General features: G+C 41.6%; 1 protein-coding gene across 3 annotated transcripts; it reads left to right on the top strand.

The window, feature by feature from the left end:
• Positions 1–1,311: 1,311 nt before the first annotated feature.
• Positions 1,312–28,240, top strand: ASB9 (ankyrin repeat and SOCS box containing 9). Of its 3 annotated transcripts, none has more exons than XM_012500885.2 (8): positions 1,312–1,662; positions 1,780–2,009; positions 12,636–12,715; positions 16,775–16,882; positions 19,211–19,361; positions 21,062–21,196; positions 22,665–22,917; positions 27,592–28,240. In XM_012500885.2, exons 2-7 carry the CDS (start codon positions 1,916–1,918, stop codon positions 22,883–22,885), a joined length of 789 nt encoding a protein of 262 aa, XP_012356339.1. In that variant the 5' UTR covers positions 1,312–1,662; positions 1,780–1,915; the 3' UTR covers positions 22,886–22,917; positions 27,592–28,240. The 3 variants fall into 3 exon arrangements, with proteins under 3 accessions (XP_012356339.1, XP_030662550.1, XP_030662552.1); XM_030806690.1 differs by having other exon boundaries at positions 1,618–1,662; positions 22,665–22,856; XM_030806692.1 differs by lacking the exons at positions 1,312–1,662; positions 27,592–28,240 and having other exon boundaries at positions 1,916–2,009; positions 19,298–19,361; positions 22,665–22,885.
• The last annotated feature ends 32,708 nt before the right edge of the window (positions 28,241–60,948 follow it).

Below are 60,948 nucleotides of genomic sequence, written 5' to 3'. Positions count from 1 at the left end.
AAAAAGCATAGAATAATAGAATAACATAGGGGCCGGGTGCAGTGGCTCACGCCTGTAATCCTAGCACTTTGGGAGGCCAAGGCAGGGGGATCACGTGAGGTCAGGAGTTCGAGGCCAGCCTGGCCAACATGGTGAAACCCTGTTTCTACTAAAAATACTAAAATTAGCTGGGCACAGTGGTGTGCTCCTGTAATCCCAGCTACTCAGGAGGCTGAGGCAGGAGAATTGCTTGAGCTCGAGAGGTGAAAGTTGCAGTGAGCCGAGATGACACCATGGCACTCGAGTCCAGGTGACAAAGTGAGACCCTGTCTCAAAAAAAAGAATAATATAGGTACATTTATGTGGCAAATGTAAATCGATAAACGTGCATACATGTGTATGCATATAAATGCATTTAAAAACGTGAATGACACCCCTCAAACTGTTCATAACAGCCACCAAATGTTTTAACTGAGACTCCGTAAATCTAAAACATCTAGGCCTCATCTTTGGCATTAAGACAAATCTGCAATCACTTCGCAGCCAGTCTATGCTTGAGACTTAACTCAGAGCCTTCCCCCATGGGGATGAAAAATCCTCTTCTACCTGGAAGAGAGGAATGGTGGGAGTCTAGAGGTGCCTGTCAGCCTGAAGTAGCACCCAGGGGTGTGAGGCAACTGGGTTTATCTGAAAAGACATGGACGCAGAACATCCAAATGTTTTTTTTTGTTTTGTTTTTTTCTTTTTTTTGAGGTGGAGTCTCGCACTGTCGCCTGGGCTAGAGTGCAGTGGCATGATCTCGGCTCACTGCAACCTCTGCCTCCTGGGTTCAAGCGATTCTTCTGCCTCAGCATCCCGAGTAGCTGGGATTACAGGCGCCTGCCACCAGGCCCAGCTAATTTTTTTGTATTTTTAGTAGAGATGGGGTTTCACTATGTTAGCCAGGCTGGTCTCAAACTCCTGACCTCGTGATCCGCCCGCCTTGGCCTCCCAAAGTGCTGGGATTACAGGCATGAGCCACCGCGCCCAGCCCCAAATGCTTTGTATAAGCAAAAACAGCAAAACGTTAACAAAATAAGTTTTAGTAATTCACAATGAAAAGATAGCAGGTATCTTCCACATCTCAGGCCACCTAGCAATCCATTTTTCCAATTGCAACAGTTCATTATTTATTTAGAAGTTAAAATAAAACGAGTGGAGGAAGGGTGAGATAGGACATTTAGCGAAATTCTTGCAGCTGAAAGGAACAAATGGTTCTTTCCAAAGGTACATTTTTTGTAACATATAGACACATTTTCCCACAAGAAACTCCCAGCACAATTGAAAGCACATGTACAGATGGCCAGGGCGTGCTGTGCATGTTACTGTGCAAGCAATTCAGCAGGGCTGCTGCAAAACCAGCTTTCTCAGCTCTGGGTGCTCGGGCTTGTCTCCATAACAAGCTGCCATGTAACAAACGGATCTCAGCAGGGTGAACAACAGTTGCAGAAAGTGAGCTGTTTCCTTCACCCCCACCCTGCTCCCTTCACTCTTAAAAGTTACAAACTGTGGGTTTCCTTCCTGATAAACTCCAAGGCTTCCTCACTGATTGGTCTCAGTTTGGGAAAGGACGTGACATCAGCAACTTTGCAGACTTAGGGCTGGAGGGTTCTTGTGGCCTTTGGCGGGCCTCCAGCCAGTTAGGTAAAGCGTGTGTGTGTGTGTGTGTGTGTGTGTGTGTGTGTGTACACACGAGCGCGTGCCTCTCTCTGACCACAGGTAGCACTCAGATTACCCTGCCTGCTCTGTTCTTTGCTGCAGACCATTTGACCAGAACGTGTGCAGCTCAGCCAGCCACAGAACTGGAATTTTTCAGGAGCAGGGGGAGCATGGAGTTTGGACTTTGCTGAGCAACTGAAGTGGAGCGCAAGAGCTTGCTCGCTTAGGAGAGAGCATCATGGATGGCAAACAAGGGGGCATGGATGGGAGCAAGCCCGCGGGGCCAAGGGACTCTCCTGACATCAGGCTCCTTTCAAACCCATTGATGGGCGGTGAGTCATAGGGGCAGTGGAATCAGCCCTGGGGAGGTTGGCTAATGTGCTTAGGAGAGGAGGGTTGGGCAGTTTCAGTGGCTCTGTGTGAGGTGTCCATGGGGCTGTTACTGGGCAGATGTCCACAGCTCACTGGTATATATCCTTTACACAGCTGTTCAAAAATGTGTACACTTCTTTCTGCAGAATCCTACAGACAAGACAAATTTCAATCGTCACAAATTATTCTCCAGTGAAAATTTCAGCTCCCAGGAATCATTCTTTGTGGGTCAAATGCATTATTTATTAAATTGGAGGTTTGAAAGTTTACTTATAAGTAGGAAAATTTTTAATGCTAAAACCTTTTTTTTAATTTGTAAGTCTTAGGTGTTTGGCACTTAGGTGGGGCAGGGTTTATAAATGGTGTTCAAACATTGAGCACTGATTGAGTCACTTTCAAAAGAGAGAAAAGAGACTTTGTTTTACTCAAAACATTGGAGAATCATCTTACAGGTATTGTTCTCATCTGTCAAGTGGTGTCTGTGCTAATGTACGGAATCCCACAAAAATACACACTTTGGTGAGCATTCAGCAGGTGCCTGCTGGCTGAAAGGATTCTGAAAAATGGGTGTAGGCATTTGCACACAGGTTCTTATAAATAATAGTATATTGGTTAGTGATATACTGGTTAACTCTCCAGCCCCAAGTCTGCAAAGTTGCTGATGTCACGTCCTTTCCCAAACTGAGACCAATCAGTGAGGAAGCCTTGGAGTTTATCAGGAAGGAAACTCAAAGTTCGTAACTTTTGGAGAGCAAAGGGAGCAGGGTGAGGGTGAAGGCAACAGCTCACTTTCTGCAACTGTTGTTCACCCTGCTGAGATCCTTGGGGGCTTGTTACGGAGACAAGCCCCAGCACCCAGAGCTGGGAAAGCTGGTGTTGCAGCAGCCCTGCTGAATTGCTGTATTTATTATTTATTAATTTTTTTTTTCTTTTTGAGATGGAGTCTTGATCTGTCGCCCAGGCTTGGAGTGCAGTGGCGCGATCTCGACTCACTGCAACCTCTGCCTCCTGGGTTCGGGCCTATATAGGCAGGGCGCAGTGGCTTACGCCTGTAATCCCAGCACTTTGGGAGGCCGAAGCAGGCGGATCACCAGGTCAGGATACCATCCTGGCCAACATGGTGAAACTCTGTCGCTACCTAAAATACAAAAATTAGCTGGCTGTGGTGGCACGTGCCTGTAATCCCAGCTACTCGGGAGGCTAAGGCAAGAGAATCGCTTGAACCCGGGAGGCGGAGGTTGCAGTGCACCGAGATCTCGCCACAGCACTCCAGCCTGGCGACAGAGTGAGACTCCGTATCAAAAAAAAGAAAAAAATGTATATATACCTGGTATACTGTCCACAGCACCTGTTGATCAAAGGGGCAATAAACAGGGACTCTGAAGTCAGCCAGGGATTTTTGTTTTATTTTGTTTTTTTTTGAGACGGAGTCTCACTGGCGCCCGGGCTGGAGTGCAATGGCGAGATCTCGGCTCACTGCAAGCTCCGCCTCCCGGGTTCAAGCGGTTCTCCTGCCTCAGCCTGCCGAGTAGCTGGGATTATGGGCGCCTGCCACCATGCCCGGCTAATTTTTGTATTTTTAGTAGAGACGGGGTTTTCCCACGTTGGCCAGGCTGGTCTCGAACTCCTGACCTCAGGTGATCTGCCCACCTGGGCCTCCCAAAGTGCTGGGATTACAGGCGTGAGCTACCGCGCCTGGCCGTCAGTCAGGGTTTATTAATCTACTATACAGGTACCAAAAGGATAAAAATGGAAGAAATAAAACACAAAACACCTTCCCTTTGACTGAGCAGACTAGCCTGCTCATTCATTCATTCATTTATCCAATTTCACTTATAAAATGAGCAGAGTACTCAATGGTGAGTGGGATTTAGATCCACAAAGGCAGAACTGGATTAATCAGCAGATGTATTGAGCATGAGTTTGGAGAACTAGGAAAGCAAGAGTGGCACCAAAAATCACTTTTTTTTTTTTTTTTTTTTTGAGATGGAGTCTCGCTCTGTCGCCCAGGCTGGAGTGCAGTGGCACAATCTCGGCTCACTGCAAGCTCCGCCTCCCGGGTTCACGCCATTCTCCTGCCTCAGCCTGTCCGAGTAGCTGGGACTACAGGCGCCCGCCACCACGCCCGGCTAATTTTTTGTATTTTTAGTAGAGACGGGGTTTCACCGTGTTAGCCAGGATGGTCTCGATCTCCTGACCTCGTGATCCGCTCGCCTTGGCCTCCCAAAGTGCTGGGATTACAGGCGTGAGCCAACTGTTCAGGGTTTCTAAAGTTCCTAATCCAACCCTGGTGGGGTCAGGGTGGGTGAGTGGGAGTGGGCAGGTGTTAAAGGCATGGTGCTTGTAAAGTGAACACGCTGTTACAGCTAGAGTGGAAAATGCGAAGGTCTTAGGGAGTCTAGTGAGAACAAGTTTGAAGAGATGGAGTGGCAGATAAAGCTTGAAAAGCTAAGTGGAGGAGGTCAGGCTTCATGAGGCAGGGAATTGAGAGCCATTGGTGGTTCTAGAGCAGAGACCTGGTAATAAGGCTGTAGGTGAATTAACATGGTAGCCACAGCTGGGATAGCTTGTGTTGGAATTGTGGGAGATTGTTGCCTTCATCCACTGGTTCTCAAATTCTCATGTGCCTCTACATCACCTGGAGAGCTTATTAAAATACAGATAATGCAGCTTCTGGCTGGGCGCAGTGGCTCACGCCTGTAATCCCAGCACTTTGGGAGGCTGAGGTGGGTGGATCACTTGAGGTCAGGAGTTCGAGACCAGCCTATCCAACATGGTGAAACCCCATCTCTACTAAAAATACAAAAATTTGGCTGGGTGCGGTGCCTCACACCTGTAATCCCAGCGCTTTGGGAGGCCGAGGCAGGCGGATCACCTGAGGTTGAGAGTTTGAGACCAGCCTGACCGACATGGAGAAACCCAATCTTTACTAAAAATACAAAATTAGCCGGGCATGGTGGTGCATGGGAGGCTACCTGGGAGGTACCCGGAAGGCTGAGGCAGGAAAGTCACTTGAACCCGGGAGGCAGAGGTTGTGGTGAGCTGAGATCACACCATTGCACTCCAACCTGGGCAACAAGAGCGAAACTCTGTCTCAAAAAAAAAAAAAAAAAATTAGCTGGGTGTGTTGACACATGGCTGTAGTCCCAGCTACTTAGGAGGCCGAGGCAGGAGAATTGCTAGAACCTGGGAGGGCGGATGTTGCAGTGAGCTGAGATCATGCCACTGTACTCCAGCCTGAGCAACAGAGCGAGACTCTGTCTCAAAAAAAAAAAAAAAAAAAAAAGCAGATGATGCAGCGTTTGATGAAGTGGTAGGCCCGGGGTGGGGGCCTAGGAATCTGCATTCATAACAAACTCCCAGGTGACACGGATGGTACTGGTCAGGGACCATACTTTGAGAACCACTGCACTAATCCAACCACGAAACTTACATTTGGATCGAACTTTGGAAATGACAGAGAAAGGGCGATGACTTCAAAGGAAAGATAAATCAGGGTATGCTGCTTGATTAAATGTTGGAACTAACAGAAGGCAGGCAAAATTATAAGGTTCTCAAGCCCAAAGTAATGTCAGATAAGCTGGATAAGAGGGAAGCTGGAAAGGAAGTTGCCTTGGATGCAGGATGAGGAGGGCAGGATACAGAGTTCTGTTTTGGACATGAGAGTGCCAACAATGATGCCCAGTGCACAGTATGATGACATGGGACTGAGACTTAGGAATGATCACAGGTTAGAAGCCAGAGACCTCAGAATGTTCTACAGAGGGGCTGTGGTTGAAACCTAGGGAAGGGAGACATTGTCTAATGGCCAAGAGCTGAGAGTCAACCAAGGATGGAACCCTGGGACAGGCCTCCAGTTGATGAAGTAAGACCAGTAAGTTGGACAGAAGCAGAAAGAGATTCTGGATGTTGTAATTACACAGGTACTAAGGGAAGAGACGTTTTCAAAGAAGTAGAAGTCACAAGGGTAGGTGCCTGGATACTTCTGGTCTCTTACCTCCTGTTGTGAATCTGACTGGCAAATTGCTACTCACCTTCTACACCCAGCTGAGCCATTGCCCCCATGAAGCCCTCCTAGACTTTCCGCCTCTCCCTACTCAAGTGGAGTCATTCTCCGTCTGCTTTGCATCAGTTCTGCCCCTTGGGTAAAACCTCAATTGTAGTTGGTTGCTTTTGTTCATGCTTCTGAGGTCTTAACCTTGGTGAAGTGTGAAGTGTGGAATGCGGAACACTCAGAATGCTGTTTTCAAATAGCTGTGCCAAGAAATTCAGCTCAGGTGAAGCATGTCCCTTCGCACAAGGCCAAGTTAGAGGGGAAAATAGGGCCCAGGTGTGGATCATCTTGCTGCTCCCACCTCCACCTGCAGGCATTTTTCTGCCCACTTCCCTGGTGGGAGGGAGGGAGGAAAGGCTATGAAGATGGGCAACCAACGCTTTATAGAGATTTGTTTAATGTTAGACTCTCCTGTCCAAGGAGCAGGGAAAGAATGTTTTAATTTTTTCCTGAAAGTAGCTTCTTATGAGTTGAATTGTGTCCCCTGAAAATATATGTGGTTAAATTCTTAACCCCCTGTGCCTCAGTATGTGACCTTATCAGTTAAGATTAGTTAAGATGAGGTCATAAGTAGGATAGGATGAACCTTAATACAACATGACCAGAGTCCCTATAAGAAAAGGAGAGGAGACACATGGAGAATGCTATGTGACAACAAGGCAGAGATAGGAGTGAAGCATCTAGAAGCCAAGGAACACCAAGGACTGATGGCCACTGCCAGAAGCTAGAAGAGGCAAGGAAGGATTTTTCCCTAGAGCCTTTGGATAGAGTATGGCCCTGCCCACACCTCGATTTCAGACTTCTATCCAACTGCTAGGCTCTAGGACTCGGCGACAACAAATTTCTGTTGTTTTAAGCCACGCAGTTTGTGGTGCTTTGTTACGGTATCCCTAGGAGACTAATTTACACCTACTCATAGAAACTTAGGAAAATACATTGAAGGATAAACTAACCACCCATAATTCCACCAAGCAGGTAACCACTGTTCCCAGTGTTTAGTGTCTATCTTTTGGGGTTTTGCCTGAAGACTGACACCTGTAGAGATATTTCTATCCTTGCAAAATTGAGCCCACCCTGTAGAGAGTATTCACGTTTAAACAGAAGACAAGCTAGAACAGGTATTGAAAAAAACCAATTTTATTGTCTTACGGTGAATTTTTAGATAATGGGGCACCTCAGGAGGGATGAGTTTTCTGGGGGAAAACCTGCGTGTTGAGACAGAATGGGTGATAATGTGAGGGCCCTTTGGAGAAGGCAGCTTTATATTGAGAGAGAGAGAGAAGAGAGAGGGAGACAGGAAAGAGGAGAGAGAAGAGAGAGGAGAGGAGAGGCTGGATGATGGAACTGGAGAAAGAACTGCAGTGGACAGGCCTGACTTGCCCAAGAGTTGCCTCAGTGGGCCTTTCTGTTTGTTTCTGACTGTAAGCCTCTCGTTTCTTTTTCTCCTCTTTCTGTTTGTCCTGGGATCAAACCAAGGTCCACAATAATTGTGAACACAGCACCCAGATCCTTTCTAGGTTCTGGCAGGTTGGTTGATGCCACTGAATCCACCCTTATTGTGTCCTGAAGACTGAAGGCAAATACTCCTGTCCCCTCAGAGCAACCCAACTTATTTTTTCTCTCCTTGACTTTGCAAAATGTTTCTCAGGATGCGTAGATTTATGCTACTGCCCAGCATTCACTGGGGTTCTCAGAACATCAGTAATAGCTATTTTCAGAATGTACCAATTAGTGCATCTTAAATCTCTTTTGAAATAATGGAAATGAAAAAAATATTCCAGAAATTACAATAAAAACGAAATGGCAGTCTCCCTAATGTGCTCCAGGTTTGATGAGGGTACAATTTAAAAGAAAAATAAGTTTAATGGCACTACTTGGAGGACTTGTGGAGTGGTTTCATTACAAGAGCTCCCTGCCCCATTTTACCCATGAGCCACAGTACTGGATCCATGGCATTGCCAGTGACCTCATTTGACATGTATTTTTTTGGCAGTAAAACCAATAGACCGTGGCTGAACCAGTGTTGGGAAAGAGCCCTTAATATATGCCAAGGACTTGGATAATGTGTTACATACAGTTAATGACCCTTGAGTATCAAAGACTTGGGTGGGGTCAGTGGAAAAGGATGTTGTGACCTTGAATCTCCCCTTCATGAATTTTAGATAGTCTCCTACTATGAGCATTGTCCATGTTCTGGCAGGAAAATAGGTCCCCTTTCCTGCTTATTTCCTGCCCTTTCCAGCTGCCAGTTAGCAGGAAGCAAGGGCAACTGCTTTTGGGTGTAACTGGGCATGTGTTGAGCCTACAGCTCATTGCCTGCTTGGGGTGTGGGCTCTGGAAAACCATGAAGAAAGAAGCATTTCCCAGGCCCACCAGACAGACCCTCATTTGGATCCCTAAAGAGACATGTCTCACTCAGCTATCTTTTCAGTGTTTTCCAGAGTGAAAGAGAGTGTGTGGACTAATCCATGATGCAAATTGTGGCGTTTGCTAATACACACACACACACGTACACACAACCTATGCTCTCTGAATGTTAGAAAAATGTTAAACTAGGCCAGGCGCAGTGGCTCATGCCTATAATCCCAGCACTTTGTGAGGCTGAGGTGCATGGATCACTTGAGGTCAGGAGTTGGAGACCAGCCTGGCCAACATGGTGAAACCCTGTCTCTACTAAAATTACAAAAATTAGCTGAGTGCGATGGTGTGCACCTGTAGTCCCGGTTACTTGAGAGGCTGAGGCAGGAGAACCACTTGAACCCGGGAGGTGGAGGTTGCAGTGAGCCAAGATTGCCCCACTGTACTCCAGGCTGGGTGACAGAGTGAGACTCTGTCTCAAAATATAAAACATTACACACAAAGAAAAATGTTAAATTATTCATTGTCACTACTGTAAATTTTCACATAATCACTCATTTGTTCTGAGACCTGCTGAGGTCAAAGTCCTTGTATAAATTTGAGATGGATTTTGGTTTTACCGGGACTCACGTTTTTCTTCTGGGCAGGAGCGTAGGCATACTGTGACAAGCTTAACAAACCCTGAACTGAAATGACTTTAAGTTAGAAGGGGAAGCCTCATATACTGCTGATGGGAATATAAAGTAGGGCAGCCACTTTGGAAAGTAGTCTCAAAATAAACATTGTGTTACCATATCATACAGCAATTCTTTTAGGTGCATATTCAGGAGAATTGAAAACATATATCTGCTCAAAAACTTGTACATGAATGTTTATAGCAGCATTATTAATAATAGCCAAGAAGTAGAAATGACACAGATTTCTATCAACTGATGAATGAATAAATAAAATGTGGCTTATCCATACAATGGAATTATTTGGCCAAAAAAAAAAAAGGAATGAAGTACTGATGCATGCTACAACGTGGATGAAACTTTGAAACACTATGCTAAATAAAAGAAGCCAGTTGCAAAGCACCACATACTGTATGGTTTCATTTATATGAAATGTCTAGAATAGGCAAATCCATAGAGACAGAAAGTAGATCCATGGTTGCCAGGGGCTGGGGGAAGTAGAACTGTGGAGTGACTGCTAATGGGCACAGAGTTTCTTTTTGGGGTGATGAAAATGTTCTAAAATTGATTGTGGTGTTGGTTGCATAGCTCTGAATATACTGAAAACTGCTGAATTGTACACATTAAATGGGTGTATTGTATGGTTTGTGAATTATATCTCAATACAGCTGCTTGCTAGCTAGCTAGCTAGAGATATTCACATTGTCAGCCCCTCACTACGTGTACCAGGACAACACTGTACTTCTCAAAGACACAAGCTGTCTCTGCTCTGTAAACACTACATTCTGCAGAGGTGCAAACTCAGATAGCCTGTGTTACTCTCTTGGGGAAATACGTACTTCTTTATTTGCCCCAAATAGAAAGAGTAATGGTCCCATGATGAATGAGCAGAAAGTAAGACCATCTGTGGCTACACTTGATAAGTGCGTCATTTTTATGAAATCTGAACAGTTACAAATTAGAACCCAATTTACCTGCCTGGACTGTTTAGGCTGTCGACAATAATAATCTTAGGGAGCTTTAAGAGAGGCTGGGGAATGTGGCAGCTGTATTTCTTAGCAGCTGAGCACTTGGAAAAAAAAGTGGATTAATCATCATACATATGGTGATCCATCAGGATACATTTGCAAATCTATTGAAAACTGATTTTCAAAACCTTTATCAATTTGTGGCTCTTTGTTCTCATTCAAGATTTTGTGTGAATGGTATTTGGCATTATCAGCACCAACAGGGTGGAATTAGTTGTCCTTTTAATTCTAATTTGGAGATCAATCTTTCCATATCCGCAGTCCGAATTTTAGCTTCCAAGCCCTAGAATCAGCAGTATTATTCCAGAAATAATTAGGAACCTCAGAGAATGCTGTGAGGACATTGAGTGTCTATTAAGCGTGAGGTTTTGATGGTACGAAAAGGCATTTCACTTAAGATGTACCTTGTCTCAAGCACCTTTAGTGACCTCAGAAGGAAAGCATTGGATGGGCGGTATGTAGATGGGCTCATTTGTCTTCCTTTTATGTACTAAATGCTTAATGAATCCATCTGGAAGAATGGTAATTTGCTTACTAATACAGATTTTCCAGGGTACTGATGGCTTCAGGTGGCAGACGGGCCTCATGCGTTAAGTACAAAGTGTTAAGGCAATGTGTTGAGTACAAAGGATACTTCATAGCCTTTCAGTTTGCAAGGTACAGATAGTAAGTACCCTCCTTCTCCAGGTCTTCTCAGTTTTTAGGAGCTATTAGCTTCCATGCAAGGCATAACTGGCATCAGACCTTTCTACCTTGTCTGTACGTAGTGTGTTTGGCGAAGCAGGTGGAGCTGGAGCTGAAGCAGGTTCAGGCACGCCTCCCTCACATTTCTACTGGAAATCAGATGAAGCTTGAGATGAGAAAAAATCAGATCTATGCCTCATTCAGTTATATTCATATTCAATTAAGAGAGAGGAAAGCATTTAATGGGTTGGGATTGGGTTTTCAGGCCTCTTTCCTAAGAATTTGTTTTCCTTCTATGTGGTTGTAGAATAAATTTGCTATTTTATTTTATTTTTTTGAGACAGAGTCTCACTGTCGCCCAGGCTGGAGTGCAGTGGCATGATCTCAGCTCACTGCAACCTCTGCCTCCCGGGTTCAACCGATTCTCCTGCCTCAGCCTCCCGAGTAGCTGGGATTATAGGCGTGAGTCACCACACTCAGCTAATTTTTACATTTTTAATAGAGATGGTGTTGCACCATGTCGGCAAGGCTGGTCTCGAACTCCTGACCTCAGGTGATCTGCCCACCTCGGCCTCTCAGAGTGCTGGGATTGCAGGTGTGAGCCACCGTGCCCGGTGTAAATTTGCTATTTTAAATAGCAATAATGATGAGGTGTAATCAAGACTCTCTGTTTAGTGTTAGGGCAGGATAATAATAGTAGCTAGTATGTGTTGAGCCGTGGTAAGTACAGGTTGAGCATCCCTTCTCTGAAATCCTTGGGACCAGAAGTGTTTCCAATTTTTTCAGATGTTGGAATATTTGCATATACATAATGACTTATCTTGTGGATGGTACTCAAGTCTAAACAAGAAATTCATTTATGTTTTATATACACCTTACACTCATAACCTGAAGGTAATTTTATATAATATTTTAAATAAGTTTGTGCATGAAACAAAGTTTTCACTGCAACCCATACATGTCAGGTGTGGAATTTTCCACTTGTGGCATCATGTTAGCACTCAAGAAGCTTTGGATTTTGGAGCATTTTGGATTTGGGAGTTTTGGGTTAAGGATGCTCAACCTGTATATTATGTATTAGGGATGCTCAACTTGTAACTTTACAGAGAAGGAAACTGGGGCACAGGGCCTTTCCGAGGACCCACAGGTCAGAAAAGGTGAAGCGGGTCTGAATTAAGAGCTTTCTTTAACCACCTTGGCATGCTGCCTTTGGGGGTAAATAATGTCCCTGTTGCAAGGAGAGACTCAACACTGATTTGTGCTTAATATTAGGACAGGAGATAATCTATAAATAGATATGGTTCTGTTTAGATTTGATTCCAAACCTAATGGTGTATGTAATTACATGATTACTACTATTAATACAGAACACTGTTTGCTGAGATGCCAAAGTCTGTATTTCATGCAGGAAACTAGACTGGCAGCTACAGCTTAACACACTAATGCTGGTAATTAGTGAAGCTCTCTCTTAACTAAATGGGCCATTTGCCTTTGAAGCCAGTGTGTAAATAGAAATAGAGAAATCTGTCATCCCAATCCACCTCTTTTGTCCTTAGTTTGAGGACTGGCTGTATGTAGTTCTTTCCCAAGCTATCCAGACATTTCAAACAAACTGTGCACAAAAAATATTAATAAAGAAGAGAAATGCTGAATTCCTGATGGGAATTTTGGTGGAGTGAATCCAATGTCTTCGTCCAGGGCCTGTTAGGCTCTTATTGATGAGCAAGGATACGCCTCTGGGTCTAAGTGCATTAGCAGGATATAACCCATTCCTTCCTTTCCATACAGGTGCTGTGTCTGATTGGTCTCCTATGCATGAAGCTGCAATCTACGGACATCAGCTGTCTCTGAGGAACCTCATCAGCCAGGTAGCTTTTTGAAAATACAATACAGAAGAAACCTATCAAAATATTAAAACAAATGTGTGACATAATAACATAGGGACTTTTAAATTAATTCATTAAATAGAAGACCTAGTGGTGATTCTAGTAACTACCATAATGTCTAAATAGGATGAGTATATATTTTGAGATATTTTAGATGTCTACAACAATTGTAATACAATAGAAAATATCTGTAATTTCTATTGGAGATAACCCTACATAATACTATTACTACTGTGGTTTGTTGTCTACATTCTGAACTGCTGAAGGATATGCTAAATTTCAGATAGAACTGAGTGAGAATAAATGTGCTTTAAAAAATCCAATTTCATAGACCTATCCAGAGTAAGAAGTCCTCCTATAAGAAAATAATTTCTAAAGAAAAATGTCATACTATCCTAAGCCACTATCTTAAGCCAGTTTTGGTAGCAGCGATCTATTACAAATAGATTATAACACTAATTCTAGCTAAAAGAAGTTAGGCTACTTCTCAGATACAATTAGAAATTTACCCTATTTTGATAGCACGAAAAATGATCACTTCAGCTTTTATATATCACTTGTTAAATTGGACAGATACTCATTTACATTCAGTATTTATGTGTTTATGAAATATCAGCCAGAATCATATCTCCAAGTTCTATCACATTATTTGTGTAAGATGTCTTTTTAGAGCCCCGGTTTCTGCTTTCATAAAATGAGTATTCTAATACCTACCTAGGTCAGTCCACCCCATGACTCAATAACAAACCACCCCAAAACTCAGTGATATGATACAGTAACCATTATTTCTTGCTGATGTGTGTTTGTGTCAGTTCATCTAGGCTGGGCTTGGCTGGGCTTGGCTCCCAGCTGTGGGTTGGGTGTAGCCCTGCTGCACATCTCTTTCATCCTTCTTGGACCACTGGCTACCTGGGGAATTATTTTCTCTTGGCAAAACGCTGGAGCACAGCAGGGCAAGCCCAACCGTGCAAGAATACTTCCAATCTGTTCATGTCACATCTGCTAACATCGCACTGGTCAAGTCACATGACCACATCCAAAGTCAAGGCTCAAGAGAAGTACATTTTGTCAACTAAGAGTAGTTGACGACTGAAAATAGATATATTAAAGTTGAGCCATTCCATATTTTTTTTTAAAACTAAGAACTGACTGTGGACTGGACACTGTGAAGTAATGGGTTAATTACCTTATGATTTTATATGACTCAGACTTGTTAATAATTTGGACAAATCACAGTTAATTTAAGGTAGAACTGTAGCTGATGATGAACTATAAATGAGTTTCTAACTTTACAGAAGGAAATTCTCTGTAATGTGAATAGGTGGTGAAAACTTTTTATTTTGTGTTACGAATAGCTGTGTTGTTGTATTTCATTTACCTGGATTTATGTATAAACACCTAAATGCTGGTATTATTATTATTATTATTATTATTATTATTATTTTGAGATGGAGTTTCGCTCTTGTTGCCCAGTCTGGAGTGCAGTGGCGCGATCTCGGCTCACAGCAACCTCCGCCTCCTGGGTTGAAGCAATTCTTCCTCAGCCTCCCAAGTAGTTGGGACTACAGGCATGTGCCACCACGCCCAGCTAATTTTATATTTTTAGTAGAGATGAGGTTTCACCATGTTGGTCAGGCTGGTCTCAAACTGCTGACCTCAGGTAATCCATCAGCCTTAGCCTCCCAAAGTGCTGGGATTACAGGCATGAGCCACCGTGCCTGGTCTAAATGCCGGTTTGGTGTTTAGACCAAAAGTACTGGAAGACCAAAACTGCACAACAATGGCAGTTGTGCCTGGAGGAGTATGCACATTTTCCTATTGGTTGTTTTTATGGTTGCCTTTTGCCCAAGTTCTGTACCTCGGCCTGCCTTCCCCCAACTTGTATCTGATACACTTGTATGACATACACTTGTATGTCACTTGCTTCATGTGACAATCATACCCCTCTTGTGGCATTGACAAAGCTACTTTCTATAAGTGTGATGACTGTGAGAAAATAAGGTATTTTCTCCTGCCAATTGGACATTTAAGTCTTAGGTATGAATAGTAAAGTAAGAAGTGACATATTCTTTTCTTTGATCACAAGAGTTGGCAATTTTTTTTTTTTTTTAAGACGGAGTCTCGCTGTCACCCAGGCTGGAGTGCAGTGGCGCGATCTCGGCTCACTGCAGGCTCCGCCCCCAGGGTTCACGCCATTCTCCTGCCTCAGCCTCCCTAGTAGCTGGGACTACAGGCACCAGCCACCTCGCCCGGCTAATTTTTTGTATTTTTAGTAGAGACGGGGTTTCACCGTGTTAGCCAGGATGGTCTCAATCTTCTGACCTCGTGATCCTCCCACCTCGGCCTCCCAAAGTGCTGGGATTACAGGCATGAGCCACCGCGCCCGGCCAAGAGTTGGCAAATTTTTTTCAGTAAAGTACCAGATAGTAAATATTTTAGGCCGGGAGGCGGAGGCAGGAGAATGGCGTGAACCCAGGAGGTGGAGCTTGCAGTGACCCGAGATCGCGCCACTGCACTCCAGCCTGGGCGACAGAGCAAGACTCCATATCAAAAAAAAAAAAAAAAAAAAGAATTTTAGGCTTTGCGAACCATGCAGTCTCTGTTGGAAGTACCTAACTCTGCTGTTTAGCAGAAAAGCAGTTGTAGACAATATGTAAATGAATGGGCATGGCTGTGTTCTGATAAAACTTTGCTTATGGATGCTGAAATTTGAATTTCATAAAATTTTCATGTGTCACAAAATATTCCTTTGACTTCTTTTAAACCATTAAAAATGTAAAAACCATTCCTAGCTACAGAAGCAGGTTGTAGGCTAGATTTGACTCTGTAGGCTACTGTTTGCTGACCCCCTTGTCAACACTATGATAGAGCTAGGAAATCTTAAGAAAAACAATTAAATGTCAGGAAAAGGAGGGTTTTTTTGAGAAAAAAAAATTGGGTGAAACTGTTATTTTTATTACAAATATTATTAAATCCTGTGTGTTACTAAATTCTTACGTTTAAAGAGCAATTATATTAGTTAATAGGTACATTTCAATGTCCTAAAATAATAAAGTACATTTAGGCTTCCTAAAAGGTACATGCAGTCTATTTCTTTTCCCTTGCAGTTTCAAAATTTCCTTTTAATTGTCTCACAAGGTAGAGCCACTTGTGAATATGTTAAAATTTAATAATTGCTTGTTAAAACTTAGCAATTTGGGCCACGCTGACTTTAAAAAAATTGAGAAATTTCATAAACAAGCATAAAAGAACTTAAACACGTGTGCAGTTGAATAAAAAGTGATGATGATGAGAATATTGCCATGTGACTGCCTCCCCAGGTCAGGAAATGGAAAAATAGCACTTTGCTGGCTCCTCCAAAGACTCACCCATCCCTCCCCTTATTGTGCTTTCTAGAACACAATCCTGTGCCTCTTCCATAGGAGTAACCATTATCCCGATTTCCTTGTTTTCTTTATGGTTTTACTCTATATATTATGCCTTCTGAAACAATATGGGGTAGTTTTGCCTAATTTTGAACTTTAAATTGATGTAATCATTCAGTGTGTATGCTTTTGGATTTTGCTTCTTTTGATCAACATTATTTTTGCAAGCATCACCCTTGTAGTGCTTGCCATTATAATTTGTTGGGTGTAATCTTTCTGCTGAAAGATTATATCAGTTTATTAATTCAGTCCATTGTTGATGGACATTTGGTTTGTTTGCAGTTTTTGACTATTATGACCAATGCTGTTGTGAATATTCTTGTATATTTATCTAGATGTATATATACCTAAGAGTCAAATTGCTGAGTCATAGGCATATGCATTGCCAGCTCTAATAGATACAGTCAAACTGTTCTCCTGAGTGGTTATACCATATCACACTCCCACCAGTAGTGTGGCAGTTTTTTTTTGTTTTTTAAAGTCAATATAAACACCTTAGTGTAACATCTGATTTGAGCCAGGTCAACTTTGTCATAGTACTGGAATGGTGGCTGAAAAACAGCCCCAGGGCACTGTTGCTTTGCACCCCTTACTCTGACTATTTCCCCTCCTTCAGGGGTCGCCTGTGAACATCATCACGGCAGATCATGTTTCCCCACTCCATGAAGCCTGTCTTGGAGGTCATCCCTCTTGTGTAAAGATTTTATTAAAGCATGGAGCTCAGGTAAAGGCAGCTGAAACAACATCTTAGAAACCAAGAATGAAAAATGACTATGTATATCCCTTCTGAATAACTTCCAGCACTTTTGATTAGACCGATTTGAAATATGAAGACAGTTGTTTTTCAAGAAAATTATGTTCATCAGGCTTGTTTGCTTTAGTGATAGATGGATGAAATACTAAATTTTTAGTCACGCTTACAGTCTGTATCATTTTCTTTATCATACACTACTAATAAATGTTGTTAGACTTCTGTCTTCATTGTTATGGCCGGAAGGTAATGAAATATTGTGGAAAGCACACATTTGCCTGGGATGGCTAGGATGTCTGAGGAGACAGAAAATCTATGTGGTCATTCATCCTTTAGCTGGCAACCTGGACTTGTTTCACATGGTAGCAGGGATTGCAAGAGCAGCAAAAATGGACCTGTTTTGTGTTAGGCAACTGAATGGTGGGTTGGGGGAAATTCTGGGCTTGCTATCTTCTGGCAACAGCAAATGCAAAGTCCCAGAAATGATAGTCAGCAATTTTTATATCTTGAAGTCATTCCTTATGGCAGGACAGTAGAGTAGGTGAGAGACTTCAGAACATAAGCAACCTTGTCCATGCCAAAAAAAGAATGGGCTTTGTCCTGAGATCAGTAAAGAGCCAGAGGTGAGTGCGTTGCCAGATTTATATTTGGGTTAAGAAAACATTCAAAACTTGGAACCAGGGAACGTGTCAAGGTGAAGCAAGAGACACCTAGGGTACAAACTTGAAAGAGGTGCTCGCTCTCAGGGTCCTGCACTATTTGTGTGACTCCAAAAATGACTATGTCCTTAAATTTTTTACCCTGGGCAACGTTTGTGCCTCACTCTAGTCCTGGCCCTGCTTGGAAGTAGAGTTTGAGAATGAATTCATTGTCTTCACAATATCATTGCTTAAAAGATTCACCAAATAATCGTTTAATGATATACAAGAATGTGTCTGCACTTGGCTTCTCTATTCACTATTTAATTATAGCCCAAACACTGTGAAGTTAGACATTAACTTCGAAATTTCTGTCTCATTTCCAACATTAGAAAAGATAGCCTCAAAGATTATAGTTTTATGGCCCTATAGGACATTAACCAGTTTTTATGTTTTTATTTTTTTTAATTTTTGAGATGGAGTCTCACTCTGTCGCCCAGGCTGGAGTACAGTGGCACGAACTCGGCTCCCTGCAACCTCCGCCTCCCGGGTTCAAGTGATACTCCTGCCTCAGCCTCCTGAGTAGCTGGGATTATAGGCACGCACCATCACACTTGGCTCATTTTTGTATTTTTAGTAGAGATGGGGTTTCGTCATGTTATGTTGCCCAGGTTGGTCTCGAACTTCTGACCTCAGGTGACTCGCCCACCTTGGTCTCCCAAAGTGCTGGGATTGCAGGTGTGAGCCACCGTGCCTGGCGGAGTTTTGTATCTATTAGCAAATATATTTCAGCAGTCCATTGACTATATAAGTTTTTCTTTCTTCTTTGTTTTTTTGAGATGGAGTCTCACTCTGTCGCCCAGGCTGGAGTGCAGTGGCATGATCTCGGCTCACTGCAACCTCTGCCTCCCGGGTTCAAGTAATTCTCCTGCCTCAGCCTCCCGAGTAGCTGGGACTACAGGCGCATGCTGCCATGCTGGGCTAATTTTTTGTATTTTAATAGGGACCGGGTTTCACCATGTTTCCCAGGCTGGTCTCGAATTCCTGAGCTCAGGCAATCCGCCTGCCTCGGCCTCCCAAAGTGCTGGGATTATAGACGTGAGCCACTGCACCTGGCCAAATGTTTTTTTGAGCCAGCCTTACCATTACTGGTTCCCTCATTAATGAATGAGTTGAATAAAATATTTGGTATGTGTTAATTCTATATTTGTATGAAAGTCAAGTTTTTTAAAGTTTTCTAAATTGTACTTAAAGAATATACTAAATTATACAATTAATAATTTCAACAATTTCCTCACAGCAGCAAGAGTAATCTTCTTGCACCCGTTAAGAAATTGAATTGGTGTGGGATGGGTCTAGGAAAGAAGTTTAAAATAGGGATTAGTTTGTAAGTGATTGAAATTATCCTAACTAGTTTCAAAGTTCATGTTCCTGGGGAGGTCATGGAGGAGATAGAACATTGAGTAACATTTTCGATGCTTTATAGCCACTCCCTAATTCCATTTTTCGCAAAAACCTGTGGAATTTGGTACTTATTTCTCCATTTTATAGCTGAGGAATTTAAGGCTCAGAGATGTTAAATAACATCTTCAGAGTGGTGGACCCTACATTTGAACCCAAAACATCCCCCTTCCTGTCTTCATCCTGGAGCTTCTTTTTCCAGGTGAATGGTATGACAGCAGACTGGCACACTCCACTGTTTAATGCTTGTGTCAGCGGCAGCCGGGATTGTGTGAATTTGCTTCTGCAGCACGGAGCCAGCGTTCAACCTGAGAGTGATCTGGCATCCCCCATCCATGAAGCTGCTAGGAGAGGTAAATCCGTTGAGAATTTTTTTTTTCTACCCACTCCTTCAAGGGACATCTTACTGCTGAAAGAAAGAAAGAAAGAAAAGGAGGTATATTTTAGAGCAGTAGTTCTCAAAATGGAGTCCCAGGACTGGAAGCATCAGCATGACCTGGCCTGCAAATGCAGATTCTTGGGCCTCACTCCAGCCACATTGAATCAGTAACTCTGGGGATGGGGCTTAGCCATCTTTATTTTGTTTAATAAGCCCTCCAGCTGCTTTCTGGCGCACAGTAAGTTTGTGTGCCTCCCTTTTAGAGCATTTTGAATGTTTTTCGCTGCTGTATTACTGGAACAGGGCTTGGCACATAGTAGACTATCCATCAATATTTGTGGAATCCGTTGTTATACCCGTGACCTTACAGAAATCAAGTTATTTCATAAAACAAATTATATTCTTCTATTTCAGGACCTTAAAGAACATTGTCTCAGTGACACTTAAGTTTGCCAAATGAAATAAGCTTTCAATTTTTGAAACTATATGATGTTGTATACAGTTTGGGATAATTCTTTTCATTAAAGCCATAATTTTTCTGATAGGCTTAGCTCATAAAACCACAAGTTTTTATTTTCTCCAATATTTATCATCATCATAATGACCATACCTTGCCAGAGGGCTTTCTGTTTCTCCAGTGGCTTTCACAGAATGGCTTCCCATTTGACTGGACCAACCCACTTATAATGATCTCCCAAAGCATTAATATTTATTTATTGAGAACATCTTAACTCGTCATATTCGCTGCATACATAGAACTAAAATATAGCAAGAGAAACGTAGAGGAGAAATGTCGAAAATATGACATTCTGGACCAAGGAAGTGTGATTCAGCTTTCGCCTAGTTTTTCAGATTGGTCCCTGCTCATGTTGGATTTGGCAGTTTCTTCTAAGCCTTGCCTATACCCGCTGTGGCCTGTTTCTCCCGGGCCTGCCTTTGGAGAGGTTGTAAGTTTCCTTCCCTGTCCCGTGGCCCACACTGTGCCCTTTATTCTTCAGATCCACCTTCAGGTCCTGTTCCTCCACATCTCTCCCCAACTCTCACTTTAATTTCTGTACTTAGAAAAACTACAAAGCCACAAACAATTGAAAAAGGTGGATGGTTGCTGGTTGGTTACCGTGGCTAGTAAACTCAAATGGAGTTTCACCCGTAGTTGCAGATTGCATCCTATGGTCAAACCATTAATTGATAGCAGTGGTTAAAATCACTCCTGATTTGGCTGGGCCTGGTGGCTCACGCCTGTTATCCCAGCACTTTGGGAGGCTGAGGCGGGCGGATCACGAGGTCAGGAGATTGAGACCATACTGGCTAACACGGTGAAACGCCGTCTCTACTAAAAATACAAAAAAAAATAGCAGGGCGCGGTGGCGGGCGCCTGTAGTACCAGCTACTCAGGAGGCTGAGGCAGGAGAATGGCGTGAGCCCGGGAGGTGGAGCTTGCAGTGAGCCGAGATTGCGCCACTGCACTCCAGCCTGGGGGACAGAGCGAGACTCTGTCTCTAAAATAAAATGAAATGAAATAAAATAAAATCACTCCTGATTCTAATTAAAGGAAATAGCTTTTGGTCCCCTGGATAAGCTGCTGCCAAATTTAATGCAAAATGGGGATAGCATTGTCTTTCTAGCTAAGGGAACTTGTATTGTAACTGTTTTTCTTCCTGCTTTGGGCTGCAGGCCACGTGGAGTGTGTCAACTCTCTTATAGCTTATGGGGGCAACATTGACCATAAGATCAGCCACCTGGGCACTCCACTCTATTTGGCTTGTGAAAACCAACAGAGAGCCTGTGTCAAGAAGCTTCTGGAGTCAGGTAAAGCAAAAAGCAAACCAAAACCAGAAAAGAAAACGAAAAGTAAGTTAAATGTATTTTAAACATCTTACTGCTGTAGGAGAGAAATTAGTGTGGGCAATGGAGTTGGACAAGGTCAGGGTTCATATTGACTGTGTTCCCTTGGGGAATTATTTCACACTGTTTAAACTTTAGTTCTCTCACTTGTAACGAGGATGATGATGATGATGATGATGATGATGATGATGCCTCTTCTCAGGGTGGTCCTCAATGATTATTAGTTTCTGCTACCTTTCCTCTGTCTCCCTCCATTTGGCCAGTCACATTATTAAGCCCTGCATAACTTGCAAAGCTGTTGGATTAGTGTTGAATCTTCCTATTTGGGACCTTAAGCAGTTCTCTCTGATTTAGATGTTGAACTTGCCCCATTGCAAATATTATATTTTCCTTGAAAAGGCCTATGTACCCTTACTTCTTTTCACCTCCCTGCTGTTGTCCAGCCCCCTTCTCAACACCTGGAACACCATTTCATCACCTCTTCAATTATCTGTGTCCTATTTATTCTTTAAGGCTTCAGTAATCTGTTTCCCAGTGAATGTTGTTATAGTCCTTATTGCCTCCTACTCATCTGGCAGGCATTGCTATGAATTAAGAGATGCAGTCTCTGTCTCTCCCCCACCGCCCACCCCACCTCTGCCACTCTGGGCAGATTTTAAGCCTCTAGCCTGGAAAGGGCCATGTTTGATATCCCTCACAAAGTCAAGAACAATACAAGACCAGATCAGTTAACATTTGTTGAGTGGACATAGATTTTCATTTTACCAGAGAGATGGCAGCTCACGCAAAGCCACATGTTCCCACATGTCACAGTGAGAGCCAGGATCTGGGCTGGGGTGGGGATTTGTTAAGAGTGTAGGAGTGGAATTGGGTGGGGACAGTCCTAGAAATCCACCTTACTCCTGAAGGGGAGAACTTTGCCACCTTCCCTGTGATCTTGGGATTGCCCAGTCCAATCCAGGGGATACCCCCATGAGTTGGTTGCTTTTCAAAGTCCAAATCACCAGTCCCAAGTGCCTGGTTTTACACCCTGTGGCAGCTGCACACCAGGTGAGTTTGGCTGCTTGGTGTAGGCTGGATTTCAGCATCTAGCCTCTCCGTCAGGCTGTACTGGCTAATACTTAGTTTCCATTAATAATAATGTGGAGCTTTTATGTCACTAGGATTTTTCTTATATGCATCATGCCTATGTACAGTGCTGAAAGGCAAATTTTTAACTTTCTATGCTATATTCCTCATGCTGTACATTCAATAACATTATCAGGTGGGATTTTCCCCACATTATTAAATGGAATCAAATCAGCTCCCATTTTTTCAGGATTGCTGTGCTCAATATGGATCCCCTCTTGTTAGGAAATTTTGGGGGCTTTGAAAAGGGGGATGGTTGGATTCTGCTCCTTGCTGACTCTTTTTTGTTCTTGTGACTGTTTAGGAGCGGACGTGAACCAAGGGAAAGGTCAGGATTCCCCACTTCATGCAGTGGCCAGGACAGCCAGTGAAGAGCTGGCCTGCCTGCTCATGGATTTTGGAGCAGACACCCAGGCCAAGAATGCTGAAGGCAAACGTCCTGTGGAGCTGGTGCCTCCAGAGAGCCCTTTGGCCCAGCTCTTCTTGGAGAGAGAAGGTGCTTCTTTGCCAAAACCTAAGCCCTAATCTGTTGACATCCCTTGAGGCTCTAGTAGAAGGCAGGTATTTGGCAATTTCTGGCTCCCATTCTTATAAAAAGATCATTCTCTGACATCACCAAATCTGGGGAAGTTGAGATAATTCAATATTCAATGAGATACAGTACTGGTCACAGTACAGTAAATAACCGTCCTGCTATTTAGCATATTGGATACAGGTTTTTGGGATGATCTAATATTCATTATGGGGTAGGCCAGCTTTTTAAAAATTAAGATACTGTTTTAAAATTATAGTATTACATTTATTTAAAACATGCTTGAGAATGAGGCAGCAGAGGCCTCTTTGGGGTTGTATGAGGCCCCAGGACATCTTGCTGAACCACAGATGGGCCAGACTACTGGACACTTGGTTTCTGGGCTTAAAATGCAGCTCTTTAAGAGTTTAAGGTTCACACCAATCCAAAGATATTTACTATTATAAATTAACCAATGATAAGTCCACACTTCTCTATAAGTAAGAACTGAGACTCCCAACTCGAGCAATGAAATATTGTGGTTGAGCAGTGTGTATGGAAGTAGGGCTTTGAGGCCTGGGCTGGGCTGGGGAACAAAGACACCTCAAGCTGGGGAGCCACCCTCTTGCAATCATCATGGGCTCAGAGGCAGTTGAGCAACCAGCTCAGTACTTATTTTCTTTCTTTCTTTTTTTTTTTTTTTTTTTTGAGATGGAGTCTTGCTCGGTCGCCCAGGCTGGAGTGCAGTGGCGCAATCTGGGCTCACTGCAAGCTCCGCCTCCCGGGTTCACGCCATTCTCCTGCCTCAGCCTCTCCGAGTAGCTGGGACTACAGGAGCCCGCCACCACGCCCGGCTAATTTTTTTGTATTTTTAGTAGAGACGGGGTTTCACCGTGGTCTCTATCTCTTGACCTAGTGAACCGCCCGCCTCGACCTCCCAAAGTGCTGGGATTACAAGCATGAGCCACTGCGCCCCGCCCAGTACTTCTTTTCTTATCGGAGTGTGGACTCTGAAGTCTTAGGGTTTCTGGGACTTTGAAGCAGGCCTTCCTACCAGAAGGATTCTGATGTTATACAATCTAGTTATTTTCTCCCCACATGATGAGCAGTAAGGTTGGCTTTGGGCAGAACTGTAAAGTGGGCTAAGGAATCCTTCTTCCTTCTACTCTCACTGCCCCAGGGTACTTGCAGTCAAGTCCCCACCTGGGGGCATGCCAAACAAGGCCTATGCTCCTGATCAGTGCAGGTCAGGCAGAAAAGACTGACTCCAGGCACAAGAAACAGTCCAGTAGAGGCCCCTTTCAGTTAAGCAGTGGGATAATCACGGAGCAGTTCTATCTGTATCTTAATAATTACTTGTTTTGAAAAAGTTCTATGTCTACAAGGCCCATAAAAATATCTTAATTTTTAAAAAATCAGAATAAAAAATGAATAGAACAACACGGAGTGTAATCATCTTTATACCAACACAGTTGTGAGATAGAATTTTTAATTGTTTTAATTGAGAAAGGGATCCACAAAGGCAAAAGTGCCTCAGGTCCCCCTTAGTCATAATATAGGGCATACGTTAATGTAGGATGTGTATGTCCCCTCCTCCATCAAACAACCTCATAGCATCCTCAAATTGCCTCCCCTGGCTTTTCCCTTCTGCTTTGTTTCCCAAAGACATTCCTAGAGACACTAATTACTTTAATTTTGAATTTATGTTTTGCAAGGTGACAGTGTGGCCAACGATCCCACTAGTTTATGAGGTGTCATTTGCTGCTGGAGGGAATCACCACTTGTTTTGCCTCCATGAGTCACTTTTGGGGTTTTGGTGTAGTCACCTCTCAGAGGGCTCGGAGCCCACAGGAAATGGGGTCAGGCAAGTGCAGAAAACTAGACCTGTGGATTGCTCACAGCAGTTTCTGTCTCTGGGTGCCCCTAAATTCATCTGCTTCAGTCCACCTGTTTCTCTGTTTCCTGGGGAAGGGAATTTATTACTCTATCACTGTCCTCTTTCAATGGTATGGCAACAGGAGAATGTTGGTAAAACCCAACCATGTTCTGAACTGGGCTTTGCGTGGGTGTTAGGAAAGGTAAGATTTTCCCTTTTTCTGAGAAAAGGGAGATTTCAAGAATATTACCACCTCACCCTTGATAAGCATCTAAAGCAGTGTTTGCTCAATTAAAACCTAGACATACTGTCAGCCCAGCACGACCGCAGCCCCCATCCCCCTCACCCAGTGCACTTTGGCTTTAAAACATCAAAGGTTGTTGCTGGCCGGGTGCGGTGGCTCACGCCTGTAATCTCTGCACTTTGGGAGGCCAAGGTGGGCGGATCACGAGGTCAGGAGATCGAGACCATCCTGGCTAACACGGTGAAACCTCGTTTCTACTAAAAATACAAAAAAATTAGCCGGGCGTGGTGGCAGGCGCCTGTAGTCCCAGGTACTCGGGAGGCTGAGGCAGGAGAATGGTGTGAACCTGGGAGGTGGAGCTTGCAGTGAGCCGAGATCACACCACTGCACTCCAGCCTGGGAGACAGAGCCAGACTCCGTCTCAAAAAACAAAAAACAAAACATCAATGGTTGTTTCTGTGGAAAAAAGAAATCAAGGCCCAAAGGAATATGCCAATTCATAAATATACAATTAGCTGGTTTTATTATCGAGCAAAGCAAACCCCTTGAATGTTTGCAGGTGCCAGCAAGTGACTGCAAATCTGTAGTGGGTTTTCAGCTCTGTGTCTATGGACTTGAAGCTACAGTTGTTTTGCATTGTCTTACTTGTAGTAAACAGCAGCATTCAGTTGGCATCAGTAGTTATTAATGCACTGAGTTTCCTGTGACATCCCGCTTTTCTTAATTCTCTATCAGGCCTGCTCTGAGATCTTGTTATTTGTAATGCTTTATCAGTACCTCCTACGGTTGCCTCTGACAGTGTTTCTAGCACAGATGATCAGTCACATCTTTCAACATTCTTTAGTGAGGTTAGATTAGGTTCAGTTTCCCCACAGTGTGCTTTTTGCTGCTCATTAATATGTGCCTTGAGAACACTGGGAAGCCGTTCATTATTATATGCTCTGAGTATACTGGGCATAATCTCGTAGGTGCCTTACTCCAACAGGGCCCCTCTGTTAGGGCCTGGTTTAAAATACTGCAAGTATTTTTTTGATTGTATATGTGTCGAGTTCCATCTCTCCTTGTTCTCCATCACCTTGAGAGAGAAGTTAACTCGGTTGATCCTGTAGTCGGTGGTGATGCTATAGGAAAACAGAGACCACAGTATCCTTTTGGCTGTATTCTCAACCCTGACCGCACACTCAGATGACCTCGGGCACATGCCTTTAGAATATCCAGATGCTTGGGCTTCACCCAACAATAACTGAAGCAATATCTCTGGTTGGGGGGACTCAGCGTCCATGTAGTTGAATGTGCCCCCACCCCAGGCGAGTCTGAAGTGCTACCTGGATTGAGGGTTACGGCTTTATGGAGTTCTTGAGGGTATATCTTTTTGCTTTTTCAAAAATAACCAAAAGAAGATTCCCATTACAATTTGATGCAGGAACGGGGGTTGGGGGGCATGGAAAATCATTCCCCATCCTTTTGCCCTATAACAGAGTTTCTCAACCTTGACACTATTGACATTTTGGATCAGTTGAGGGCTGTCCTGTGTACTTTGGGATGTTTAGAAGCATGCTTGGCCTCTCACATTAGAGGCCAGTAGCACCCTTCCTCAAGTTTTGGCAACCAAAAATGTCTCCAGACACTGCCAAATGTCCCCTGAGGAGCAAAATGACCTCCTCCTCCTTTCCTTCCCTGAGCCTCCTCCCAGTTGTGAACCACTGTCCTAAAACGTAAACTGTTGGGTGTTCCCTAAGCAAGGTTTGTGCTAGCTAGTTCACTTTTCACCTGTGAATTGAAGCATTGGAATAGCTCTGAATACAGGACATAAAAACAAACACGACTTAACATACTTTTAGGATTCACTGTGAAGTCATTATATTTGAATACCTTAAATTGCTCAAGTTATGAAATAAAAATGTTTGCATCTGGAAATATGCCCTTATTTTTAAAGGTAAAAGATAAGAACACCATTAAACATAAATTTTATTTTTATTACTGGAATTTTTGTATAGCTGTATAATTCCCAAGTTAGCTTATTTAAGCTCCATTAGTGAGGCTAAGCTTTAAATTTCTTTCACTCTGTTCTAAATTAAAACCTAACAAGCTTATTTCAATTAGCTACCGGAAAAAAGAGAACATAGCCTAAAAATGCCTTCTACAAAAAAAACCCAGAAAATGGTCTTAAATAGTTCAATATTATTTCCTTATAGCAATGTTCTATCTTGTATGCTTTTTTTTTTTTTTTTTTTTTTTTGAGACGGAGTCTCGCTCTGTCGCCCAGGCTGGAGTGCAGTGGCGCAATCTCGGCTCACTGCAAGCTCCGCCTCCTGGGTTCACGCTATTCTCCTGCCTCAGCCTCTCCGAGTAGCTGGGACTACAGGCGCCCGCCACCACGCCCAGCTAATTTTTTTTTGTATTTTTAGTAGAGACGGGGTTTCACCGTGGTCTCGATCTCCTGACTTCGTGATCCGCCCGCCTCGGCCTTCCAAAGTGCTGGGATTACAAGCGTGAGCCTCCGCGCCCGGCCATGTATGCTTTTTTTTTTTTTTTAAAAAAAAGGAGAAGTCTTAGATCAATAACACCATTGTATGACTTGTCTTATGATCTTTCTCCAGGGCCCCCTTCTTTGATGCAGTTGTGCCGCCTTAGAATTCGGAAGTGCTTTGGAATCCAGCAGCATCATAAGATAACCAAACTCGTCCTCCCAGAGGATCTGAAACAGTTTCTCCTACATCTTTAAATGCATCAAGGGAATGGATTCACAAACGACGTGAAAACATTATTGAGTGTTGTAGCCACTAGAATTTTAAAATCAAGTTGGATTTATAGAGTTTGACTAGTTTTTTCGATTAGATTTGTATTTGTTATAAATTTGTTTATAGAGTTTGACTAATTTTTTCTATTCGATTTGTATTTGTTAAACTCTGAAGCCAGGGTTGAAACACACTGCATACATTTGTTTTATTAGTTAGAAGGCATGAAGTCTTTTTTCCCTGCTTGGAGAGTGTCATAAGTTATTGTTTTGCATAACTACTGCATGCCAAGAAGCACTTTCTGCATCATCTAATTTAGCCCTCACGGCAACTGGGTCAAGATGTCCAGTTTTCCAGAGCAAGGATAGAGGAGTCAAATTCAAATACAGGTTTTCTGACATTAAGTTTTGTGATGACTTGATCGAGGCAGGATTTTCCAGCATCACTATCCTTGTTCCATCTCTGCTATATGGGAATGAAAATAAAGAAATATATTTCTTGGTTTGTCTAATTTGTTTTAACCTTCCCTGTTCTTATGACAAAACCACTACTGTCCTAGCATAGTGTGGGGGCCAGTTCTTTTTTTCAACCAAAACACTATACATATTAAGCATATTCTAGAACCTTGCTGCTTAATACAGTAGCCACTAGTTCAGTGGTTCTCCACTGGGGTTAATTTTGTTACCCAGGGATGTTCAACAATAACTGGAGACATTTTGTTTGTCACAACTGAGGAGGGGTGCTACAGGCATGTAGTGGGTAGAGGTCTGGAATGCTGCAAAGCCTCTTACGATGTACAGGACAGCCCCACCACAAAGAACTTTCCAGTCCAAAATGTTAATACTGTAGTGCCCAGGTTGAGAAACCCTGCTGTAGCCATCTGCCTATTTAAAAATGTAAATTAATTAAAATTAGATAAAATTAAAAATTCAGTTTCTCAGTGTCATTAGCCACATTTCAGGTATAAAATATTCACAAATGGCTAGTGGCTACTGTATTGAACAGTGCAGGTACAGATTATTGCAGAAGAAAGTTCCATTGCCCCATTGAACAGATTTCTATTGGACAGTGCTCTTTGGAGGCTCGATGAATGGATTTTTACGCCGTTCAGTTTCAGATTTACAGGAACACCGGCATAATGTAGTAATGATGGCTGTCGTTTCAGTTATCTCTGAGAGACGAATTTGGGTCTCCATTGCATCAATCGAAAGAAAATATTGTAACTCCTTAAGACAAATCCTTACCTGTAAGATTAAATATGGTCTAGATGATCTCTAAATCTATTTCCAATATAATTTTTCTGTAATTTTTAATTTAATTTGCTATATGAAAGACTCCAGAATATTAGTCTAAAATGCACAGCTAGTTCCCCAGCAGATGGCACTGTTGTCACATAGTCACTTAAGCGAAAGGTTTGTTCCTCATAAATGACCCATCATAAAATGGTTTATAACATAAGCTCTGGAAATTTCCATTCAAGAATGAAAACTTTGTAGTGATAGATTCTACTGACACCGGGTTTCCTTCTCTTCCTATGTACACAATAATTCAAATGTTACTTTACAGAGCTTTATCTCTCCTACTTTTTAACAGAACTTTACCTCCTACTTTTAAAAAAATTCTTCATCTGATCATGTTTACATGTACTGCTTAGGATTTACGCAGTTAATTAACATCAACATCCTGCCACTAGGTGATTCATTTAGTTCATATACTTAGAAAATATGTGATGAATTCCCATGTCTTTATCAGGCACTATTCTAGGCACCAGGGTGGTAAGGAATGCGACAGGTAAAGATACTTGATTTCTTGGATGTTACGCTCTGGTCAGAGTCATCTGTTAAGGGATGAGGAGCTGTAGACATTTTGTTATGGTTTTCTTTTTGAAAGCACCAGTTTAGAAAACAGCATGGTTTCTCACATAAAATGTATGAGACCCTTGCTTATGTTAATCTTCCCTCAGTCAAATCCACCGAGTTTAACCCAGAATGGTAACAATTATTAGAACAGCGTTTTTTTCTTCATAGATAGTCCAGGCAATTAATTAATTTGCAAGTCCATATAATAGATGGTCATCCCTACAGATAGGAAAAATACTGTTACACTTCACTCATAGCAATTTAGGAAAATTTCAAACGACCTCACTTAGCCATGCTCAAAACGAATATTATATTTAAATAATCTGTTATGAGTCTAGATGTGGTTATATAAGTGGCATATACCTTTGAATGCTTTATCATTCCAACCTGGCACAACCTCATAAATTCTATCATCAAAGCTGGTTAAGTGGCATTGAATAGACCTTACCTTTATGAATGATGGACATAAACTGATGAACCCATCTTTTTTAAATGATCATTTTGTCTGTTTTTAGATGGCAAACAACACATTTATTGTCAACCAATCTCATTGTCATTGTACTACATATTCCTTGCTTTTATTCAGTACACATGCTGGCTACTTGGTGGCCATCGCTAGCACAACTCATGTTACAATGAAAGAGGAAGGCAAGAGGAAGGGACCAGGAATGGATGGCTTATTTCTTCAGGGTTTGTAATGGGGCTAATTGACATGGGCTGATACTGCGTGTACCAGGTCACAGTGGCCAGCCATTAAGCAGACATTAGGGGCTCAGAAATGAGGGTCTAAGATGTGCTCGGCTGCCTACTCTGGAGCATGAGGTTTCAGCCTTCATAATACGATAAAAGCCCAGCATTAGGGCTTCAGCCTCAGACGAGGCCAGCATCAAAACCAACTAAATAATAGCTCCCATTCTAGATGGCTTGCTGAAAGCTAGACATGGTGCATTAGTGATTTATAAACCTTCCCTCAAACCCTCACAGTTCTTATCCCGATTTTATGGATGGGGGTGCAGAGGGGTTAAGGAACTTAACAAAGTCAGTAGGTGTTAATGCAGAAGTTTAATGCAGAAGCCAGAGCTGTTAATCAGTACACACTCCACCTTCTCTTTTCTTCAATGAATCCCAGAGTACTCGTCACTAGGTCCTAAAAACACCCTGCTTAACTTCCTGGTAGGTCTTGGAAAGGAGGTGGAGCCCAGTCTGTAGGTCAGAGGTCCCAGTGTGATACCGGGAGGCTGTGCCTCCTGAGGCAAACGGGTAAGCTTTGTTCTGCCAGTGATGCTGGTGAAGACAGAATGATGACCCCTTCCCATAAGACCAAACCTAACATGGCAAATGAACTTTTTTCTGAACTGGTATTATTTCGGAATGACTTAGTGACAAAGTCTTTCCCTGTAATGTGGGAGGGTGGAGGAGAAGCTTCCTGGGCTTTGGACTAAATTGGCTGCTTATTTCCTAATTGTGTATTTCTTTTCTTTCCTCTGTAACAGTTTTCTATTGCGTGTAACCCATTGATTATCTTGTGCCAATTGATTATCTCGTAATTTCTGTAGGTCAGAATTTCAGGGATGGGGTGGCTGCATTCTCGGCTTTGGGGTCTCACATGGCTGCAATCAAGGTGTTGGCTAGGGCAACTGTTTTCATCTGGGGCTCAGAGGTCTTCTGAGCTCACTGGTTGTTGGCAGAATTCAGTTCCTTGCAATTGTAGGACTGGGGTCCCTCTTGTCCTGCTAGTTGTCAGCCGAGATTGCTCTCATCGTCTAGAGATCACCCACAGTTTTTTGACATGTGGCCCTTTCCATAGGATATTCTTAAAGTGGATGTGCACTTTCTTCCAGGCCAGGTGGAGTGCATCTCCCTGACTTCCTACCTTGTGACCAGCTGGCTGGCAAAAGCTCTGCTTCTAAAGGGCTCACCTGATTAGGACAGGCCCACCCTGTAATTTGGGACCTTAATTATATCTTCAAAATCACTTCAAAGCACCACCTAGGATAGTGTTTGATTGAATAACTGGCAAAAGAAGTATGTACACCAGAGGCTTAGAATCTTGGGGGCATCTTAGAATTCTGCCCACCAAACCTGTTAATACCTAATAGCCATCAGTTCTGTGTTGACTTGTCTGAAGTATAATACATAATACCATAATTATGATTCTTTTTTTTTTTTGACACACAGCATCTTGTTCTGTCACGCAGGCTGGAGTGCATTGGCGCCAGCTCAGCTCACTGCAACCTCTGCCTCCCGGGTTCGAGCAATTCTCCTGCCTCAGCCTCCCAAGTAGCTGGAACTACAGGCGCAGGCCACCACGCCTGGCTAATTTTTGTACTTTTAGTAGAGACGGGGTTTCACCATGTTGGCCAGGCTGGTCTCGAACTTCTGACCTCAGATGATCCGTCCGCCTCGGCCTCCCAAACTGCTGGGATTACAGGCGTGAGCCACTGCGCCCGGCCATGATTATTTCTTTTTTTTTGCTCCCCCACCACCACCTGCCCTGCATAATGATTATTTTTATTCCATCCAACATGCATACAGTGCTTACTCCATGCCAGGCATGGCCCTAAGAATTTCACAAATATCAACTCATATAATACTTATAATAATTCTATTGTATAGGTGCTGTTATTATATCCATTTTACAGCTACGGAAACTGGGGCACAGAGAGGTCAAGCAACTTCCCCAAGGTCATACACTTCTGTCAGTTTCCTTTAATCGCATCAAGCCTAGATCATCAAGTTTGGCAGTGTGATGAATGAAAGTCCAGGTGGGGCCAGGAAGTGGGACTTCTCAGCCTTGGCTCTTCCCTTTGGGGCCTTCTCACTAAGTATAGGGCCGCTGGCGTGCTCACCTAGTGGGTGTGGTGTGGTGGGGGAGTGCTGTTCTCTCTTCTGCTGGCCTTCATGACTCTTCTAGAAATCTAAGCAAGAAAGTTCCAAGTAGGCAGATGTTTTACAAGAGGCTTCATTAAAGTTTGTGGAAACGAAGAGGGAAGCTGAGTTTGCTACAGGTTCACCTCCTGGCCTAGCTTTTGGCCAGCATCCCTGGGATAGAGGACATTGGTGCCTTACCTCTCCTGACTTCACTTATCTGTGATGTTTCCTCCACATCCTGGAGAGTGAAGCCCAGAGAGGAACAGAGCCTCCCTTCTGTTCAAGGCCCACCTCCCACACTCTGGTTTCCTGTCTCATTCCACGGTGGTGTCACTGGGAGTGACCAGCTCCTAGTCATTGTGAAATAGACTTACTTCATGACCACAGACCAATCTTATCATATGGCTAGGGTGCCTGCAAATTCCAGAGGCGTGCACCTTCAGAGGCAGGGTAGGCGGGCTTTCTGTTAGATGTAACCTGGAGGGTTTTTTTTGTGTGTGTGTGTGAGTAAAGAACAGGAACAGCTAGGGCTTCCCGTGTCTTGCTTCCATCCTGCCCTTCAGAGTGTTTGGACTGGGGAACTAAGGAAGTCAGTCTCAGGATTGGTTCTGCCTTGGGCTCTTCTAGATGAGAAACAAGGCCAAAATCCTTGGCAGGGTCCTCTCAGTACACAAAAGGGTTCAATCTTCATGCTATTGCCTCTATGATGTGATAAAGGAGAAGAATGTGTTACTACCTAATATACCCTACAAGACCTTTTGACTCCTTCAAGTGTATAAATTCTCACTGATTTGACAAGATTGATTTTCTACCCTTTACTTTGCAAAATCCATTGTGAGACCGAAGCAAGTAAAATTGATTTCTGCTCACTTCCTTTCCCACCCAAGGCCTCTTTGCTCATTCCTGAAGATATGAGATTTTCTAACTTTCAATGCTCTTTGGAAAAGCTTGGGGTTTTTTTAGTACAGTAAAAATCAGATGGTTCTACAGGTCTGTGTGGGAATTTTAATGTGGTATTCTAAGTGTTGATGTGTCATTCATTCAAGAAGACACCTCTGTTGTATCATACTTGGCAGCCTAAGTATTTATATTGTAAATGTTGAGCTATGACCATGAAAACTGGGGATAGTATAGTATCACTCTGATTTTCATTCAATTCACATTTTGTGCATTTCGCTTAAGGATGTGCTTCAGAAAGCCAGTGGTAGAAATTTATTCCTCTGAGTTGCATTGTACAGAATTAAATATATCAGGTCTGCATTTTACTTTTCAACATAAGGTTTAAAGAATGTCCTTTCTAGTTCTCTAAAGATAATTTAATTGATCCTTAACCACCATCAGCCTGGCTGGAAATTCAACATTAGTCACAATATGGGCTCCATTGAAGGTTTAAGCAGAGATATCACGGGTTGTGTTGCCCAGAACATACAAGAAGGGCCCTTTGGTCTTAGGTCCAGGTGGCCGCTAATGATGTTTGTAGTCTAGGCCCATGTGGTTCTTTGGAGGCAGGAAGCTCTGAGGCAACCATGTAACATAATGCTCAGGCTGGGGCTGGGAGCCCTAGTGCCTGGGACTCAGCCTTCCTACGGAGACCCTGTAGCCATTCCCTCTTAATGCTGTGCCACCTCTCCAACACGAGCTGTTATGTGGGAAGAGGACATGAGCACCAGCTTCTGGGACCCATTCCCAAACCCCAGAACCCCTTTAGTCTTGGAGAATTAAAGTCTCTCCATGTTAGAAAACTCCACCCTATGTCTCCAAGTGTTCTCTGTCTTCTAGTCCTGGGAAAATCTAGCATGATTCTCTCAGTGAGTCTCAGAGATGCAAGCCAAGAAAGTGGGCACTCATCACAGAAGGCATCTGCCTCTGGGGTACCATAACCTTCAACTCTGCAGCACAAATGTTCCTGAGCCCAGGGAAATACAAGCTTGGATAATTTCTATTCGCCAACAAAACAGAAAAAGTGATTATAGGGAGGTGACTTTGGAGGTTGGAGAATAAGAAAGATGTAAAGTAATTGTCTCCAAGAGTGGGAAAGTTAACGTTACTAGATAAACATGGTAGGCTTGTTAGGTATGTTGAGTGCCCACTTGAGCACCGTGGTCATGCTTGTTTTCCTCCAGCCATATTTAGTGCTCAGGTACAGCTGTAGCACGGGTAAAGAACTGGGAAAGAGGAACAACGGAGTTAAGGGGAGTATGCAAGAGTATGACTGCTGCTTAAACTGTGCAAGGAGGGATAGGAGGACTTGCGAGGGCAGGGCTGGTGGATGGTGAAAAAGTGATAGGGCCAATGGACTGGAGGTTCTAGTGGTCTCAGTGAGTCAAAGAGCTATTGGTGTCTGGGGTACTAGAGTGAGTGAATTAGAGAGAGAGAGAGAGCTTGATGGTTAGTGAGAGGCTCGAAATCAAGATTTTAGAGGTAGTTTGGTTATTGGAGATGGCAGACTCTAAGAGAAAGTGGGTGGATTAAGTGATGTAGATGAAAAGATCATTGGAAGTGAAGACTTCAAGGGACAGAGACGCTAGGATGCAGGGTGAATTGTCTTCGCTATGAGTGGAAAAGTTGTCAAGAACAATGACAAGCATCGACGATTAAAAGGAAGATAGAAATGGCTTTTATCCAAAAGACAGACAATAACAATTTCTGGCAAGGATGTGGAGAAAAGAGAATCCTCATACACTGCTGGTAGGAATGTAAATTAGTGTAACCACTATGGAGAACAGTTTGGAGGTTTCCCAAAAAACTAAAAATAGAGCTACTATATGATCCAACAATCTCATTCCAAAGTATATAACCCAAAAGAAAAGAAATCAGGATATAGAAGAGATATCTGCACTCCCATGTATATTGCAGCACCATTCATAATAGCCAATATTTGGAAGCAACTTAAGTGTCCATCAACAGATGAATGAATAAAGAAAATGTGGTTCATATGCACAATGGAGTACTATTCAGCCATAAAAAACTGAGATCCTGTCATTTGCAACAATATGGTTGGATCTAATAACCAGACGTTTCTTTTCTTTTTTTTTTTTTTTTGAGACGGAGTCACGCTCTGTCGCCCAGGCTGGAGTGCAGTGGCGCAATCTTGGCTCTCGGCTCACTGCAACCTCCGCCTCCTGGTAATAACCAGACATTTCTTGATGACCACAACAAGGAGGAGTGGGGGGTTGTGTCCTCTGATGGTATGTATGTAAAAAAACCTAGATGTTTTACAGAGAAGAACAAGCAATGATCTAAAACAGAGGTTGACAAACAATGGTTAGCAGACGGAATCCATCTTGCCACCTGTTTTTGTAAATAAAACTTTATTGGCAATTGGCTACACCCAGTAATTTACATATTGTCTATGGCTGCTTCAGCATGTCAGAAGAGTTGAGAGGTTGTCACAGAGAGCAGATGGCCTGAATAACTTAAATTATTTACTATCTGGTCCTTTACAGAAAAAGTTTTCTGACCCCCATCTATAATTAGCAATGAAGAGCAAAACATTAACCTCACAATGAGTAGTAAGCACAATTAATATAACAATAATTTTTATTGCCACACGAATGTCAAATCCTTCTGCTCCTTCTGCTGTAGATCATCAGATCAAACATTTTGGCTCAACTGATTTTTTTCACTGTCAATCTATTCATTGGATGGCTGAAATGATAGAATGGCTGCTTGTTTTACCTTTATGTATGTATATATTTTTTGTTTTGAGCCTAAGCCAGCTTACATGATTGATTTAGAGGTAAATTTCATAATGTGCAGATCCAGAGCACCATTCATTTAAAAAGTAAACTGCAGACTATGACACTATTCTTTGGTTTGTTATGGTACTGAGTAAAGATGCTAGTGGATCTGTCTTTCATGACTGATTTCCTATTCAATCTTACCTTGTTCCCTGTTGTTAGTCTTGAGAATATGAAACCGTCCTACATTGCTTTGCCCACTGTCTAATGAGACAGGGATAGACAGCACTCTCAGGGTAGTCAATCTGTATGCTTATCAGTGGTCACTGATATTTCTTCTTTGGAAAATTTGAATCAAGCCATACAAAGATTCAGAGAATGGACAACTGAGTCAGATAAGTGGTAGGACACCAGAGTAAGTATGCAGGTATGTGTATTGTTAAACTTTCTGAAACTATCTTCTTCATTCCTGCTTTTCCTGGAACCTATACAGCTTCCTCTTCCATGAGATCTTTATCCTTTTACTTAATCTAACTTGAGTAGATTCTATTCGTTAGAATCTAGTGATTACTAAGAGCATGTGAGTGTCCAGTTCTTGGTCATAAGTGGGTCTATTGGCTTGTCTCTTCCAAGATTTCAGATAAGATATGTTCCCCAGGCCAGCAGTCCTTCATGCCGCTTGTCATAAGGAGAAAAGAATATGGAGAGAGCAGCATAGATGCAAATCAGCCTTTACTCGTTGGAAGACCATTGCTGGCAGGAACCTAACTGAAACAGAGCCAACAGGTACAGTCCTCTTCCAGTATCCTTGGGGAATTGGTCCCAGGATCACTGTTGGCTACTAAAATCCACAGATGCTCAAGTCCCTGACATAAAATGATACAGGATTTTCATATAACCTAGGCACATCCTCCCATGTACTTTAAATCATCTCTAGATTACTTAAAATACTGAATACAATATAAATGCTATATAAATAGTTATACTGTATTTTTAATTGTTATGTTTTAATTGTTTTTTTTCAATATTTTTGAAATCTCTGGATGCAGAACCTGTGAATATGGAGGACTGATGCTATACAGTCTATAACAGATATACTTTTCTAGTCTTTTTTTTTTTTTTGAGATGGAGTCTCGCTCTGTCACCCAGGCTGGAGTGCAGTGGTGCAATCTCGGCTCAGTGCAAGCTCCGCCTCCTGGATTCACGCTATTCTCCTGCCTCAGCCTCCTGAGTAGCTGGGACTACAGGTGCCCGCCACCACGCCTGGCTAATTTTTTGTATTTTTAGTAGAGATGGGGTTTCACCGTGTTAGCCAGGATGGTCTCGATCTCCTGACTTCGTGATCCGCCCGCCTCGGCCTCCCAAAGTGCTGGGATTACAGGCTACTTTTCTAGTCTTAATGGAAAGGACTGACACCCAAATAGCAAGGGTCGCTGGAGTCATTTGCCACCCAAGGATAGTCTAGGTATTCTCTCAGACAAAGCTAAGAGTAATCATTTGAGATGAAAATGGTTTCCTTGGAATATTTTTATTAACTAGAGCATCACCTTGGTGGTTTTCCTCCCTGCATTTTCCAGAACTGACATTAACTGTGGTGTTTGTAGGAATGTAATTCAAATGTGGCTGTTATCAGTTATATTCTGGACCTAACTTCTGGTGATTAAAAAAAACTAAAAAAAAAAGTTTCCTGCACAGCCCCTAGCTACCAACAGTTAGTGATGTAAGCAGTCCCTGTTGTGCCCTTCGGTTCATTAATAAGCTCTTCTGATCCAATCGCTGCCTATGTTAGTTGGGTTTAGTGAAAATGTACTCTGTACTCTGGGGATTTGGCAGCAGACGAGAGGAAGAACCAAACGTGTGCTAGTACCAGCTACAGGGAAGACACTACACCAGGGATTTGGAAAGACTTTGACCAGTGGAAATCTCGATTTGTCAGTTTCCAAGGCTTTAAATATACTCTTTCCCTTGCCTGGTCAATGATGACATTGTTCACTCTGATTGATGAATAAGCAATTCTCTGTCTTTAGCTCAATAATCTGTGGATTGAAGGCAGCTGTTATACTATGGATCCTCACCAGTGGCAGTGATGCTAAATTGGTTGCTCAATGATACTGGCAGATAATTTTCCTTGAGCTGTGAATTTCTGTGTCTCATGTGATTTTCACTCTAGGTCAGGATTGGAGACAGCTACTTTGAGAGAAAAACTTTGGCTTGATGTGAGACTTCCAACTGTACTGTGCTAAAAGAAATCGTTAAAAGAAACAGCTTTTTCTGTAACTTTCATCTTCTTAGGCTTGTCATAGAGGGCAAAGGTCCCTCTTTAAGTGGAGAGTCACGGAATAATGAGCTTCTCTGAATTAGTTTGTTAGTCACAAGAAGAATGACTCAGAAGTCAGTTAGGACGCTTGTTTCCCCCAATGAGAATAACAGAACAATATATGATATATGGCTGCTTTCAATATAGAAAGCACTACATCACATACTTTACCTGACCACCAGAGGCAACATAATGACATTTTGTCATGGACACTAGTCGTTGAGTAGTGATGTGCTGGTAAAATGTTTAACATCCAAATCTCCAGCAAAAAATTACAAGCACTTGGTTTGTAGTGTTTGCCAATTTTTGTGGTGTAGAAATGCCTACCATGGCCAATTTCAAGCTACCAACATGACATAACCGAATGCAAAATTTGGGAACAAATTTGCACATCCAGCTTTTAAGAGCCAATACCACTGACTCCAGTCATGATTGCCTTCTGGGGACAGTTAGACTATGTACAATGAGGCTGGCTTTTGTTAACTGCTTCAGAAGAATGCCAGCTTGTGGGGAGAGTTAAGGAAGATGTTTTGATGATGTCCCTCACATAAGGGTGTGCCTCACTTTTATGGCTTAAACACAAGCTAAGGACAAAGTTGTTTATTTATTTATTTATTGAGACGGAGTCTTGTGCTGTCTCCAGGCTGGAGTGCAATGGCGCGATCTCGACTCACTGCAATCTCTGCCTCCCAGGTTCAAGCGATTCTCCTGCCTCAGCCACCCGAGTAGCTGGGATTACAGGAGCATGCCACCAGACCCAGCTAATTTTTGTATTTTTAGTAGAGAGGGGGTTTCACCATGTTGGCTGGGCTGGTCACAAACTCCAAGCTGTTTAATTTGATGAGGCTTCATTTGGCCACTCTAGGTAAATTGTGTGTGACTGACTACTATTTCAGTTTGTTATTGTGACAGTACAGAATTGTAGAAAGAAGTTGGTATTGGGGTGGGGTGTGGCATGTTAGTGGAAAGATCTTGCTTCTATACCCAACTCTTCCAATTACTGGCTATTTTACTTTTGGGAAAATTATTTACCACCTGTCCCCTTCCATTCCTTCCCAACAGCTTATGAATAACAACCAGCCAGCAGCTTCTTCCCAACCAACTCAACAGCAAACCTGTAGCATTGTGTGGCCATGTGTGGCCAGGTGCCATGGCTCACGCCTGTAATCCCAGCACTTTTGGAGGCTGAGGCAGGAGGTTCTCTTGAGTCCAGGAGTTCAAGACCTATAGCATTGTGTATTTTGCTTTTCATCTTCTCTACTCTCCCTCTGGGAGTTTAAACAATAGGACACTGATTGGAAGACAGAAACAAGATGTTAGCAAACTCAGGAAACCTGGAGCAAACAGTCGCCTCTGAAAGGATTTCACTGCTTTGACATTGGAAATGGGATTTTCCCATTTCAAAAAATGAATATAATTTGATCATTGGAATCACTAATCACTTTTGAATTCACTAATCTTTTTAATACAATTCAAAGTAGTTGCTCTCAAACTGTAAAATCACGCACAGAAATTGGAAAAATACTGATTCCCCAGGCCACGGACTTGATGATTTAGAATCCCAATCAGGGTGGGGAGTGGAGAGGAAGGGCAGACTCCATATTTTAAAAAAACTCGTCAGATTACTCTGATACAGATAAATCTTAGGAAATCATTACTCTAGAGCAAAGAAGGACTTGGTTATTATTCAACAGGGTAGCACTCAAAGTTAAACTGTATTTTCCAGACCCTCAGTCCAAATGGAGGCTTCGACAGAGTAATGTTTTCAGTGATAAGAAGCCAAATCTCTGTATCAGTGGTCCATCAAAGCAGCTTACCATCAAATTTTGAGATCTCCCAAACTCACTGCTAGTGTCCCTGACTGAAAACCCCTGTGGTGCTTGCCAATTGCCAGTCATTCTGTTCTCCCAGCCCTCAAGCAAAGTCCCTGAAAAAACAAACGCTTCTGAAAGTATTAGAGAACCTGAAAGAGATACCACACCTGGATGACTCTGATTACCTTCAGAGGCTGAAATAGCTGTCAGAAAGAGAAGCTCTTAGCCACTTGCAGCCCTTCATGGGCATCACTTTTTGGTCTTGAGTCAATGTAGATTAGGTGCATCAATTCCTATTGCAGCTGACCATCAGTTAACATCTCTGTTCCTTATGATAACTGACTTGAGTATAATCAGCATGTGAACACATGCTCTATCATTGTCCATCTTTCTAAGCTTCTGTGTATTGATTTTCAGCCTCAGAGCTGGGCCAAAACAGCCTTGAACTCAAAGCGATTTTTCGACTCTGCATTTTTATTTAATTCATTCATTTATTCATCAAATATTTGCTATAGTACAGACAATGAAGATACTGCAGTAAAAAAAAATTAAGTGAGATGATAAAAATAATAAGCAAAGTAACAAATACATATGTAATATGATGAACAAAATAAGTAAGTAAAAAATAAAATATGTCAGATGGTGATAGGTGCCATGGAGACAAGTAACTCAGCATCAAGGAGGAGGAAGAGTTGGGGTTAGGGATTGTGCACTAATGATGGTGGCAGTTAAACAGCACTTGATTGCTAAAAAATACTCACAGGACCCTAAATGGCAATGCTTAAATATCTGGAGTTTATTACAGGAAAATGATACAATTGAGAAAGAGCATTAATGTAAGGTTATACATCACAGCCAAGGGCTACATGGTAACAAGGGATTGGAGAGATCAAGAGTAGGACTGTCTTCCCTCCGTAAGCACCCTGGTAGGATGCACTCTTGCTTTCTGATCAGCAGCCAGTATCTCCTTGAACCTGGAAACCCAAAATGGAGTTTTGACTGAATATTTGTTTTTCTTTTTTGAGGCGATGTCTCACTCTGTCACCCAAGCTAGAGTGCAGTGGTGCAATCTCGGCTCACTGCAACCTCCACCTCTCGGGTTCAAGTGATTCTCCTGCCTCAGCCTCCCAAGTATCTGGGACTACAGGCATGCGCCACCATGTCTGGCTAATTTTTGTATTTTTAGTAGAGACGGGGTTTCACTATATTGGCTAGGCTGGTCTCGAACTCCTGACCTTGTGATCCGCCCCCCGCCCCCCCGGCCTCCCAAAGTACTGGGATTACTGACTGGAGATTTTTAAAAATATATATTTATTTTGCTGGCTACATATACATACTCCTGCTGTGTAACCAGCCGTAGCAGCAGAGACCTCTGGGGGTTGGGAGCTGGGGGGCTCACCCTGACCAGGTGCAGATCACCAATATCACGGTTATCAATAAACAATGCTGACAAGCTGGTACAAACCACCCCAAACTCCTCATACCCATGGTTACACAGCAACACTACTAACCAATGGGTTTCATGCCTTGGCCAGGGACCAGTGCCATATAGATACAGGTGCATTTCTTATTTCAATAGAATAACTTAGGCCAATTCTATAAGTGCTGCAATTAACTCTCACAGCACAGATTGCAATTCCGAGTAGCAATTCTAAATTCTAAATTGCAATTCTAAATAGCAGGTCAAAATCTCAAGGTGGTGACGAAGACAGCTACACAGAAAGTTAAACGGCACTTTTTTTTTTTTTTCTTTCAGGCAGGGAGATCAGTAAGCACAAAGGCCCCGAGGCAGGACCGTATTCAGAGAAAAGCAGGGGGGCAGTCTCTGAGATCAAGACTGAATGAATTATGGGGAAACAGATGATCTCAAAGTTGTAAGGAGCAGATGCTGGGTGGAAATCTGAATTACACTGTCTTCCAAATGTTTTTTAATTCTGCCTTGATTTTCCCCTTCATATTGCAATGGAGTATGTCAGTTCATTAGATCTGTGGTTCTTAACCTAGGAGTCTATGGATAGAATTCAGGAGTCCCATAAATTTAAATTTTAAAAATCTAGTTTTTATTAAACTGTAACTGAAATTGAACATCTCTCTTCATTAGGAATGCAGGCAACTGGAATAGTATTAGTAGTACCTGTACCTCTGTCATCCATAAATATCACAGAGTTTTTTTTAATTCAAAATAGGGTCTTGCTTTGTCACTCAGGCTGGAGCACAATGGTGTGATCATAACTCACTGCAGGCTTGAACTCCCAAGCTCAAGTGATCTTCCTTCCTCAGCCTCCCCAATAGCTGGGAGTACAGGTGCATGGCACCATACCCAACATTTATTTTATTTTATTTTTTAGTAGAGACAAGGTCTTGCTATGTTGCCCAGGCTGGTCTTGAATTCCCAGGCTCAAGCAATACTCCCCTCTTGGCTTCCCAAAGTGCTGAGATTACACGGGTGAGCTACAACGCCTGGCCTCACAGAGACTTTTGTATCAGATTATAGTTGTTGCAAATATTCTGAAATCATCTTTTATGGTCATGATTTCTTTGAAATTACTGTGGTTATTAACCTGCTAGTAGATTGCACACGATCATGGTTTTCCTGTCTCCAGATCAAATGATGAAGTTGAATGTTTTCACAACTGGAGTTTAACACAAAAATGTCTGGAGCATCCTGATGTCTCTGAAAGATTATCTTCACCTTGTAAACTGAGCTATGGAAGTTTTAATTCCATTTGGAACAGTGTATCTCCATGGATGGCCTTTTCAACATTTGCAACCCTTAAAACAAAAAATTGGTGTTGACTGGATATTCATTATAATATGCCTCCAACCTTATCAAAGACGACTCCACAGTTTAATGTTCTTTTTGAAGCTAAACAACAGCCTTCACACAAAAATGTCTTTAAAAAGTCCTATAGTCTGCATATATATTGTATTGTTATTTTATTTGTTGTTATTTAGGGTGATAACAAATAAGCACTTATATTATACCATAAATTTATTCATTTCATTTATTTTTAAAGATTTATTAAGGTATACTTTGCATACAATTCATAGAACTTTACCAGCCAGAAAAAAAAAACCTGAGTTTCTATTAGCTGTTGCAGACATATATGCAAGGTCTCCAGGATAACAGCTGGTATCTTGAGAAATTGAATTTTCCAGTGCCAGGTAAGGTTGATGAAGTATTAGCTCCTGAATGGAATATATCATATAAGATTTGACAAGCTTGAATTCATACCTAATGTTCTCAAAGGGGTAGGAAATGATTGGAGAGCAATCAGAGAGTGTTCCCAAAGAGGCCCCGAACAATGTGAAAGCAGATAAATAGGAAAATGCACCCCATTAGCAGGTCACAAATGGACTGGAATTGGCTTGTCATTGCTGAGAGTAAAATGAAAGCTTAAGGAGATGTGTGAACACAGCACAGAACCCATAGCAGTGCTGATTTTTTCCTCTCAGGTACCCAGAGAAATGTGTTTAGCGATTGGCTATTCAGAAGTGCATTTGCCCAAAGGCCCTATTTAAATAAAGGAAAAGGGCCTGCTCGATCATGCCCCCTATGCTGAGAAATATGAGGCCCATAGTTCTGTTTTAGTTGTTAATTTGGGCTCTAACCACATCTGACAATGGTCTAAATTCAGTGCTTACAACCAACATTTAACCAAGCAGCCCTTTTTCCACTCTGTACGATACAGTGGAATCGTCTAGGGTTCTCTTGGGCTCACTGAATTCTTGAGTCTGCAGTGGTCTTCTTCTGGGGGCTATTGGGCCCCTTCCCAGGGGACATTTGACAATATCTGGGGATACTTTCAGTTGTTACAACTGGAGGGTGCTTCTGGCATCTACTTCATAGAGGCCAGGGATGCTGCTAAACATCCTACGATGTACAGGATAGCCCATGACAAATAATGATCTGGCCGAGAACGTGAGTAGTGCTAAGAATGAGAAGCTCCACTGTAAATGATGGTGCACATAACTGCATAGGAGTGTCAGGCTCGCAGAGATGAGGGTCTTTAGGGAGGAGCCGAAGTGGCCAGGTAGAGAACGGAGGAAAAGGCATACCATTTTGTCTCTTCTGACACATTTTCAAACACAACTCTGCTCTGCATTTCAGATTGTTTCTTGGAAATGACTTGTTTCTTTCCTGATTTCATCTTCCTTGTGGATACAAAAGGGGCAGCCAAGATCTGGGAAGGTTTACAGCAAGGCTCTGCAACACCTGGAAAAGCATCCACCCACATTTGGAGTTCCGTGTTTAATTAATCTTACACTAAAATGTCAATATATTATCAATTAATATTCACGTATTACATTTAAATCATAGTATATTGTATATACTAATATATGCCCTCCTCCTCCTAATTAATATTATTTTTAGCTCCTATTTAAATAAGGAACTTGAATGAGTCCTAACTCATGTCGTGGACTGGCTGGGTGATAAAAGAGTTTTCAAACAACATTCTAACCCTGACCTACAGTCAAGGTTAGAGTTGCTCTGTCTTTCCCTATGGAAAGGAAAAGCCATGGAGGGACAATGAAAATGAATGTGAGAGAAACAAAGAAGCATGACTCACAGAGTTGTGGGATATGGAAATAGTATTCAGACAGGACCTACAGTGGATTGAGAAGTAGGACAAACTTGTAATGAGTGGCATCCTTAATCACCTCGGGTGGTGACTTTTACCTACATAGAATCCATGGCCCATTTGTCTAACTATCTTGTGGTCTATCGGCTGCTAATTACTTCTGCTCTGACATTTGTTAATGAAAACCCAGGATATTTCCTAGCAAATTGCAGGTTCTGGAAAATAGAAAATTCTCAAGACACAAAGGAATGGCTTCCAAATGTCATATTTTTGTAGGTTGGAAGAGCAGATATTGGGATTCAGATGGACATTTAGAGGATCTCTTGATCACTGCCTAGGGTGTCCCCTGCCTCTGTTCACTTATGCAATATGGCTCACTCTTGCACCACATATTTTATAATCCAGAAATCCCTAGGTAGTCTTATCCAGTCCCATGATGTAAATGCCACCTGTATATCAAGGACTCTCAAACATAAGAACAGAGAAGTGACCATCTGATTTAGCTATCATCAATATCATAATCAAACAGCAACTTGGCTTGAGTTTGAAATTTGATCATTTTGGGTTGAAAAAAAAGTGGTAGGTGAGGAAGTGAAGATGGCCATTATCTCAAGAAGAAACTAGTGGTGAAGTTCAGGTGAAGGGAAGCTCTTGGCTGATTCTTGAGGAAAATGCCCCTAATACCTGCATCACACCTGCTTGGCCTACCTCTGATTTCAGCTGCTGCTGAGATGGACAGTTCCTTGCAAATCCATACTCAGCTTGCACTTACAAGGCCCCACCTCAAGCACACACCTTTCTGCATGCTGCTTCAAGGTCACTTCTGACATCTCAGAAACTTGCTAGGCCCTTGTATGAGCACAGATCAGAAATACGAGGGAAGTACCCCTAGGAATACCCCCACAGTAGGGGAAAGGAACCAATGTAGAAATACTTCAACCTCCCATCTCGAGGGTGGCCATTTTTTCTGCTTCTCTGATGGAATGGAGCGCCTATTCATTACAGCAGTGACTTCAATAATGCATCCTGAGACGGGCTTTCCTTCCTTCCCTGTCCTACTCTTTCCACTCACTCATTCATGCCTCATTGCTACTGCCTAATGCTTTTGTTTGGATCTTGTCATAACCAGTGCTGGCTCTGCAATCTTGGAACATTAGAGTTTTACTGAGCATGTTCACATACTCCACCACAGTCCCTCTGTGGACACTGAGTAACATCCCAGCTCTTTTAAGATCTCCCCTGTACTACGGGTACTGAAAGAATAGAAACTATAATACATCTCCCAAGTGCCTTGTCATCAGGGTTCCAGTTTCATTCTGTTGATGAGGGCACAATTTAAAAGGCTATTATTTTCCAGTGGTGGTTGGAGGCAGGTGACAGGGGCTGCAGATGGACCCCTGAAATTTGCCTATTTCAGCACTGCATGCTTCTGAGGCCATTGGTGGCAATTCCTGTGACTCCTGTGCTTTTTGATGAATTTCCCTGATTTTCTCTCCTCCAACCTTCCCAGGAGTTGTGTAAGTTTCTAATTCCCTATGACAAATTTCTTCTTGCTCAAAATACCTAGAGTGGTTTCCGTTTTTATGGCCAAATCCTGATTAATATACATATGTTATCTGATTTTATTGAGAGAAAAAGTCTAAGAATTAAATTTGACTTGCAAATGTTGATGGTTAATAGGTGAGGGGAAGATAATGAGATCCAGTTCAGGTAACAAAGCAGAGGTATTTTGAGAGATGTTAGGAAAACGAAGGAAACAGATTCCATTGAAAGTCAAGATGAAAATCATTTCAAGAGAAGGGAGATCTTGATGATGAATATTCTGTTGTCTCCCAAGAGATGCCAGCCTGTATCAAGCTGATGGATATAAAACAGTGAAGGTTTAAAACTCAAGGAATTGGAGCCCTCCATAAGTCCTTGCAGGTGAATGAAGGAGGAAAGAAGAATCAACTGTGGAAACCTCATTAACATGCATGTAGTGACTGTGTTATCTGACTTCTCCTGGGAACTGATGCAGTGAAACTGGGAACTGTGTACCGTGTGGTGCTGTGAGATGAAAAGTACAATTTACTACACAAATTAAGAATTCTGGGTTACACGGCAGTTCATAAATCTATCAGATAATGCTTCCTTGACAGATCGGGAAGGTAGCAGTTTAAAATATAGTAGTTTTGAAGCTCTTCAGGTTTACTGGAGAATGGGATGAAAGCTTCTGTTTTCCTGTTTGTTGGAGTGAAATACTATATGAGTTCAAATGCTTGAGTCATATAAAGAGTATGTTTCCATGGTAGCCAATTGTTTGACATTCTCTATATAAAGCTTTTTAAATTGCGTTATTCACCCAATATTTGAGGCAGAATCCTTAAGCCAATGATCCTTATTTAAAATCTATTATTTTGGTAAAATGTTGAGGGCAAACTTACATACTGCACTCCAATAAAAGGCATGTGTATTAATCAGGGTTCTCCTGAGAAACAGAACAAATAGGATGGATGTACAGACTGATAGATAGATGACTGATAGGTAGATAGATTGATGATAGGTTAATTGACAGATTTGTCGTAAGAAATTGGCTCATATGATTGTAGAGGCTGAGAAGTTTTAAGATCTGCAGTCAGCAAGCTAGAGATCCAGGAGAATTGGTGGCATAGTTCTAGTCTGACAGCCAGCAGGCTCAAGACCCAGGAAGTACCGATGGTTCAGTTCGAGTCTAAAGGCATGGGAAAAATGATGTCCTAGCTCTAAGGTAGTCAGGCAGGAGAAGTTCCCACTTATTCAGCCTGTTATTCTATTCAGGCCTTCAACTGATTGGATGACGCCTACCCACACTAAGGAAGGCAATCTGCTTCACTCAGTCTACCAATTAAAATGTTAATATCATCCAGAAACACCCTCACAAACATAGTGAAAATAATATTTTTCTAAATATCTGGGCATCCTATGACCCACTCAAGTTGACACATAAAATTAAACATCACGGCATGCCAATACGGTGAAAGGGAACAAGTAATTTCTGGCTAACACCCAGAGCAGATACATGTATTCACTTGATACACATTTCCAGGCCCAAACTCAGGAAGAGTTCCTGTTTTAGTTGCCAGAGGTATACTGACCCTATTTTCAAGAATTTCCTATTCTACAAAGAGAAACAGACATTTGAGACAGTGTGCACTGCAATACAAGAGGTATCGACAGGATGCAGAGGGAGCACAGACAAGGTGTTTGGAGGGAACTGGAGATGAGTTGTTGGAATAGATGGCACCCAATCTGTGTCTTTTTAAAATTTATATTGTTATTTTATTTTTTAATGTTTGTGGGTACATAGTAGGTGTATATATTTATGGGATACATGAGATGTTTTGATACAGGCATGCAATGTGAAATAAGCACATCTGATCTGTGTCTTAAAGAACAAGCAACATTTTGCTAGAAGGAGAAGATGATACAAAAGGTATGTCAAATGACAGAGACAAGAAAGAGAAGAGCACATTCAAGAAATTACAATTAGTTATCGCGAGGATTAAAAGGCATAATGCATTTAAGCACTAATGAAATAACAGCTCTGCACACCAATATCTGGCACTCAGTAAATGCTAACCCTGGTCTACCTCTCCCCTTTCCTTTATTGTTGCTGCATATTGTTTGAGGAAACCAGGAGGTTTTCAAATGTCAGACAATATGTGGATAACAGAGAAGTACTTCCATGTAATTCACTACCCTTAAAGAAATCATTTCTGCCTTGTAGAAGCTGTACCTTAACAGATGTTTCAGAGTGAATTTATATTCATCATATCAAGCATTGCCTTGCAATGTGGGATGCTTTTCAAAAGCCTCTTTCGGGTGAACAGATTGTGTTGCTGCTGAGGGAATTCACAGGAATGAGGCAATCACTGTAATTCAAACAATTTCTCCTCGTTTAAGAGCACCGATTGTTTATATTAGTACTGACATGATCCATTTATGAAACATCTTAGCACAGTTGTCTCTGAAATTTTGGGCTGTCAAATGGTCATCAGACCTGGGTTGACTCTAATTGTAAACAAGATCCTTCTGATCTCTTCATCAAAACCTTTACTGAATAGCTACCATATTTGGACTCACTTGGATGGCCTTTATGTGATACCACAACATGAGAAAAATGTGGCAAAAATTCCTATTCATCAAGCAGCATTATTAGAATGCCTATCATACTATGCTGGCAATAGGAATGTAGGAATAAATAAGACCCCTCCCCCAAGCAAACAATTCTCAGTCTAGTAGGGGAGAAAGATGCATAAACAAATGTGTATGTGCACCCAAAAGTGATATTCTCCTTAAACTGTGAACTGGGTTAATACCTTAGCTTTGACTTTCATACACCAGACTGTTACAGTGGGGGTGCTATGTCTGCTTCATAAACATTGCATTTTTTAAATGCATCATTATAAGAAAGTAATGAATTCTTTGCAGCTCAGTAAGGTGATAAAGCTGTTCATAACAACTTCTTGATAATCCATCAGATGCCTAATTTAACTTTCACTTTTCCTTCTCATCTCTTTATTCAGAAACTTACTATATGTTGAATGAAGTCCAGCTCAGGCTGTTTTTTATGATGCTGTTGAATGAGATAGTAGGATAGTGATCACTCGAGTGGCCATGGCATGCCTAGAAATTTGCACCTGACTTTCTAGAGAACAATGGAAAGAAGTGTAGAATGATCTGATTTGTATTGCATAAACATTATTTCAGCAGTGGGATAGTTGGTAGATAAGAAGGAATGAATAAAACTCGAGGGAGAAAGTCTAGTTAGGAGATGATGGCATTAATTCCACTGAAAATTGATGAGGTCCTGATTCAAGCCTGTAATATTGGGGTGGAGCAGAGGGGATGGATGTGAAGGAGGAAATGTTAAAGAGGTAGAATAAGCATGCCAGTGGAAACTGGACGTCGAGTAAGAAGGAGATGATGTAGACTAGGATGACACCCAAGTTTCAGACTCAAGTTCCTGTCTAGATGCTGATTCTATAAATCAGAATGGGCTTATGGGAGAAGGAGTTTCTTTTGCATTGGTGGGTTGGGGAGGGATAATTAGTAGTCCTTTGGAGATGTAGAATAGAAAGTTTCTGAGATATTAGCAGTCAGATGGTGATTTGGCACTGGATGTCAAGAAGGCCTGGCAGTAGATGATAGGAAAAGTCATGAGTTTGGTTGAGAATTCCAAGAGAGTATATGCAGCATGAGAAGGGAACAACAAACTGAAGGATCTTTTGATGATTTTATTCCTGTCCCTGATTTTATGATTTTGAAGGGCTCAGTTCTCTCTCTCTCTTTCTGTCTCTCTCTCCTCCATGTAGTCTTATCCAGCCCTGTGCTGTAAATGCCACCTGTATACCAATGGCTCTAAAACATAAGAACTGAGAAGTGACCATCTGATTTGGCTGTCATCAATATGATAATCAAGCAGCAACTCAGCTTCATTGATTTGAAATTTGATCATGGTGTACTGAGAAAAAATGGTAGGTGAGGAAGTGGAGATGGCCATTATCTCAAGAAGAAACCAGTGATGAAGTTCAGGGGAAGGGAAGCTCCTGGCTGATCCTTAAGGAAGATGCCCCTAGTACCTGCATCACACTCCTTATACCTCCTTGGCCTACCTCAGATTTCAGCTGCTGCTGAGGTGGACACTTCCTTGCAAATCTAGAGCCAGCTTGCACTTACAAGGCCCCAACTCAAGCACACACCTTGCTGCATGCTGCTTCACGGTTTCTTCTGACACCCTAGAAGCTCACTAGGCCTTCATATGAGCACAGAACAAAAATATGAGGGAGGTACCCCCAGTAACTACCCCACAATGGGGAAGGGAGCTAATGTGGAAATACTTCAACCTCCCATCTTGAGGGTGGTCATTTTTTGTTTCTGCTTCTCTGATGGAATGAAGCTCCCATTTAGTACAGTAATGACTTCAATAATGCATCCTGAGATGGACTTTTCCTCCTTCCCTTTCTCACTTTTTTTCCTTCACTCATTCATTGTTTTCTGGTATCACCTCTCAAGCTGTCTCAGACTCTTATTTTGGGGCAATCCAATTGAGACATCTCATTCTGACTCCTGATAGCTTCACCTGAACTTCATCCTAATTAAGCCAGATATCCAGGTTTCATCTTTTAGCAACATGGTTCATTGTCCAAATGGAAGGGTGTAGTGAGTAACTTCAGAGGACATTTGAGCATCTGCCCACTGACGAGTAAAGGAGCTCATGCTTTTCCAGAAGACAAGAGACAGGAGTAGTTGATACTAGGTCTTGGCTTCAGAATTCTTCATTCTGCAAACCCTGACCATGCAATGACACTTCATGAGAAACAGCATTCACACAAAGTATGAGTGAATCCTCACAATGCTTACATAGTGGTGGATAGGAAAAAAGAATATGTGGGTTTTCTTTTAAACTCACTATTTATTCATTAAAATAAAAGAAGCAGCCGGGCGTGGTGGCTCACGCCTGTAATCCCAGCACTTTGGGAGGCCAAGGCAGTTGGATCACGAGGTCAGAAGTTCGACACCCGTCTGGCCAACATGGTGAAACCCCGTCTCTACTAAAAATACAAAAATTAGCTGGGCATGGTGGCGCAAGCCTGTTATCCCAGCTACTCAGGAAGCTGAGGCAGGAGAATCTCTTGAACTGGGGAGGCAGAGGTTGCAGTGAGTTGAGAAGGCACCATTGCACTCCAGCCTGGGCAACAAGAGTGAAACTCTGTCTCATAATAATAATAATAAATTAGCTGGGCGTGGTGGCACAGGCCTGTAATCCCAGCTACTTTGGAGGCTGAGGCAGGAGAATTGCTTGAACCTGGGAGGCGGAGGTTGCACTGAGCTGAGATCGCGACATTGCACTCCAGCCTGGGTGACAGGGCAAGACTCCATCTCAAAAATAAAATAAAATAAAATAAAATAAAATAAAATAAAATAAGCTAATGTCTATTGAGTGCTCACCATGCCAAACACTGTTTCGAGTACTTTACATGAATTAATTCATCTAATCCTAATCATAACCCTAAAAGAAGATATTGCCCCATTACACAGATGTAGAAACTAAGGACTAGTTGAGTAAGTTGGCCAAGGTCACATGGCAAATAAGTGGCAGAACTGAAATTTGAACTCAGCGTTGCTGTATAGCCCAAATATTTAACTGTAATTTTATACTACTGATCTTTCTACCTTTCTATAGCTCTGTCTCTTCTACCCATACATCCCATCCATTCATTCATCCATCCATCTACTATCCATTAATCTACTCATCCGTCCACCTACTTACCCATTCAGACATCCATCTATTTATTCAACCATCACTATTCTATTCCAAAAGAGGAATTAAAGATGTTCAGAAAGAAATAAGTAGGTAACCATATGATATCAAAAGCCCCATGAAAGATAATTTGGTTGAAGGGATCAGGAAATTTGTTATAAAACTTGAAATATAGTATGATTTTGAAAGTCCAGGGAAGAATAAAAGGGGACATTTCCAGCAAAGATGATCAAGGATCAACATATGTGTGAAATGAAGACATTGTCGTGGATGACTCTGATGCTGGTGATGATAAAGATGACTAATAAAATAAAACTTCACACTTTTTCTTATTTTGTTCTTACAACTACCCCGTTAAATAAAATGAAAGTGCTATATAAACAGTAGAGTCTTTTCAAATGTAAGGTATTATTATAGAGGTGGGTGCAGGGACACTTCCTTTGTCTTATACATCTCTAAGACCAAGTACTATTAGGTCTTGAACCAGAGATTGACCAAAAAATTAAGTAGCTGGCTAGGCTGATTTAAGTGTGGCTGGGGATTTGATTATATTTTGCTGTTTCTGCATTTCTGGCAAAAGTGTAGCTGTGGAGCCTGGTTTGTTAATCTGTACACATGTGCTCTGCAGCTGCAGTTTAAATAAAGCCCATTTCTTCCTTGTTTCTTGCCAAAATGGAGCTATAGCATCTCTTTGAGTCCAGTGAAAATATAAACAGACTCCTCCCAGAAGGTTCCAGTTTGTCGTGTCATCAAACAACAGCCCCCTGGTGCCTTTCTCCTTGTTACCAACTGCCCATCTCACAACAGCATCACCTAGGGCAGGTCTCCTTCCCTTTTTTATACCACTGAGTTGCAAGATTTCACTTCTCTGCTAGTCTTTTTACAGCCCCAGAGTGAAGGGATTGAGGTAATGAGTTTTGACTCTTCTGGGTTACTCTACCTGGCCACTTTATCACAGCCTTCAAAGTTCTGGGCTTTGGATTTGCTACAGGATCCATATCATTGTAACAGATTCTTCTATGTACACTCTGTTGGTGACCAGACCTCACCTGAATGCTCCTTTCTGTTGAGAATATTGTGTCCTAGCATCTGGATTAACAATGGTTGGATTTCCAACTAGCACAATTTTTTAAGCCACTTGGAGGACACCTGAGATTTCTAGTCCTGAGCCTATAGCTCACCATTAGGGCCCAGCATGGTCCCAGTGGCCTGCAGGGGTTTGTGGTAGAGAGAACATAGATTGATTCATTTCTGTTCTGTGGCAAGGATCATGCCAACATCAGCAGTTGCAACCCATTTTAGTGAAGTTTTTAAGTCTTGGGATAGCTCCTTCCAGTCTGCAGGCTTATGGTCACCATCAGCTGGTGCTGAAAAGACATTTTTTTGAATGAGCTGTATGTGTTATAGACTGAACAACTTCCTTTCAAAATCTCTGCTCTCTGGGAACATGGCTGCACTACTTCCAAGCATTCCTTGAGGTTCATTGAGGTCACGTGACTGTGTGTGACCAGTGGAATGCAGACAGAAGTAGGAAAGACCACATCTAGCCCCGGCTCATGAAAACCTCCGCTGTGTTCCTCCATATTCTTTCTCATCTGGAAGTTTAGATAGGAGCACACCCTGTGGAGGACGCTTTGGGAACTATGCACTGAAGACAGTGCAGCCACAAGATTAAAGAAATCTGGGCCCTGAATTACCACTTTGAGAAAAGTTGCATACTGGTTACACTGCACTGAAACTTTATGTAAGAAATAAGCCATTACTATGTTAGGTCACAAAATTTGGAGGTGTATCTGTTAAAGTAGCAAGTGTTAGATTGTCTAACAGATGGTATGAGGGACTGGATGTTTCGTAGGAACTGATGCTTTGACGGAATTCTGCTATAGGAGAAAGGTAGACAAAAAGGAAGGGAATTCCATGACTAGGGAGTTTCATGTGAATGGTTTACACACCCACCAGTGTACCACAATACTACCAGAGGATGTGTAACAAATTCAAGTCCCTGAGATCTGCCCATGAGACAGTACCATTAAATAGAGCTGGGAAGAAGCACAGGAATATGCATTTTAAACATTAGCCTACATGATTTGATTCAACTGGACCAGGAAGGGTATTTTGAGAAATGGAGAGAACCTGATCTTGCACAAAGGTAAGGATATGTTTATCAAATGAATAATTAAATGAACAAGGAGCAGGGGAAGAGAAAGCAAAAATGAAATTATAAGTGGGGAGACATCAGAGAAAAAGCAAATAGCAGAGAAAAGCCTGGCCCTGAGGCATATTAGAAGGTGGCGACATTTTGTCACAGGTGGCTGGGGCTGATGATGGTAGTTGAGGCATATGGAGTGTGCTCCTGAGCTTGCCAGCCCTAATTTCCCAGGGGAAGTCTTCTGTTTTGAGGAGCTTGCCTTTCATCAGGCATTTTATGTACATCCTGCTGTCACCGTCCGCTTACAAGCTGCTCCTCTGCTAGAGGCATTTTCATGGCTAATGGCATTGACTTTATTTGAGATTCTTGGGGCAACAGAAAACAGGGAACACCACGTAGACAAATTTTAAATCAGTTGCCACACTTCAGCTTTTTCTCATTTGCTGCACAAAATTTAATTTAAGCCAAAGAGATGAGATTTATCTGATGCTGCAGCCTTTTTATCTTGCTTTCTTTATGCCCAGGTAATAAGGCCACCTCCTTTGCTTTGCTACAATGAGTATCATTTTGTAATCCACCCAGGGCCCTGATGGTGCTAATGGCCAACCAGGGTCAGGCAAAGAGCAGAGAAGGGGTTAAGTTAACATTGATAGCTAAGGAGTCAGGATGAAAAGCACCTTGAGTAATAAGAGTAGATGCCGCTTAGAGACTAGAAGTGATAAGAGATAAATATTGGGGCATGAGGATGGAGAACATGAAGATAACATATCAGGTGGACTAACAACTCAAGCAGGCTACTTGACTGCTGCTACTTGACTGCATGCAGATGTTGCACTATCTGCACCTTCTTGATCAGGCTGTCTTAAAGGTTTTGCATGTCCTCTGTCAATGTTCTAATAAGTTTCCGTCAAAATAAACAAAATGCCGATAAGTCCAAATGTCCAATAAAGTCGATTGGACTGTTAGTCATTGACATTGTATCTTTAAGAGTCTGCATTGTGCCAGTGTTTTGGGTGAGCAGTTCTCCAGGAATGTCAACTAGAATAAATCTTCATTTCTTAAAAACATTATAATAGAAATATTGTCATATCAAGAAATTATAACAAGGGCTACGATTTATGGAACACTCAATATGTAGTTCATACCATACAAAGTACTTTACACATGTTGCCTTATTCAATTCTAACAACAACTCTGTGAGACCAAGACCTTGACGCAACCAGGTTAGAGTCAAGGAAACTGAATCTTAAAGAGACAAGAAACATGTCCAAGGTCTCAAACCTAGTAAACAGCAGATCTGGTGTCTGAACCTAAGCCTGAAGAGCTTCAGTATCAACAATTTAAAAACAATTTTTTCCAGCTAACTTTTATTGGAGGGGCTATAATGAACCTTTATACACAGAATATCCTTTAATCTTCCCAACAGACCCAGGGAGTAGGTATTACGATCCCCCCCGCTTTTTTTGATGAAGGAAATAAGGGGCAGAGAGATTAGATGCCTTGCCCAAGATCATACAACTCTTAAGTAAGACAGAGCTGTGATATATTGATCTCACAAGTTGCTGGCTGGCCTTTTAACTGCTATTCTCTGCTGTTTGTCTTGGAAGTCAAGCTGCAAGTTGGAGCTTCCTTCAATCTTCGCCGTCCCCGCCTGTCAACCTGTTAGATGCGCCATTTGAGGGAGGGCATCCTTTATTATTTAAAACTCCAGTCTCTAAGTTGTTGATACTTCGGGAGTTATAAGGCTCTAGGGAGCTAGGGAGCTTCTGTGAGGGGCCTGGGAGATTAATTTGGTGGAAATGCTGGCAAAAGAGAACGTGAAATGGTGGATGCTTCAGAGAGCTAAAATAAATTGCTGTTTGTGTGTATTTCCTTCTCATAACACTCCTGGGGGTTGAATAAAGAAAAGCTATCAGATGCTGGCCCCAGCCGCAGTGCTGTCCCCAGGAGTGATAAAAAGCCCTGTCTGAACTGAGGCCAGGTATTTGCCTGAAAAAGGAACTCAGGCGTGTATAGAAATATATATGCAGCTGGCATCAAATGGGGGAAATGTTTAATCTGCCTTTTGAATAGATTAACAGTTGGCTTCAAGAAGGTGCTTCTGACTTTTGGCTGCATAGACCAGGAGAGGCTGTGCTACATAATGAGGATTAGGACCAAGGGGGAATTAATTGTGTATCTGCAATTAGTACAAAATAGCCATAAAATTATTTCCAGGAAGAGCCAGACTTTCTCATGTCAAACATGGATTGAAAAAATCAGCCACACAGACCTTTCCTAACATTGTTGGAAAGTGTTTGCTTTCAAAAGTAGCGTGGCATACAGCTGGGCTGCCCAGTACAGTGGCTACTAGCCCCACATGGCTATGGGGCACCTGAAATGTGGCCAGTCCAAATTGAGATGTGCTGTAAGAATAAAAAGACATACTGATTGCAAAGACCTAGTAGGAAGAAAAAGCCAAATATCTTTTTGATAATTTTTCAATACTGATTACATATCAACATGATAATATTTTGGATATATATGGCTAAATAAAATATGTTATGAAAATTAATTTTACCTCTTTACTTTTGCTTTTTAAAATGTGACTACTAGAAAGTTTGAAATTACATATGTGGCTTACATTCTATTTCTATTGGAAGACAGTGCTCTTGCTCTAGAATTTGAGCATGAGCTTTGAGGTACAACAATATTGGCTTGAAAGTATCTATGCCATTCACTTGCTGTATAATTCTGGCAGAAAAACACTTTCTGAGCTTGTTTCCATTTATGTAAAATGGGCAAACTAATACCTACACTTCAGGGTTGTGATGGCAAAGGAACGAGCGTATGGAAAGCTGCTGGCAGCATGGCCTGCACTGGATAAACATTACTTTTTTTTCTTACTTGCTCTCTTGCCACATATTTTCAAAAACAGGAGGGAAATGACTTTGAATTTTGGTTTCTATAAACTAGCAAACCTAGCAAACTATCATTGAAGTGCAAAGAAAAATAAAAGTATTCTTGGATATGCAGAGACTCCTGGAGTCTCTTTGAAATGATTATCTAAAGAAGGGTTCCAAGAGAATAAAAATGTAAGGGAAGAGAGAGAGAGAGAGAGAGAGAAAGGTGGATTAAGAATAGCAGTAGTAAACAAAATTCCAGAAAAAGTTATTAAGTTACTAATTGTTGTACATGATTATAGATGCAAAAGAGAAATAATAATAATAGTACAGTTTTGGTTCTAAAATCCTAGGTGTTACATGGAAGATAAAAAAGAGAAAAGGAGAGAAGTGAGAGCTCTGTCTTGTTCAGGAAGAGGATTTAGATACTGATTAACTTTGAATACAAGTAAAATATTATCATTTAAAATATAATTTTGTTAAAAATATAATAGTATCAACTAGTACAATAGAAAATGATGATTAGTTCGAGATTACTATAGGAAAATTAAATGGAACAAAAAATAGTCAATCAACAGAACAGTAGGCAAGGAAGTAAAAAGAGAAAGCCAAAAGAAGTCCTTGTAAATAGAAAGAATGAACTAAGATGGTATGAATAAATTTAAGAATATTAATAATCATATTAAATGTGGGTGCTTTAAGTACACCTTTTAAAAAAGAAAAAACTCAGATTGGTTAAACAAATTAAAACTCCTGCTGTTTGCTGTTTACAAGAAATAACCGTAAAATAAAATAATGGAATAGTGAAAAAGGAAAGGATTGAAAAGATGTATAATAAAATGCTAAAGTGAAAGAAAAAGGACAAAAGAAAGAAAGGGCAGGACTATTAATATTATTAAAATAAAAGTGAAGGTCAATAGTTGTGAAAGAGAAAAATAGTTCATATTGACAACAGATACACTTCTTTAAGACGATTTGACAGCTGTGAACAACAGATCTTTGAAATGTACAAAGGCAAAACTCATGGAAATACAGAGTAATAGACAAATCCCAAAACATATTTAGAAAATTTAATACAATTTCCCAGAAACTGATATAAAAATACAAAAGCATTGGTATGTAGAGCTTCTAATTACACGTTTATGAAGCTTAACTTTATATATTTTCATAACCAACAAATCGCAGATAATATTCTTTCCAAACATGCATGACAACAAATTCTCCAAAACAGAAATCACAGGCCATATTTTCTGATAACAATGCAACAAAATTAGAAATTAATGACAAAATAAAAACCAAAGTAACCAAAATTATTCTTGTAACGAAGAAGAAAACAAAGCAAATTATAAGGCCACTCAAGGTCAGCGAAGGCCCTACAAAAAACACAAAGCATGCAGGGTGTGGCCATAGAAAGGCTTGAAGAAAAATATACAGTTATAAATACATTTCTTAGAGAAGCAGAGAGGATGAAATTAGCATTGAAATCCAAAACTCAATAAAAGAACAATGGAAAAAACCTAAATGAAGTAGAAATAATAAATTATAAAGATAAAGTAGATATTAATGATATTGTTCTATAAAATATAGAGTTGATCAATAGAACATAATCCTCAGTATTTTAAAATACCGCCCAATAGTCTGTCCTTTCACAAGTCTGATGTTAAGAAAAATTAAGAAGACATAAATAATCTTAAAGATTTAAAAACAGGATATAATATGAGATACAAAGGAAATTTCCATCATGAGAAGATTCAATATACAACTTTGTATTAACACATTTTAAAATTTAGATGAAATTAAAGAGTTTTTAGAATATATGAATTCCCAAAATTGACTCAAGAAGATGTGTCAAAATGAAATACAATAGGCTGGGCGCTGTGGCTCATGTCTGTAATTCCAGCACTTTGGGAGGCCGAGGTGGTGGATCACCAGGTCAAGAGATCGGGACCATTCTGGCCAACATGGTGAAACCCCATCTCAACTAAAAAAAATACAAAAATTATCTGGGCGTGGTGGCACGCACCTGTAGTCCCAGCTACTTGGGAAGCTGAGGCAGGAGAATCACTTGAACCTGGGAGGCAGAGGTTGCAGTGAGACGAGATCGCGCCACTGCACTCCAGCCTGGCAACAGAGCAAGACTCCATCTCAAAAAAAAAAAAAAAAAAAAAAAAAGAAGAAAAAGAAAAAGAAAAAAGAAATACAATAATAATCAGCAGAATAAATTAAAATGATATTCAAAGGTCTATACCCAGAAATAGTCTACACTTAGGTGCCATTTTTTGAGCATTTTTTCCAAAACCTTTAGGTTCAGTTAGCTAGTTAGCTTCCATGCTTTGTGAACTATTGCAGAGCATATAAAAGCATGAAAAGCTACCAGACTCACTTTTTGAGGCTAGTATTATACTGATAGAAAAATCAGAAAACTATCACACACACACACAAACACACAGACACACACACACACACACACAGACACACACACACACACAATTGGCCAACCTAACATATAAGCTTGTATGCCGAAGTCCTAAGTAAATTTGGGATTTGAAATCCAGAAGTGTATTACATCAGCATTGCAAGATGATTAAGTAGGGCTTATCCAAGTAATGCAAGGGTGTTTAGAATTCAGACATTGATAAATGTTACTTATGATAGCAACACATTAAAGGAGTCAAACTTAATAATCATCTCATGCATGCTAAAAAAAATCACTTGATAATTAAATGTAAAACTGATTTCTCCTGTACTTTTTAGAGAAATGTAAGAAGCATTTTTATCAAATCCGGGGAGGATACAAAATGTCAAAATTGCCAAAGCAGGAAGATAGGGAAAAGACACAAGAGGCGTAAATACAGAAAGAAAGGAGAAAAATATCTTGGCCTGAAGGTAATACTGATTAGCTGCTTTGAAAATCCAATAGATTTCTCTGGAAATGATTAAAATTATGAAGAATGTTCATATAATTAAGAAGTTATAAAAGCACAAACATTAACAGTCTTCTTGTACTATCAACAACTTGAAAATGAAATTTTTAAAAGATTATACTCATAATACAAGTAACAATAAAGAATACACTTAAGGCCGGGGGTAGTGGCTCACGCCTGTAATCCCAGAACTTTGGGAGGCCCAGGTGGGCGGATCATGAGATCAGGAGTTCGAGACCAGCCTGACCAACATGGTGAAACCCCGTCTCTGCTAAAAATACAAAACTTAGCCGAGCATGGTGGTGTGTGCCTGTAATCCCAGCTACTCGGAAGGCTGAGGCAGGAGAATCACTTGAACCTGGGAGGCAGAGGTTGCAGTGAGTCGAGAAGGCGCCATTGCACTCCAGCCTGGGGGACAGAGGGAGACACTGGCAAAAAACAAAAAAACAAAAACAAAAACAAAACAAACAAAAAAACCTAAAAAAAAACAACAAAAAAACAAAAACAGCAACAACAACAACAACAAAAACCACTTAAAAAAATAAAACCAAGACTAACCCTAATATAATTTATGACTTAGATGAAAAAAATTTAAAGAGAAATCTTTCCTGAAGGATATTAAATAGTATCTGAAAATGAAGTTGTATCGTGTTTCTGGATGATAAAACTCAATTTTGTAGAGATGTAAGCTTTGCCAATTTCATTTATAAGTTCAGCAATTTCCAACTCAAAATTCCCACATGAACTTTTAAAAGGAAGTTGACAATCGAACCCCATAATTCATATAGAGTAAAAAATGTATAAAAAAAGAGTCAAGAGAGTTTTTAAAAGGAATATTGAAGATAACCTGCCATATTA

This window comes from Nomascus leucogenys, chromosome X (genome assembly GCF_006542625.1).
Source record: "Nomascus leucogenys isolate Asia chromosome X, Asia_NLE_v1, whole genome shotgun sequence".
Taxonomy (NCBI): domain Eukaryota; kingdom Metazoa; phylum Chordata; class Mammalia; order Primates; family Hylobatidae; genus Nomascus; species Nomascus leucogenys.
The sequence above is the reverse complement of the archived record's forward strand: the minus strand, read 5'-3'. Positions and strand labels throughout refer to the sequence as shown.

Bases quoted from the DNA above. Each gene is read 5' to 3' on its own strand.
- ASB9 (XM_030806690.1), top strand. From the start codon at position 1,916: ATGGATGGCAAACAAGGGGGCATGGATGGGAGCAAGCCCGCGGGGCCA. The intron at 16,883-19,210 runs GTAAAGGCAGCT...TTCTTTTTCCAG, and splicing joins TATTAAAGCATGGAGCTCAG to GTGAATGGTATGACAGCAGA. The intron at 22,857-27,591 runs GTGCTTCTTTGC...ATCTTTCTCCAG, and splicing joins GCTCTTCTTGGAGAGAGAAG to GGCCCCCTTCTTTGATGCAG.